Source organism: Onychomys torridus, chromosome 10 (assembly GCF_903995425.1).
Source record: "Onychomys torridus chromosome 10, mOncTor1.1, whole genome shotgun sequence".
NCBI lineage: Eukaryota > Metazoa > Chordata > Mammalia > Rodentia > Cricetidae > Onychomys > Onychomys torridus.
This window is the reverse complement of record NC_050452.1, coordinates 26,509,164-26,569,785: the sequence shown is the minus strand read 5'-3', so window position 1 is coordinate 26,569,785 and position 60,622 is coordinate 26,509,164. Positions and strand designations below refer to the sequence as shown.

The 60,622-nt window shown below is 44.7% G+C and overlaps 1 protein-coding gene and 1 non-coding gene across 4 annotated transcripts; one reads left to right on the top strand and one right to left on the bottom strand.

The window, feature by feature from the left end:
- Positions 1 to 4,704: 4,704 nt before the first annotated feature.
- On the bottom strand, positions 4,705 to 45,087 carry Rnf185 (ring finger protein 185). 3 transcript variants are annotated; one of them, XM_036201487.1, is made up of 8 exons: positions 44,915 to 45,087; positions 30,856 to 30,989; positions 22,026 to 22,246; positions 18,573 to 18,591; positions 16,112 to 16,224; positions 14,622 to 14,676; positions 8,812 to 8,929; positions 4,705 to 6,901 (listed from the first exon to the last, which is right to left on the bottom strand). In XM_036201487.1, exons 3-8 carry the CDS (start codon positions 22,199 to 22,201, stop codon positions 6,804 to 6,806), a joined length of 579 nt encoding a protein of 192 aa, XP_036057380.1. In that variant the 5' UTR covers positions 22,202 to 22,246; positions 30,856 to 30,989; positions 44,915 to 45,087; the 3' UTR covers positions 4,705 to 6,803. The 3 variants fall into 3 exon arrangements, with proteins under 3 accessions (XP_036057380.1, XP_036057379.1, XP_036057381.1); XM_036201486.1 differs by lacking the exon at positions 30,856 to 30,989; XM_036201488.1 differs by lacking the exons at positions 18,573 to 18,591; positions 30,856 to 30,989; positions 44,915 to 45,087 and having other exon boundaries at positions 22,026 to 22,079.
- Positions 18,921 to 19,026, top strand: LOC118592692. The gene has a single exon (XR_004946146.1). It is a non-coding gene; the product is annotated as a U6 spliceosomal RNA (small nuclear RNA).
- Positions 45,088 to 60,622: the final 15,535 nt, after the last annotated feature.

Genomic DNA, 60,622 nt, shown 5'->3' with positions numbered 1-60,622 from the left:
ACAGTGTAGTGGTCAAGAGCACTGGCCGCTCTTCCAGAGGACCCAGGTTTGATTCCCAGCACACACATGGCAGCTCACAACTATCTGTAACTCCAGTTCCAGAGGATCTGACTCCCTCTGTGGGCACAAGGTGCATATGTGGCACACAGATATATATGCAGTCATAACACCCATAAACATAAAATAACAACTTTAATTTTAAAGATGCTGGTCATTGGCGGTAGAAACTTCCAATAATGCCATGCACATCAAGTGAAACACGCTTGTGAACTAACTTTCTCTGGAGGCTGCCAAGTTAAAAACTCCTATAGGCTAGGGATGTAGCTCAGCTGGTAGAGAGGGGTGCCCAACATGCATGGAGTCTTGGATTCCACCACACACACACATACTGTGTAGGCTGGGCATCGTAGTGCACACCTATAATCCCAACAAAGAAGGATCAAGCAGGAATTGCATCATCAGTTATATAGTGAATTTGAGGTCAGCCTGGCATGCAGGAGACTGCTGAAAAATATCAAGCCAGTTGTGTGGTGGCACACCTTTAATCCCAGCACTTGGGAGGCAGAGGCAGGCAGATCTGTGAATTCAAAGCCAGTCTGGTCTATAGCAAGTTCCAGGACAGCCAGGGCTACACAGAGAACCCCCTGTATTAAAAAAACCAAAACAGTCAGTGAGTCAATCAATCAACCCAACCAACCAACCAACCAACCAACCAACCAACCAACCAACCAATGGGCAGTGCAGAGCAGGGCACTACACAGTCAGGCAGAACTTTCTCTTCCTGAGTTTGGGAGACTAGGTTTCTCTCTGCCATGTCAGCTGCTCCTTAATGTCTTCCTAATTCTCTCATGCTGGGTCTTAGACCATTGCTACTTCCCTCAATCAGATTTTAGTAAATGGGAAAGGTGTCTAGAGGATCAGGGAAAGGGTAGGAATGGGGCCCAAGGAAACCGATCCTGCCTCCGACTCTGCCACCAGCTGCCTCTGTTTCACCACTTGAGTAAATAAAGAAGAGCACAGTTCTGTCTTCCTGCCTTGACTTTGTATAGAAGTGGCTGCTAGTCAGATGTTTCTTCTGTGGTACCTCCGTATGGCCCAGTGTGCACACAGTACTAGGGAGGAGGGCTGTCTGATTTCCCTCCTGGGAACCCTCTAGAGCTGAGGGTTTCCCTCTGAGGAAATGTAGGATTTATAGGAAATCCTAGAGTATGTACTGAGTCAAAGTGAAAGAATCCATGGGCCTCTTCTGACAAGCCACTTTGTGACTAGCAGAGAAACAGGATTCTACTCATCCTGCATATGGAGAGGGTCTGCTGTATTTTCCCAGGCACAGAGGAATGGGGAGTCTTACAACCAACGCTCCCTGGCTTTCTTTGCCCCTCTCCTCTACAACCCAGCACCCACATCTGACCTCCTTCCATTTTTTGTTTACTGCCTTTCCTTCCCACCCCAACTCTCTCAGTCTACTTTCTCAGTACCTCCAGTCTCCAAGTTCCTCCAGGAAAGTCCATGTAATTCAGAGGGAAAATATAAAGAAAGAATGATAAAACAAGAGGCAGCATTCCAATGTGAGCCCCACAACCATCCCCACACCATCTGAGAATAACGAGGACAGTTTGGAGAGCAGGAAGGGTCTGGGCAAGAAGTACATCTCCTAGGTTCCTAGAAAGCACCCACCTCGCCAGCTTATTTAGCTAACCACCATACTTGGTTAGTACCCAAGACTAGATCCTATGGGCTGAATCACAATCAAGTCTCTGGACTCTTGAAGACTTAGACCTTACAACTACCTCAAACTGGTCTTGATGACTCATGTCCGTGGTCACAGATACCTGGGAAGCTGAGGCAGGAGGATAGCTTGAACCTAGTAGTTCAGGGCCAGGTTAGGGAATGCAGAGGAAATACAACAGGGATGACATCAGTTGTCTAGGGGATTGCCGAGTTTGCTCCCTACTGTAAGCAAACAATTAAAGCAGCAGATTAAAGTAACAACTTTATATATTCAATGGGCTAAAGATGGACACTGGCTTAAGTGTGTTATAGGCACTGGGTCCTCCTCTCTCCCCTACTGGTCCTGTCTAGACACTTGCCTACCCTGTGCCTTCCTGCAGTTTCTCCTCAGAGTCTTCCGGGAAGAAGCAGCCACCATCTCAGGGAGCCTGCCTTAGCTCTCCTTGCCTACTGTGTTCCTCTAACTCTGCTCCAAAGCCTTGTTACAAAATCAAGAAGCAAAGCCCCTCCCATTCTGCTGTCCTAAGAGGACTTGCTTGTGCTCACCTAGACTTCGTCATCGCCATTTGTTCTGGCTTCAAGCCGAGCCAGTCCTCAACTTCTAGAATCCCGAGTCATCACCAAAGAGGGACAGATTTAGCTTCAAAAATGCTTCTGATCTCGTCAGTTCCTTGCATAAAACCTCCACTAGCTCCCCACTGCTTACAAGACAAAGCATTGGAGCCAAGCCCTCACTAACACATTTCAATGGGCAGCTGTTTCTTGCTCCCCTCAATCCAGTACTCTTTCCTGAATATTTCCTGTCCTGGTATATACCATGTTACTCCTACAACAGCATCTTTTCCATATTATCTATAATTTTATGCCTGACTCTTCTCAATTCTAAAAACTTTTTTTTATTTTATAACTGCTTGGCCATTAGCTCAGGCTTATTACTGACTAGCTCTTACACTTAAATTAACCCATAATTCTTATTTATGTTTAGCCACGTGGCTTGGTACCTTTTCTCAGTTCTGCCTTGTCATCTTGCTTCCTGTGTCTGGCTGGAGACTCCTGATGCAGCCTTCCTTTTCCCAGCCTTCTCATCTGCTTGCCCCACCTATACTTCCTGTCTGGCTACTGTCCAATCAGCATTTTACTTATCAACCAATCAGAGCAACAAATATTCACAGCATACAGAAAGATACCCCACAGCAGTAATGGGATGGTGGTAAGAGTGGGTTAGGATACTTCAATACGTAAATATGTGGGTAGCATTTGGAATAGTGCTGCCTACACAGGAGTCACCACCTAAGCCTTTGCCTTCATCCTCACCATCCCTCAATATGGTGCTAATTGATTTCTATGTAAAGCGATGTGTGTGACATTCAAATCCCTCCCCTCATAGCTCAGGGAACCCCACAGAAGAGGAGGCAAAAGGAGTAGGGGAGACCGAGAGGATGGAGGACACCAGGAGAACAAGGCTCTCCAAAACAGCTGAGCAGAGCTATGAACTTACAGACTGAAGCAGTGTTCACAGAGCCTCTAAAAACTTTTTTTTTTTTTTTTTGGACCTGAGGATCGAACCCTGAGCCTTGTGCTTGCTAGGCAAGCACTCTACCACTGAGCTAAATCCCTAACCCCTAAAAACATTTTTATCATGTCATTTTGCAACCCTGATGAATTAACTTAGGTCTGCACTCAGGTTCTCATGCCTACTAAGCCATCTCTAGCCACTGTTTTTGTATTTTGTTCTCCACTGACAACAAAATTTTCAACATCATCAGCTTATGAGTTCTAGCAGTTCCCTTATGCTTTTTCTTTTGATGGTACTTGGGTTTGAACCTAGGCTTCACTGATAAAAGGTGCTCTATCACCCAGCTGTATCTCCAGCCTTGTTTTTGCTTTAAAAAAATTAAAGTTTTATCTTTAAAAGATTTTTACTTTATGTATAAGAATGTTTTGCTTACATGTAAGCATGTGTGACACGTGGCACGCAATGCTCTTAGCAGTCATAGAAGGGTGTCGAATCCCCTGGAACCAGAATGAGTTTGTGAGCCAGTGTGTAGATGCTGTAACTGAAAACAGGACATCTGCAAGAGCAGCCAGCACTCTTAAGCAGTGCTCCATCTCTACAGGCCCTAAGATTTAACTTGCTGTGTATGATGTGGCAGGGTGGGTGAGTGGAGTGCACATGACATGGTACATGTGTGGAGGTCAGAAGACCACTTTGGGAGTTGGTTCTCTTTTCGCCCACCCTATGGGTCCCAGAGATCAAGCTCAAGTCGTCAGGCTTGTTGGTGAGCACCTTTACTGGTCTGAGCCACTTCACCTCGCTGGACCTGTGGTCCTCCTGCCTCAGTCTCCCGAGTAGTTGGGATTATAGGCTTGTGCCACCAGGCCTATTCTGAAGTTCCCTTACCTCTACATTCTCCTGCTAGACCTGGCCTATTCAACTTGACCACTGTTAGGAGAAGCCTAAGAGGAAGAAATGTGGTTTTTTATTTATTTATTTTTTTTTAAGAGGGTATGACCTGTAGCTTTGGTGTTTTGGAGTCTGAAGCTGAGACAAATTCATAACTTCATCAACCTCTATTTCATGCCACACATTAGCGAGCAATCTCAAGGAGGGCATACTCTGCTCCAGGGAGAGGGATTGGCCTGTGGGCCCTCCTGCTCTCTACCTCAACACAGGGAGACATTTTAACACCGAATAACCCGGGATTTCTCTACATGGCACACTCAAGGCAAGACACAAGCTAAGCTTCATCACGGCAGTTTGGTGTTTGCAGACTTAGGAATTCCATGCACTTGTCAGGCCTGGGGCTGCCTGTCCCAGGCAGCTAGACCTCTAGTCCACTCTTCTCAGCATCCCTTATCAATGGGTGTTTGAAGACATTAACTTTACTAGACTAGACAGCTGCTTTCCAGGAGCCAAACCAGGGTGCCCACTCCCCAGCCACTAACATCCCCAAACAGAGTCCACACTCACAGTAATGTAAAACCATTTAATTCTAAATCAAATCGCTTTCACAACAGTGAAAATCAGTGGCTCGTCAATCAGTGGCTGCCTTACATGTTCCCATTTTCTGACTGTCCTTGTCCATGGGGGTGGCAGAAAGGTGGAGGCTGAGGACACACAAAACACAGAAGGGAAAGCTGATTTGGCTACAGGACAAGTGGTGAGCCTAAAGAGTATAGCCTACAAAGGAGAAGGGACTCCCAAGTTGGCTCTCCTGCCTCAGCTGCTGGCAGGTGTGTGCCCTGTAATGTTCACAAAGGGTACACGGCCATCACAGCTTTGTCATTGGCATGCTCCTGGGATGCCTGTGCTGAGAGCATACCTGGGCTCATTCCATTTCACCAGATTCCAAATGATTTACTCCACTACTCAAGACTCTTCTTTCCTTTCTTTTGGAAAGTCATTTCTTTTGTGTTCATTGGCTTAGGTTTTCCCTCTACTACTTAAGGCTACGCTACACTGAGGGAGTCTACCAATTCTCTCTAGAACAGAGACACTCCAGGGGCCCCTGTGACTGGGGATTTCCAATGACACAGAATATTTAAAGTCTGTCAGCACATTATAAAGTTGGTGGCTTATTCTTACCAGCTGGATTTGCCAAACCACCCTCCTACTCAATACTTCATACTGTATCCATTTCGATACTAACACTGGCATTGGCAGGTGGGGACCGTGAGTGAGGAGGAGGGCTCTCTCAGCATCCTCAAAGTCTAGGGCTCCATAGATTATGGAGAGCCGTGTCTAGAAAAATCACCACCTCGTCTCTGTTATTGCTGGGGCAGTTGGTGCTGAAAAGGGTCCAGTAGAAGTTCACCTTGCCGCCCTGCTGAGGTCTCCAGTAAGACACATTTCTAAGATGAAGCCTATAGGCAGAGCAAGAACCATCTGAGCAGGTGAACTATTCTCCTGCCTGGCACCACACTCCCACAATCAGGTTCAGAGGAAGCAGCTTATGAATTTAAAGAACAAATCAATGTGCGGGAAGAATAAGGAAGGAAGACCACACTGTATCACTCTGGTCCTTTGCTTTTACATATCACCAGGGGTTGCTTGCTCAGGAGCCACATGTGTCCCTGGGTTCAGCAGACATTCAAGGAGTTTTCAGGTAAATCCATCAAGCTATACCAACAACAGGGACTGCAGGTGGAATGAGAGTCCCGAATGCATTTAAAAAGGACAATGGCTTCTGAGGATGGTAGTTCTACATGCAGCTGGCAGACCTGAGAAAGCCTCCAGTTTCTCTGGGCAAGTTCTGAGAGAGGATTACTCAGGCTTCTATAGCCTACTTGTCCCACTGTCCCTGCATCAAAGCTCTGAAGCAGAGTAGTTGGTTCAAATTCAGCAGTAGTCTAGAGGAGAAAGCTGATGGGAAATCTGAGCCAAGTGACACCAGGGACAATCTACCAGGAAACCAGGCAGTCAGTCACTCAAGCTGCTTTCTAGGGCCAAGACACTGAACGAGGCCCAGAGCCAATCAAAGACCAGAGTCTCTGGTAAGGTCTCACAGCATCTTCAGCTTCTGTTGCTACAATTATGACCTTCCTGGGGCAGGGCAGTAATTCTTCTGTCTTTGCTGAGGAAGGGCAGGGCAGGAGGGCAGGCAGAGCAGCACTGGGATCTGGAAGGGAATCTCTCAGAACAGGAGTAGAGGCCACTTACCAAGGGTATTTAAACAGGTGAAAGCAAGTTTCCATAAATACCATTTGGTTCATTCCTTCATTTTTGTAATAGAAAGTTCTGGTGAAAGAAACTGTTTCTTTCTTCCCATCTCTTCCCTGTGTAGAGCTGGGACCTGCTGAGAAGGCTGGAATAGGACTTCACATTGTCACCCTTGAGAAGTGATTCAACATAAGACCTGAGGTTATAGAAGGGTGTTTACAGCAGCGGTCAAACTGGGGATTCCTTGCCAACTGGTTTTGAGTTCCAAAGCTCTAATGGAGAAGTAAGACTCCTTGATGTGTTTCTGACCCTTGATTCCAGGGGTCGGGATTAAACAAGTCGAACACCAGGAGTGGGTGTGGCACATCACCAGTCCAGAGGTGCTGCTGTAGATGCAAACAGGGGTCCTGTATTAGGCGATCAGGAGCCAGAACATGATCACCAGGGCTACAAACAGGAAGAGACGTGACAGGAACTGCTCATCCACATACTGAGGTGTCCCAGGGACAGCTAGAGAGACAAGAAAGAAGACACTTTGTCAGAAGGCTGTGCATGCTGCCCGCTGGGGCCACAACTGGAGAGGATGAATCTTTGTTTTGTTATAAAAACAGAATCCTGCAATGAAAAGACACCCAAACTTCGAATAATAGGAACCGAAACAAAAACAAGTGAAATACTACAATGAGGCCTTGATCTCCAGAAGAGCTGTCCTGCACATGCAAGTGAGCCAGTGGACTAGGAGGAACCCGAGGGAACAGGGACCCTCTTGCCTGCTTTCTATGCTGCCGTATGCATGGTACTACTTGGTGGGCCTCATTTAAAACAGCAGCAGCAGAAGCAGAACATGGGCCTTCTGAGACCATAAGGGCTCACACGTGACCAGCACTCTCCTGCCTCTTTGCACACCATTCCAGATGGCTCTATGCCTGTCTATGCGCCTGCTTTTTCCAGAAGAGAACCAGGGCCCAGGAATCATATGGCAAGGTAGAAGGAGACTGAGTAGAGTTTCTCTGCTCAGACTGTAGAGAAGGAAGGTGACAGGCTGTGCAAATCATACCAAACATGACAAAGAAAAACTGATCCAGAGCCTAGCCTGGCTGGGAATGAACTGGGGGAGATCCAGTCTGAATGCTGGAAACAAGACAGAAAGCATTGAGCTAGTCGGAAGTTCCTGTTGCCATTTACAGGGATCTGTCTTTCCGTTAAGGCAAATCACATCCTGCCCTTTGGGGTCCCCTTCCTCTGAGAAAACAATGTGAACAGGAGAGAGACACTCCAGGCGGATAAGCTATGGAGTAGTACCCAGCATTTTGTGGGTTGCATGTCATTCCCTCAAAGTTGGCTGCTCTGATAAACTCATGCAGGCAGGCCACTAAGAGGTTTATCGCCTACTATGTTCAAGGAATCAGATGAAGCAGGAAATAGCTTTGATGATTTCTGAGTGTTTGATCATAGTCAGAGCACAAGTTCCTGTCCAGAGCTACATGGTCACTTCTGTTCCTCACACTGTACTCAGGGCCCGGGAAGCTCCAATGACTATAAGCAGGGCTCAAATGACCATGTCATCTTTTATAGGCTCCATAGCATGGGTGGAGGCTTAGGCCAGAGTATAGTGGAGTCAAGCACACACCTTGCTTCCTTGCTGTACTCTGAATGCAGCTGTTGTAGACAAGTGGCTGAAGGGAGAAATATAGCAGCAGGTGACAGATATAAACACAGTTCCCAAACTTCTCAAGTTTGTTATCGGCGCCATTTTGTGTCCTGAGAGAAGCTGGGCAGAGATGCCAGGGAACAGGAGGCCCTAACATTTCACTTCTCCCTGGCCCCAAATGGTCAAAGTGTATGTGTCTGTGGGGGAGCACAGGTGTAGACTTAAACTTTTTTTTTTTTTTTTTTTTGGAGACAGGGTTTCTCTGTGTAGCACCTTTCCTGGATCTCGCTCTGTAGACCAGGTTGGCCTTGAACTCACAAAGATCTGCCTGCCTCTGCCTCCCGAGTGCTGGGATTAAAGGCATGCGCCACCACTGCCCGGCTCACTACTGAGAATTTTATGATCTACAAAGCAGCTAACTGCGTAGGTATCTGGAGTGCAGGTGATGAGCCCCTCAGTTTGTACTATAACATAAAGAAAGCATCCCTGATACACCTAACACATGGCAAGTGCTTAGAATCATTGGATGAGTGTGATAATCTGCAAAGAATTTAAGGGATTTGGAGAAGTCTGATATGAATGTGCTGACAATTATCTGTAACTACAACATTCTTTCTTTTTTTGAGCTGAGGATCGAACCCAGGGCCTAGGCAAGCGCTCTACCGCTGAGCTAAATCCCCAACCCTATCTGTAACTTCTATACTGCTGAATTCCAAGGAGTTTTCAAGCAGGATATGTTCATGATGTTTTTTAAAGAAATGGGGCTTACCTGGAGGAGGCCGTCCGTCGTTTATGTTAAACGCTGTGGCAAATATTCCAAATGGAAATGCTCCTATTCCAAAAGACATCTGAAAGCCACCATCTCCAAATCCAAATCCTTGAAATCCCTGTGGAGAAGAAAAGCAATTAAGAAAAATAGGCAGATTTATCCCACATTTCTCAAACAACGTCTTACATCATAGTGCATGTGGCACCCATATTTTCTTCTTGTCCTTCTGTCACAAACTAGGGCCTCAGCTCTTCCTCCCTCCCAGGCCCAAGAGGAAAGGGACTCTAGAGGCACATCTCACCTTCTAGCCTTAACTCCAATCTAAGGAGCTATAAACAGTGCAAAAAGGGCCCATTCTGACCAAAGTGAAACACTGTTGTCAGCATGTTTATATGGGGTTAGATCATATTCCAGGGTTCCATATTAGCCAGTAAAATTTTCTACATGCTATTTATAATACACTACTGACAATCAGTCCCATACCCAAATGCAAAGGGACATCACAAACTACATACTATAAGCAGTAACAAAAAAGATGGAATTCTGATTTGTCAATAATATCAGTCAAACAAAATCTTGCAGCATGTTCTCCAAGGACCCTGGTGCTCATTTATTCAACAAGACAGAACACCCTCTTGTGACGTAAACTGTCAAACTGCTTAAACACCTGTACATGACAATATGAATATGTTGTCAATATATGTGTAAGTATTTCCCCTAAAACCTTCAGAGGCTGCAGATACAGCTTGAGTTTGCGAACCCCTGGTCTGATCCAAAGCATTGCATAGCTGGGCATGGTGGCACACACCTATAATCACAGCACTCACAGAGTAGACATAGGAGGATCAGAAGTTCCAGGTTATCTTCAGCTACATATTGAGCTCAAAGCCAGCTTGGGATACATGGCAGGACCTTGTCTTAAAAAAATTATTTTAGGCTAAGTGATGGTAGTTCCTTATCAGCCTGGTCTATATAACAAGACTCCCCCAACAAAAACAGAAACAAAACACGCACAGAAAATTCCCATGTCACATAAAATTGTAAATATTTAGAATAATTTATTTTTTTCTGATTAACACAGAAAGGTGGGTGTGGTACTGTGATCCTAGCTCCTGAGAAATGGGGAGAGGAAGGGTAGAGAAAATAATAAGTACTTGTCATAAGAAAGTAGGTCACTGATTTTCCTAAATAGACACTGTCAGCAGTTTGTTCAGCAGCCTCGGTTTCTTCCCCCAGCACATTCACCACACGTGATCTTTTCCAAGGACAGACTCAGAAGAGCAGCAGCACTGCTAGGAAGTAGTCTCTGTCTGAGTGTAAGGTCTCCTGGCACAGGACACACAAACCCAGCCTTTCCTTTCCCTTCTCCCTATTCTGACAGCATCTCACTAAGTAGCTTGGGCTGGCCTCACATTTGCAATGCTCCTGCCTCAGCATCCTGAGTGCTGGAATTACAGATCAGAACCTCCAAGGGTAAGCTTATGTTTAATTCTTGCATTAGCATTTTATAGAAGACTAAATTTGGCCAATCTGATCTGAAAATTCAAACTTAAAAAGATACGTTATTGTTGTGTATAGTACTCCTATGTGCATTACACATGTGCCACAGTGCACATGAGGTAAGAGGACAACTTTGTGGAGTCAGTTCTCTCTTCATCTATGTGAGTTCTAGGGAGTGAACAAAGGTCACCAGGCTTGCATGACAAGAGCCTTTATCCATGGAGCAAACTCAGTCACTGTGCACAACTTACAAATTCTTTGCCTTCCTCTGTACCTCTGGTGATCTCTTTAGAACAAATGATGAAATAATAGAAAGACAGGGTGTGGGGTGACAGGCATGGTGGCACACACCTTTAATCCCAGCACTTGGGAGGCAGAGGCAGGAGGATCTCTGTGAGTTCAAGGCCAGCCTGGTTTATAGACCGAGGTCTAGCTAGCAAAGATGGCTTCACAGCGAGACCTTTAAAAAAAAAAAGACAGACGGACTAGACTACTAGCAGCTGCAGGTGCTTCTAACACTAGAGGTCTGCCCTAGGCCACTAGGGCTAAAGCCTCTGGCTTCCTGGGCTCTTTGATTTCTGTTGTTGCTAATGCTGCTTGAACAAGCAGAGAAGGTAAAGGGCTGTTGTCCAGCAGTCAAGAGCAAGGACTTCGGTAACATCCAGGTTGGGTTTTGGCTCTGTGTGCCCCTGGACAGGCACACCACACACTACATATATCTGTTCCTCAGTTAATTATCCCCTTTACATGTGTTTATGAATGAGATCATGCATACAATCCTCCCCCACTTTTTTTTTTTTTTTTTAAAGTTTTTTGAGACAAGGTTTCTCTGTGTAGTCCTGGCTGTCCTGGAATTTATTATATAGACCAGGCTGGCCTGAAACTCTGCTGCCTCTGCCTCCCAAGTGCTGGTATTAAAAGTACACACCACCAACAACTAGCAAAACTCTTAATATAGTAGAAAAGACCTCCAATTTCCATCAGATCCTTGACCTTATAATACTGAGACTCCTAGTACCAGTTCAACAGGGCGGTGGTGGCGCACGCCTTTAATTCCAGCACTTAGGAGGTAGGGGCAGGCGGATCTGTGAGTTCGAAGCTAGCCTGGTCTATAGAGCAAGTTTCAGGACACAGAGAAAGCCTGTCTCAAAAAGAAAAGAAAATAATAAAATAAAGTAAAATAAAATAAAATAAAATAAAAAACCGCACCAATTCAAGTAAAAAAGAACGTGTACAAAGATTATCATAATGTCATTCAAACAGCAAAACCTGTGAGCAACTCTAAGGCCCTTTTCTTTCTTTCTTTTTTTTCTGAGCTGAGGATCGAACCCAGGGCCTTGCGCTTGCTAGGCAAGCGCTCTACCACTGAGTCAAATCCCCAGCCCCATACTCTAAGGCCCTTTAATGATGGACTGGATTGTACGGAATCAAATTCAGTGGAAGGGTAGTGATGCAGCTCAGCGGTACAGTGTCACCTAGCACACTCACCCCTTGAATTGAACACTTCCTTCACACCCGTACGCACAAGCACTCTATCTCTTCTGGTGGAAGTGCATGGCAGCCTTCAATAAAGAGGACCAAGAGGGCTCGAGGTGCAGCTTGGTGAGTCGAGCTGCCTAGAATGCACAAAGCGCTGGGTTTGATCCCTAGCACTGGAGAAGTGCAGGCAGGGAGAATCACAAGCTCAAGGTGATTCTCTATTACATACCAAGTTTTAGGCCAGCCTAAGATACATGAGACTCTGCCTCAAAAACATACAGTAAGATAACAGAAAATAAAAAAATTAAACAGCCAAAAAAAGAAAAAAAAAAAGAAAGAAAAAGCTGAGAGTGGTGGTATATGTCTATAATCCAAACACTCGAGAGGCCGAGTTCAAGCTGTACATGGCTGCATACTGTACATGGAGACACTTTCTCAAAAATAAGAAGACTGGGCTGGAGAGATGGTTAAGAGCATTTCTTGCTCTTTCAGAGACCAGAGCTCAGTTCCCAGCACCCACTCAGGCAGCTCAACCACCTATGACTCCAGATTCCAGAGATCCCATGCCCTTTTTTGGTCTCCAGAGGGAACACCCTCACATATACATAAATAAATGATAAAAACAATAAAAAAACTAGAATATGAACAAACATCTCTCTAAAACACAATATTAAAAAGAACATACAATGACATTTTGAAGATACTTTGTTTAGAATATCACGAAATATACTGCCAAAATTAAATGTGAAAGCAGTTAACAGAATCGTGAGAGTGACATAAAAATCAGAGGGCTGGGGATTTAGCTCAGTGGTAGAGCGCTTGCCTAGCAATCACAAGGCCCTGGGTTCGATCCTCAGCTCAAAAAAAAAAAAAAAAATCAGAATATACAGGCTGGAGACATGGCTCCATGACTAAGATGACAAATTGTTCTTGCAGAGGACATGGGTTTAGTTCCCAGCACCCATGTTCAGCAGTTCAAAACTGTCTTCAACTCTAGCTTCAATGGAGTATGATGCCTCTAGCATCTTACAATCATGTACATACCCACTACAAACACATACACATAGTTTATAATAAAATTCAAAAGAATATATGGTATACAAATGAAGAGAACCGTAGAAATTAGTATATACTTGTTTCTAGGATTCTAACGGTTCAAGTAAACAATTTTCCTTTAAATTTTCATTAATGTACATTTTTAAATTTTTAATTATTTTTCTGAGACAGTCTCACACACCCCAGACTGGTCCTGAGTGGTGGTGAGTGGTTTGGATGAGAATGGCCTGATAGGTTCGTAGTTGAATGGTTTGGTCTCTAGTTGTTGGAGCTGTTTGTGAAAGATTGGGAAGAGGTGTGTCACTGGAGGTAGGCTTTGAGGGTTCAAAAGACTTGAGGCATTTCCAGTTAGCTCTCTCTGCTTCTTGCTTATAGATAAATATGTACGCTCAAAGGTACTGTGCTCCAGCACCATGCCTGCCTGACTGCTACTATGCTGGCTATGAGCTACATTCTCAGCCTCATTAATATTTTAACAAGAAACTGCTATTTGAAAAAAAAAAAAGACTAAAATTTTATTTAAATGTGTACATATTTTGAGTCAGTAATTCTAAGAATTTATCATAATTAAATAAGTATGTTTATCTGAGTATGTTTAAGACAGCAGAGGTAGTAGGTAAGTGTCCCATAACACAATAGACACCATTACATTAGATCTACACAACTGAGCATCAGCTGTTAACTGACCGCTGGTCTCAGTAACGCTGTAAACGGCACTGCTGAAATTCCAGCTCTCATGGGTACACTCCATGAGGGCAGAGACCATTTGCTAGGTTCATTGATAAACTGCCACTGCCAAAATAATGACCAGAGTACATTAAGGTACCTAGTATTTGTAGAATAGATGAAATTTTAAGAATTAGAAAATAAGGGCCACATATTGTAAAAAAGCAAAAAAAAAAAAAAAAAAAAAAGGGGGTGGGGGCTGGAAAGATGGCTCAGTGGTTAAGAGCACTGTCTGCTCTTCCAGAGGACCTGGGTTCAATTCTCAGCACCCACATAGCAGCTCACAACTGACTGTAACTCCAGTTCCAGAGATCTGGTACCCTCACACAGATGTACATGCAGGCGAAACACCTGCACATAAAATATAAACAAACAAACAAACAAATAAATAGAAATCAGGCTGGAAAGACAATCTGGTGGTAAAGGGCTTGCCATGAAGACTGATGACCTAAGTTCCATCTCCAGAGCCCATGATGGAAGGAGGGACAACTCCCCAAAGTTGTCCTCTCACCTCTACACACATGCCCCCCAATATATACACAACAATAGTAAAGTAAAAATTAAATTTAAAGCCAGGCGGTAGTGGCCATGCCTTTAGTCCCAGCACTCGGGAGGCAGGTCTAGTGAGTTCGAGGCCAGCCCGGGCTACAGAGTGAGACAGGCTCCAAAGCTCCACAGGGAAACCCTGTCTCGAAAACCGCCCCCCATAAATAAATACATTAAAAATGTCCAAGAAATAAATATGTAAATAAATCAATAATCATGCATATAGAAATTAATAAGCACACACACACACACACACACACACACACACACACACACACACACACACACACAGGAAGATGAGGAGAAAACAGGCCCAAAAGCTCCCAGTGGCTATCTCTGGATGAGTGGTTCTAGGATTTCCTGCTTGCCTCTTTTCTGTACTTTATAAATTTTCCTTTACAACTTTTCTCCTTGTTCTAAAACAAGGAGAAAAACTGCCAAGTCAACAGATAAGTTACAAAAGCCACATGCACACTTCTAAAAGCTTCTAGAATGTTCCTCACCCCTCTATTTTCGGGCTCCGGCCTCTGGCCTTGAGGACGAGGAGGAGTCTTCTCTCTGAAAAGGAATTGTACAAAGTAAGGCCATCACAGGGTATTGTGAGTCGCTCTCTCTGAGGACTGACCAACAGGGTTTGTGCCACTCTCCTGTTCAACACATAAAACTTCTGGGCCAGGTGGTGGTGGTGCACACCTGTAATCCCAGCACAGAGGCAGACGGATCTCTGAGTTTGAGGCCAGCCTGGTCTACAGAGAGAGTCCCAAGACAGCCACAGTTAAACAGAAACCTTGTTTCGAAAAACCAACCAAACAAAAAACCGTGCTGGCTTAACTCCATTCTACCTCACACAGGAACACCAGCTTGTTCTGAGAAAGCCATAAGATTGCACAGCCTAGTCTTGCAACAGAGATCTTGACCAGGGATGGTTATGACAAATGGCTAGTTGCCTTCCCTGGGACTGCTTGATATGAGCTCATGGGTGCCAGAGGTCCAAAGCCAGACTAAAACAAAGGATGGACTGTCAGCTAAGAGGGTCAGGGTTCACGGTCTCTCTGAGCTGCCCCATTAACTTCAGCTTGGCCTCCACGACTCTTGGGCTAGTTCCTCATGCTGACTACTCTTGCTTCTAGTTCTCAGACCCTCCTACCACTCACCCAACTAGCTTGACTGAGAGTTTACTTCGCATTAGGCACTAGGCAGGATGCAACCAATACTAATATGGTGACAGATACCACTCTTGAGATGCTGCTGCTTTCAGAAGAGACCCAATCACTCACAATATAGGATGGGAGCATTAGTGTGTATGACAGGAATACAGCTGAGGAACTCAGGTGGAGCAGAGCACTTCAAGGAGGGAACTTCAAGGTTTCATAAAATACGGGCAGGGGTCAAGAAAGGGCTGCAGCAGGAAGTCGGGTAGTGTCTTGAGTAGGACCAGGGGGCCACAGAGCAGACACAAGTGTGACAAATTAACAGGACAAACCCTCGAAGAGAAATCCAGTGTGTCTGACAGACAGGAGATGAGGAGTCGGCTGAAGTGCTAGAAAAACTAAGATATTCTTCTGAAAAAGTACAGATATCAGACCAAGAAGGCTACCTACATTTCTGAAAACCCAACCCCCCAAAAAGCCATTTAGACTTCCTGGCCCGTCTCCCTAGAGTCGCATTCACTGGTGCTGCAAGCCCACTCTGCAGGCACGTTCCTGCTTCCCAGAGTAAGAAGTGCTTTCTCAACACTGCACACTTGCCATCATGATATCTTGAACACTGCAGGGAACCAGCCAACGGGCTGCCTGCTGGTAGATGACCCTGAGCAGCTATCTACACAGGCAGCACATGGCAGCTTGGTTCCTCTCCTCTCTCAAGCCCCACCCTTCCCAGGTGACTCTCATCTTGACCAAAGTGGCTCAAAATCAAGCAGCTAAGGGTTAGAGTGCTAAATGGGTTGAATTCACCCCCCAAGTAAGAAGTGGGTATCAGATGCAGTCTTTACCTGGGATCCTGCTGCCCGGTGCTGCCCCTGCCATAGAGGGGGATGACCTTGTCCCGGCTGATTCCAGCTTTGCAAACTGGACACACTTGTCTGTTAGGTCTGGTCTCCAACCACTGCAAGTGAAAGAAAAATATGAGACTGGTCCAAAGCTGACCCATTTTCAGTTAAGAACAGTGTGTGAACGGGAGCCAGAGTCCTTAAAATGGGAAACAGCAGTTGGGATTTGGAACCTGATCTCTGTTCCTAGCACTGAAAAATATGTATTGGGGATAAAAATCAAAATTGCCTTTAAATACTAGTAACTAAACAAGCTCTGTTTTTTTTCTGTTACTCTCCAGGACTGTGAGCCATACAGAAGAAGGAATTGCAAGCCTGAGGCTTCCAGGGAGGCTCCTGGGGTGAACAGAACTTAGATTCGGATCAATCATATCATCACTATAGTGCTATTCTGTGATTTCTTAAAAACAATTTACCTTATTTTTAATTATATACATCAGTGGAGGGTGGGGTTATGTGCAAACAAATATGCACACCCTCGGAGGCCCGAAGAGTAATCTGAAGCTGGAATTACGGGTACTGGGAACTGCACTTGGGTCCTTTGGAAGAGCAATATGTGCTCTTAACTGCTAAGCCATCTCTCCATCTCCAATTTTTTCATCTTTACAGTATTTCCCCAATGGTGCAACCTGACATCAGCACATGGATGTGTTAATCATTTTTTGTGTCACTTAGTATTGTGTTAAGGGATAGATTTTGCTTATTATCTAAACTTTATTAATGTTTTATGTTAAAACATTTTTATTTTACTTTCTTAAAAATGAACAAAAGATTATTTTAAAAATGTTATACTTGTATATTTTCCTTTTTTTTTGAGGCAGAGTCTCATGTATTTGAAGATGGTGCTGAATTCTTAATCATCACGCCTTTGTCAGGATTCCTAAGTACTGGAATTACAGGCACATGTCACCACACCTAACTTGTGACCTCTTTCTGGGTACTGGATAGTTTCTTATGTGTATTTTCTCACCCTTTATTTATTTTTAGCACTAGGAGATAAACTCAGAGCCTTGCACATAAAGAGTACACACACTATGAATGAACTATGCCCCAGCCCCTCGATATTATTTTAGGACATAAACTTCATCTCTAGACATGAAGGTATAAAGTTCATTATATGATATGAGCCAAAGATTCAGGGATACAGAAATAGCAGCATCTCATGATTTTATATCCCACATTCCTCACCCATCAATGGCTCCCAAACCTAAGTTACACGATCTCTCAGTGCTCACACCAACATGTTCTGTCAAGTCTATTCTTCAAGGTTGGTTTGGGTCAGAATGTTCATCCCTAGCTCTCTCTTCTTTCTCCTATGAGGACACAGAGCAGTCTAGTCCCTGTCCACCCCCTACACCCTCTAAGCCACCAAAGAGTGTGCTGCTGTACTTCTGACACCCATGGAGATGGTTACCTGGTTGTGACTGTTCATATCCAGTTCTTAGTGAACACTAACTGGTTTTCATAATAAATTAAAACAAGGAAGACAGACTTTCCTTCTCTGTAAAAGCTATCTATTGTCAACAAAAAAGTTTAACTCTTCTCAATAATTTCAAGATCTTTCAGGAAAGAAAGGTGTACTGATATGAAAGGAGCTACCTTTTTACTTCTTCAAATTTTATTTTCATCTCCGTATATATGTGTTGGGGTATGTGTGTGTATGTGTACATGTGTGTGTACGTGTGTGTGTACGTGTGTGTGTGTGTGTGTGTGTGTGTGTGTGTGTGTGTGTGTGTGTGTGTGTGTGTACCCACAGAGGTATTGGAGCCACTGGCGCTGGAGTTACAGGCACTAGGAACTGAAATTGGTTCTCTGCAAGGGCAGCAAGCATTCCTAACCACTGAACTCTCTCTCTAGCCCAGAAGTTACCTTTTATAAATATAAAAGCTCAGAAACAAAACATGATCTAGCTAAGGATGGCTTAGTTAGCAGATCAGTTGCTTAGCACACAAGACATCCTGGGTTCCTAGCACCACATGAAGTAGAATTGTGGTGCACATCTGTAATTCCAGCACTTTGATGCAGGAAGATTTCAAGGTTATTCTCCACTACATTGTGAGTTTAAGGATCTAGCTTGGGATACATGTGGTTCCAAAACAAAAATAAAACAAAAAGGTCCTAACATTATCAAACCCAACCCATTTGCAAATGAATCATAGAGACACAGAAAGTGGTGGCCAGCCAAGACCATAATGGCTATTCTATTATTGGCAGAATCAGGACCAACCCAGGTATGATATGTCCTCTTATTACATCAAATACTTGTCAATGGGCAGGTATATAAAAAGGGCAACTGAGCCTAGAAGCAAGGGAGATTGCAGCTTCTGACAGTAGTCCCTTGAGACGAGGATGTCTTGTGCAACTCCAGCTGATGAAAGACAAAGTAAAATAAAGAACATCTTACCTGATGCAAACACGGCCAACTAGCAAGTCCCCAGGGCGGCCAGTCATCAGGAAGGAGAGCAGGAAGAAGGAGAAAAATGCTTTCATTAGCAGAAACTCTCCATGAGTAGGGAGACATCAGAATGGGGTAACCGGGGTGCTGTCACCCCAGTGAGGTTTTACAGGGGTTACTGGCATCACAGACAGGAAAAGGTAGGGAGGGTTAAACTGGATACAGAGGCATACATCTGTAACCCCAACACTAGGGAGGTAGGGGCGGGGGAGGATCAGGAGTTCAAGGTCATCATCAATTACACAGTGAGAATGGATACAGCCTAGGCTACAGGAGACCCTGTCTTAAAACAACGGAGTGCTCGCTTCGGCAGCACAGATACTAAAATTGGAGCGATACAGAGAAGATTATTAGCATGGCCCCTGTGTAAAGATGACACGCAAATTCCTGGAACTTGCTTTGTAGACCAGGCTGGCCTCGAACTCACAGAGATCCGCCTGCCTCTGCCTCCCGAATGTTGGGGGATTAAAGGCCTCCACCGCCTGAACCCAGGGCCTTGCGCTTGCTAGGCAAGTGCTCTACCACTGAGCTAAATCCCCAACCCCCACATATTTTTAATTAAAAAAAAAAAAAACTGCAAAAACAGAATAGATAAGAAAAAAGCTAACCCCACAAGAGAAAAATGAGAGTAAAAGTTAAGACTCTAGTCTCCGGCCCAAACTTCACCACAAAAGCACAAAACCATGGCCTAGACCACCCAGGCCCAATTTATCCACAGGTTAGTCTTGGAGAGATTACAGGCGCTGAAGGAATCCAATAAAAGTCAGGTATTCTCCGCAGGAAAAGTCAGCACTGTCATGCAGCACATGACACTATGAATACACTTGCCATTTGCACCAATGTCAGCAGGTTCACAGCCTCCTTGGGCTCACAAGTGATATATGGATTCTCTGTTATTTCAGAACCTTTTTAAACAAATTGCTTTTCTGGAAGGAAGTGGTTTAAAAGTCCAGGCCTACTTAGAACATCTTTGTAATGGAAAGGATGGAGAAGCTACCCGGGAAAGGGTTACTTGCATCTTACAGAGCTGCTGCCCAACATGGCTGTTCTTTCTTTTTAGTTATTTATTTATTTGGAGACAGAGTCTCACCATGTAGCCCAGACTGGCTTCAGACTCATGATCCTCTGCCTCAGCTGTCACAGTTCTAGGTTTATTTTATTTTATTTATTTATTTATTTATTTATTTGAGCTGAGGATCAAACCCAGGGCCTTGTGCTTGCTAGGCAAGCGCTCTACCACTGAGCTAAATCCTCAACCCTTTATTTGTTTATTTTTGTCTAGGAGTGTTTGCTTACATGTATGTCTATGGACCACATGTGTACCAGGTGCCCACAGAAGCCACAGGTTGTTGGATCCCCTGGAATTGAAGTAACAGATGGTTGTTAGCCACCATGTAGGCTCTGAGAATCAAACTTGGGTCCTCTGGAAGTGCACCTAGTGCTCTTAACCACTGAGTCACCTCCTCAGCTCCCTTCAGGATGCTAGGATTACAGATGTGTACCATACCCCTGGCTCCAGGGTCTCATTTTTTTTTTTAATCCTTTATTGTTGAAGAGGAAATCAGTGTCTCATTTTTAAAAGAGAAAGCCAAGGTATAGAAACATGTAACTGACATCAGGACTAAAACTCTCTACTGCCTCTTCAATACTTAGCACTGCATAAAAACATGACATTATAATACTGAGGGAAAATTATTCAATACCAGAGGTTTAGTATTTCTTTGCTTTCTTATTAATAAAGTTAGTCAACAAATACCTACTACGACTCACTATGTGGCAGCCATGGTGTCTCTCACACATCACGTGCCTTTTCTAGATGAATAAAACTGTGGCCTCAGCAGCCAGTGCCTCTCTCAATCCCTGAATGAGGCTAGTTTCACCAACAAATGCAGTTCCTAGACACAGGGCTGCCTCATATCCGAATCCAACACTGAGCTTAGGGGCACCTCAAGTCACAGCAGGATTCCTCGAGAGCTCCCTTAAATATTATCGGGGAAGTGTAGGTGAATGAATGACCTTCAGAGTAAAGCTTACGGTGATAATAAAGGCATGAATGCAGAGGCAGAGGCAGAAGGAGTGCTAGAATTTCAGGTCAGCCTGGTCTACATATCCACCCTGTCTCAAAAGCCAAACGAACAAAACTAATGGTGACGATTCCTCCCATTTATGAAGCAACTACTGTGTGTCAAGGGAGTGGCTGAGTTGACTGCCATTTTCTTCTTGTCACCAGGAGATATAACCATTCCTACTTTATTGAAAAGAGGAAGGTGATGTGCAGAGAAGAAACAGATTTGCCTAAAGACACTATGGTCTGGACACATATGCTTCATCTTCGAATCTGTTTTTTCTAACAGTATTCTGTCTCTTAGTTCTGTCATTTTGGTCTATCTATACAAAACAATTAAGACAAAAATGTCAAACACAAAAACCTCTGCTCTAGTCTACTAGTTCACCAATAAATTTATCTTTTATATTGCTGAGAATTAACTCCCCTAAATATTGCCTTCTTTACCACACTTCTGACAAAACATTTATCAGCTCTATACCCTGGGTGTGGCCGTCTGGCTCACCCCTCCACAGCCGCTCTTATTTCCCCGCACACCTACTCCCACCCCGGCTTCTGCTGAGGGGAGGACAACAGCCTCGGGACCCAGATGAGCCGACAGTGCTCACATCCATCCCCAGGAACTGAATGCTTTTTTATTTGCCATTATTTCCCCTCAGCTCTCAAGGTTTCTCCCTCCCCTTCACAGTCGGGCTCAACATCTCATAGAAAAAGCAACCACTGCTCAACATTCCCTAAGTTCTCAGAGGCAGCACTGAGACCAGGAGGACACGGGCCTTGCCGGCTTCATTTCATAACACACACATTAGATACAGAATGATTACAGTCATAGCCAGCACACGTGCTATGTGCTCCTTTAACACGTTTACTAGTTTTGGTCCACTCACTTAACACTCATAAATAAGCCTGTAAAACGAGGCAGAGAGCATGTAAGCACTCTGTCTAAGGTCGTCGTCCAGTAGGGAAGTGGCAGAGTCAAGACGGAAAAGGGGGAAGTCTGGCTACACAGTTCTTGCTCAAAACCACTATGCAATACTGTCTGTAGGCTCAGCCCAGCAAGTGGCAGTAATGTTCACTAATGGGGTTACTACTGGAGATAGAGGAAGACATCAGGATGGAAAGAGGATTTGCCCAAGGTTACCAGACCTTCAGCAGTAGAGCTGGACAGAAACTGAGGCTTCTTGTCCCTTGGGTCTGAGTGTACAGAACTCAGTATGAAGGAGACATCTGCTCGAGACATCTGCTCGATGCATCTTCGGTCTAAAGTCAGGCATTTGCCCAGGGCCATGGCTTTCAAATGTGGTAGGGTGGCCACAGAAATGGCGGAGGGTACTCACCAGAAGAGGTGGCCGCACAGGCTGATGACAGCATCCTTGGCTGTGTCCAGGCATATGTTGCACTCAAAGGTACTGTCCTGCCCTCCACTCTCACCAGTGCCGTTGCTGCTGCCACTGGGCCCCCCTGCACTGGAATTCTCAGGGGATGCAGAGGCCGAGGGCCCCTTACTTGCCATCGTCGGCCGCCAGCAAAGATTTCAGTGAAGATTTTCAAGACAATCCTGGAAGACAGGAAGCACTGGATTGTTCATTGCTGCAGCCTACTTCCCACAACTTCCATGCCAATGCCTCCATCTTCTCTCAGCTCCAGCAATAATCATGATTGAATTTGGGAGCAGATCTCCCAGAGGGTTGCAGGGACAGTAGCTGCAGGGCTATGCACTTCTCATGAGTTCTCATGAACACAGCCCAAAACACATCTCATAAAACAAAACACAAACTGCAAAAATACTGAGCAGCCTCTAGAAGGTTCTCAACAAAGCTCCCTTGTTTATATTTATATTCTCCTGTATTAACCACACCAGTCGATAAATATATGCTCCATTAAATATTAAGTTGAACTTTCAAGCTATCTTTTAATTTTGGACAACTTTTATGTTGACCAGGTCAGGAGAACAGACTTCATTCAAGACTGTAATTGGTATACACCAGAATACAAAGAAATTCCTGTGACTGTGAAAGATTAGGAAGCTTGGAGCAGCCAGATGATGGTCTTTGACACTTTCTGACAGCTGGAATACCACTTACCTTACTTTGTGTAAATTTACCAACTTAAAGAGGAAGGCATGTCAGTGAAGAAAAAGTTGTCTATCCCATACCACTCAAGGTCATCCTGCTCACTCATGCTCTGGGCAATCCTGATCACTTCAGGAAGTATCAGACTGAGTTATCTGGTTAACTGAGTACTGTGTGTGGGTTGAGACCAGGATTCACGGCACACACTATCTGTATTCAAACCACAGCATCATCATAGACAAAGCTGGTCACTAATAGCCCATGGAAACATATCACTGTTGACCATCAATTCCAAATCAAAGAAACCAGGGAAAGATAACGAGATCCAGTCAAGGGTAACCCAGGAATTCTGAGTACACATGAAGAACCTGTCAGGAGCCTCATCGGGTTGCCCTTTTTATCTCAGAAATTAGAAGCAGGAAATACTGGGTGGTTTCCACAGTCAGAGAACTGAAGCTTAGATTCAGCCCAGCTTCCAGCTTCCTAGGAACCACACTTTTTCCTGCTATGCTTTTCCCATGTGTAAAATGAGGACTCACCACGGGGGTACCTGAAGACCACCTTGATTAATTTCAGCTTCCAAAGTAAGGAAAGATGAAATCCCAAAAGCTGGTTTTCTCAGACCAGGAAGCCTTCCACTGCTTCTCCACAGACTCAGAGCTTGGGGCTCATGAGCAGCTCTCGCTACAACAGCAGCTTAGCGACTTGAGCAGGGAGAGAGGCCAGCTCGCCACCACTTTTTCACTCAGTTACATCATTTTACGTGATGTCCCAGAAGGGCAGCTGGCTGCTGACTCTATCAGTGTCTTGCTAGCCTCAGTTCCAAGACCTTCCTCTTTTCTAACACTCTCTCTCTCTCTCTCTCTCTCTCTCTCTCTCTCTCTCTCTCTCTCTCTGTGTGTGTGTGTGTGTGTGTGTGTGTGTGTGTGTTGTACTGGGGAATAAATGAATAAATGTAGGCCCTCACACATGCTAGCTAAACACTAGGCACTCCACCATTGAGTTATAAACATCCCCAAACAAACCCCAGTGTTTCCTTGCTGAAAAAAAATCTTTTTGAGATTTATTTCATTTTATGTATATGACTGTTTCGTCTGCAGATATTTATTTGCACCACATGTATACCCAGATCCCTTGAAACAAGAGTTATGGATAGTTGTGAGCCACCATACATACAGATGCTGGGAACAGAACTCAGGCCCTGTGCAAGAGCAACAAGTGCTCTTAGTCACTGAGCTATGTCCCCAATAACCTTCCTTGTTTGGAAAAAAAAAAAAAAAAAAAAAAAAACCTTTTTTTTTTTTTTTTTTTTTCTGGAGCCAAGAACCAAACCCAGGGCCTTGTGCTTGCTAGGCAAGTGTTCTACCACTGAGCTAAATCCCCAACCCCTGGAAAAAAAAAATCTTTTAAAATTAAGAACTAGCTGGGTATGGTGACACATGACTATAACACCAGTTAGTACTCTGGACGTTTAGGGAACTGTCAACTGAGAAAAAAAAAAAAATCAGTCAAACAAAGAAGTGGGGTTGTTTTTGTGGTTGTTGTTTTTTTTCTGGGTTTCTCTGTGTCCTGGAACTCACTCAGTAGCCCAGGCTGGCCTTGAACTCACAGAGATCCACCTGCCTCTGTCTCCTAAGTACTGGGATTACAGGCGTGTGCCACCACCCTGGTTTTTGTTTTTTTAACTTCTTTTGAGACAGGGTCTCTCTGTGTAGCTCAGACTGGCCTGGAATTCACAGGGATTCCTGCCTCCTAAGTGCTGGAATTAAAGGTATGACCACCACACCCAGCCCACTAATTAGGACTATAATCCAGGAAAAACACATTTAAGCAGTCTTAAAAATGTGTTCTGAGGTACTAGAAAGTGGTATCTTTAAACTGCTAGCGGATCAGAGATTTATCACTTACTTTTCAGGAAGTATGTCTTGTAAGGAACTGATTGGGGGCCAAAGAGTCCACTCAGTTGGTAAAGGCACTTGCTGCTAAGCCTAAAACCCAGAGTTTGATCCCTGGACCCACATGGTAGAACCAACTTTAGCAAGCTGGCCTCTGACCTCATGGTGCCATGATAAGCATGTCCCCACCTCCCACATACACCATACACAATAAACAAGTAAATATAGTTTAAAAATTAAAAAACAAAGAAAGAAATTGAGAACAGTCTCAATTTCTGAGTTGTTCGAGAAGAGAGTTCATTGAACAGCTCAGCAGAGGCTAACAGTATTTCCAAGGTCAGCTCCCATTTAGGATGGCCTGGCCAGCCTGGTCCAAAGGCTTAGCTGGGGAAATGTCTAAGGTCTGAAGAACAGACTGCTTGTTCTATTTTCTGTCTCAAACTAATGAGCATCTGTTTTGTTTTTCCTTGGCAGAATTATTGTTAATTTTGTTGGGTATGACTGTGCTCTGCAACTTTTAAAAAATTACCATCTGGACTGGAGAGATGTTTCAGTCAGTAAAGTGCTTGGTATGCAAGCATTATGGCCTGAGTTTGATCCATAGAGTCCATGTAAAATCATCAGGCATAGTGGGATACAATTGTAACCCCAATGCTGGGAGGGATTCTTGGGGCTTGCTGGCCAGCCAAGACAGCCTAATCAAGCCAACTCCGGGCCAACCAATGAGAGACCCCTAGTCACAAAACAAGACAGCTCCTGAGGAAGGACACTCACCTACACACACACACACACACACACACACACACACACACACACACACACACACCCCATATGCCAGAGATATGCACAACATATTTATTAAAGAATAGGAGGATGTTTGGGATTTACTTTAAAATATTCCAGAATGAGGCTGGGGAGATGGGTCAGTCAATAAAGTGCTTCTTGTTCAAATTTTAAGACCTAAGCTTGGGTCCCCCAACAACCACAAAAAACGCCAGGTGGGATGGTATATGCCAGTAACCCCAGTGCTAGGGGTGTGGAGATAGACAGAGCCCTAGAGTTCACTGGTCAGACTAGTCTAGTAGAATCTGTGAGTTCCAGGTTCAGTGAGAGACCCTGTCTCAAAAAAGTGAAGTGGAGGGGCTGGAGAGATGGCTCAGAGGTTAAGAGCACTGGCTGCTCTTCCAGAGGTCCTGAGTTCAATTCCCAGCACCCACATGGTGGCTCACAACCATCTACAATGGGATCTCATGCCCTCTTCTGGTGTGCAGACAGAACACTGTATCCATAATAATAAATAAATAAATATAAAAAAAATGAAGTGGAGAATGACTGAGGAAGGCACCTGACATCCAACACTAGCCTCCATATACCTGCAATGTGTATGCAGGTGTACACACACATACACACACACACACACACACACACACACACACACGGTGGGGGTGAGGTAGTAAAAGATGAAACAAACAAATAAGTTAGCTATTAGAAATAAACGATGTGCTGGGCAGTGGTGGTGCATGCCTTAAATCCCAGCACTCAGGAGGCAGAGGCAGGCCCATCTCTGAGTTCGAGGCCAGCCTGGTCTACAGAAGTAGTTCCAGGACATCTAGGGATGCAGACAGAACCCTGTCTCCAAACACTGAAACACTCTCCCCCTCCCCCCCCAAAAAGAAAGAATTGATGTGTTAGGATTATGTAGTATTCTATTTTATGTATATTTTGAAACTTTCCATAATAAAAGGAATTTTAAAAAAGCCAAATTGCCAAACAGTATACTTATGAACTTTTGAGTTAAAATTTATACATGCAAACACACACACACACACACACACACACACACACACCCCCCACACACACACACAATGTCTAGAAAGCAATACTAATCTATCAATTACTTCTGGTATTATGAGGACTAGGAACTTTGAACTTTTATATTCTTATCCTATTTTAACGTATTATAACAAGCCTGTTACTTTTACAATAACTTTTTAAAAAGGAAGTAAATGTATGTATATTACATTTGTTACATAAATCTTAGTTTTGGGGACGTGTCTTCAAATTCTTTTAACCTTTATTTTCACTTATTTATTTTTGTTTTTCAAGACAGGGTCTCTGTGTAGCCCTGGTTGTCCTGGAACTAGCTCTGTAGGTCAGGCTAGCCTCAAACTCATAAAGATCCACCTGCCTTTGCCTCCTGAGTGCTGGGATTAAAGGTGTACACCACCATGCCCAACTGTGTCACATTTTTAATATATTACTTTTGAAATCAGAGCAGTCTAGCAGTTTCCATGTGTCTAGTATAGTAAATGTACCCATGTCTACATTTTCCCCAATCCTGAAAAGCTCTAAATTCAAGCTTTGACTCTACTACTGCCTAGCTGTGGTTTAAATTTCTTTTCTCTGGAGCTGGGCGTATAGCTCAGTTGGCAGAGTATCTGCCTAGCATGCATGAAACACTGGGTTTGATTTCCAGCACCACCTAAAATCAGGCATAGTGGCACACACCTATAATCACAAAACCTGGGAGGTAGAAGCAGGTGGATCAGAAGTTCAAGGTCATTCTTGGCTACACAATAAGTTTGAAGTCAACTTGGGATATGTGAGATCTTATCTCAAGAAATAAATTAATTAATTTCTTTTGTCCCCTGAAAAGTAAGTACAGGTCTACTAAGATCAGTGATCTGGAAGGCAAACCAAAGTGGGAGGGGGCTATTGCCACATATGCACCACTTAAGATGAACACATCCTGTGGGAGGGCTACTTGCCACCCCACATTTCCCCAGAGTGCTCTGGAGTAGCAGCAGCAGAAAATATTAGATAGAAGGATTTAGAGTGTGGAGATAAACAGACAGAAAATACAGGATAGCATCGAGAGGGCCTGGAACCTATTCCAATGGGCCTGGACTGTCTCTGCCCCAGGGTATTTATAGAAATGCCAAGGGGTGGAGCAAAAGACACCCCCCCCCCCCAGCACAGCCAAGTGCATGCAGACCATCTCAGACACTCAGGCCCGTGGTCCAATCATCCTCTCTATGAAGGCCTGCTGGGTAAAGCCACGAGGAACCTGAAAATGGGCTCCCACAACATCCTACCTGGATCCAACAAGGTTCTGCATGGCTCAATCTACCCTTCACAGGTATATGGGGAAACTGGGGTAAAGATGGGTGTTCAGGTGGGCACAGTCAGGAGACAGCAACAGCCCAGCTCAGAGTCTGCAGGGTGTAGCAGACACGCAGCACGCCAGATACCGGCACAGGCTTACACATGCCAACTGAACAGATCACATGACTCTTATTCTAATTCCCTTCCCTGAGCCTCATCCCAGTAGGCACTCAGATAACTGCTGAATGAGTGGGTACAAGCACACATGACTAGTTCTGGTCAACTGCCAGGCTGGCTGCTCACAAATCCCTCTGGAATTCTGGGTTCCAAAGCTACATACTCATCTCTGAAGCCTCTCCTCTCCTCTATCTCCTCCCTAACCCCATGTACAAGAAGAGATGAGTAGCATCCCTTTGGGGCTACCTACTGAGCACCTACAGAACAAAAGAATGTGGCCACAGCCTCATGGGTCCTGTAGGACTGGGACAGTGGCCAGAAAATACAGGTCCTGGTTGGCCAGACTCCAAAGTAAGAAGAAAATAGGGTCTAAGCATTGCTGAGCTGCTAGAAATCAATCTTGGCCCCCATAGAACCTACAGACTCTGACCTCACCAACATAGCAACCTCATTGGGGCTGGTCTTGAACTTCTGGGCTTAAGTGATCCTCCTACTTCAACTTCATCTGTGCTAGGACTAAAGGCATGCACCATTGTACCCAGCCATTCACCACTGTTCACTTGGAACATATTCCAGTTTCAAATCTATCTATTACTACTTCTGATCCTCACTCCATTTTACAGTTAGGAACATTAAGCTGGGGAGGTTAAAGGACTTGCCTAAGACTTTGCCTACCATCCAGTGCCAAATTTAGACTTTCCAAGATACTTTACATTCTTATAGACAGTAAGTATGGGTGCTGGGAACCAAACCTGGGTCTTCTGGAAGAACAGCAAGTGCTCTTAACTACGGAGCCATCTCTCCAGCCCCACTCTACATTTAAATTTAAATTTTATTTTGTGCATGTGAGTATTTTGCCGGCATGTGTATCTGTGTACCACGTGTATGCCTGGTGCCTGCACAGGACAGAAGAAGGCATGAGCTGCAATGTGGGTGATAGGGAATCAAATCTAGGTCTTCTGGAAGAGAGGCCAGTCCTCTCAACCACTTATCTCTCCAGCCCCACCACTCTACATTCTTTGAGACAGGGTCTCATTATGTAGTCCTGGTTGGCCTGAACTTGCTATGGAGACCAGCCAGATGTCAACTACATTATTATATGCTACCTCATTAACATGAAACTTTATGAGATGAAATGCAGTCTTTGTTTGCCCTCAAACTCACTGCTGCAACTTTTGTGCCCTCTGAATGAAATATAGAGCAAACTCATCATTCATCCATCCATTCATGCAGCTAACAAGTCACTGACAATTACATGTAATATGTAATACAAGAAGAGTGGTACTAAACTGAGGCTTAGGAGTTATTTTAGCAGAAGAGCTAAAAGGCACATGTTAAATGATGAGAATCCTTAATAAGGACTCCATCAAAATCACTCCAGCACCTCTGTGCTGGCTGTTTTTATGTTAATTTAACAAAAGCTGGAGTCATCTAATCAGAGACCCTAAATTGAGAAAATGCCTCCATAACAGGCTGTGAGCAAGCCTGTAGGGCATTTTCTTATTTAGTGATGAATGTGGGTGGGCCCAGCCCATTGTGAAAGGTACCACCCTGAGCAGGTGGTCCTGGGTCCTATAGGAGAGCAGGCAGACTTCAGGTGGTGGTGGTGCACACCTTTGATAGACCAAGCTCCGCCTTTAATAGAGCGAGCTCCATGGCCTCTGTTTCAGTTCCTGTCTCCGAGTTTCTGCCTTGACTTCTTTGGATGACAAACTGTGATACGGAAGTGTGAGCCAAATAAACCCTTTTCTCCCCAAGTTGCTTTTGGTCATGGTGCTTCATCACAGCAAAAGAAACCCTAAGACAACCAACCTTTTCCCAAGATATCTGACTCCCAGGCCCTCCTCAGTGACATTTACCCTTAGTTTCAGAAACCCAGTTCTACTAAAAGCAAGCAGCAACATTAGCACCACACAGCTTTTGAGAGGGATGGAAAATAATCCGTTCTTCAGAATGTACACCCTTCAGGCACTGCAGAGATGTCAGATATATTGGAGTGGGGGTCAGATGAGGTGGTCCATGCTTATAATCTCAGCACCTGGAGGACTGAGGCAGGAGAATTCACCACAAGTTAGGAGGCCAGTTTGGGACACACAGTGAATTCAAAGTCAGCCTAGGCTAGACAGAGAGACCCTGTGCCATAAAAAAAGAAAATACAAATAAAACTAACTGGGATGGGGACAACTCTGTTGAGATCTCAGATCTGTCCTCACTCTGGGATATAAATGATCATTTAGTAAACAAGTACACACCTAGTTTTGAAAAACATTCCTCAGTTTGAGATGTCTAGGGTGATACAGTGGTGCTTTGAGACTAAGGCAGATTTGCAATACTTAATTAGGAAAGTAAAGCTTAAAGGCGACCAAGACCGCATCCTCAACTCTTTGTTCGCTTACCCTGGCTCACCCCTGAGGAATGGGACAGTGGAGAATATAAGACTTGACCATCCTTGCAGCAATCATCAATGAACTGATCCCCATTCTTGTGCTCAGTTCTTAGGCTTTAGGGAACTATAGGCATTTTGGAATCCACCATCTGTCTTTTGTGCTCCTTTTTTCCCCCAAGACAGGGTTTCTCTATGTAGCCCTGGCTATCTTGGAACTCGCTGGCCTTGAACTCAGAGATCAGTCTGCCTCTGCCTCCCAAGCACTGGGATTAAAGGCGTGCACTACCATGCCTGGCTTATGTGCTCCTTTTTAACACCCCACCCCCACAGTTTCTTAGGACAAAACCCAGGCCTTGGGCATGCCAGGCCAGCACTCTGCAACTGACTATATTTTAGCTCCTATACCCCTTTTTACTCTAAAAAGTCCAGGCCAAGGTGTACAGAGATATTAAAAAAAAAAATCTTCATTATGAAATTTTCATTTCAAATCTGGGCATGCTCCCAACAAAGGGCTTGTTCCTATGGCACGTACTTGTTCACATGGGAGCTTTCTGCGAGGCGCCTTGGCATGTCTGAGCCTGTCTACACTGATGCTTAGGCTGCTGATGGACCACATGGAGACAGATGAGACTCGTATTCAAGAATGTCTACGCCACACTCAGAAGGCTGCAGTGGGAAGAAATAAGTAGGGTGAGTGGAACTTGGGACACACATTAACCAGCTGTAAAATCCAAGAGTCTAATGGTGTTTAAGCCCCAAGGCTAGTGCTTGAGAGACCTGGCCCAATACAGGACCAAAGACATGAATGATCTTTTAGGTCCAAGAGGATAGAGAAGGCTGAGCAGATGGCTTCTTTTTTGGGGGACTGCACTGGTCCTGGTCTTTGGTACCTCATAATCTCCCTATTTTCTCAACCTCCCCTATCTTCTAAAATTTATTTTAAAAGGTCTCATTTATGCCAGGCATTCAGGATACTGAGATAAGGGTTTCAGCCTAAGGGTGACAAGGACAAACTAACAAGGTGGCCTAGTCTGCTTGGCACTAAGGGGTATGCAGAGTGTGTAAGGGCAAAGGAGGATACAGACACAGCACAACAGACAGGCGGACAATTCACTGTACCAAATTCAGTGTAGAAGAAGCCCAGGGAATGGGAAGGCAGGCAGCAAGATCTAGGAAGGAATAGGGAGGAAGTCCTTAGATTCCCCAGAGCCCTTCAGCCTTGGTTTGCTTGCTCATATTCCAAATTGGGGTCCACAACCTGACCTCCCCACTCAACCTTCCAAAACGCCCCATGATTTTAATGATTCTCTTCCTACCTGGCTCACTCCCACTCCCTAGCTAAGTAGACTGGTACATCCAAATGGTAGGTTTGGATGTTCATAGATTATACTATGTGATGCAACACTATCCATTATATTATCTTATCCTGTCTTGTTTGAGACAGGGTCTTGCTATGTCACCCTGGCTGACCTGGAACTTAAACTTGCAGTGATGCTTCTATCCTTGCCTCTTGAGTACTAGGATTATAAGCATGTGCCACCAGAGCCAGCCCATCACACTTTTGAGGTGAGGGATATCTGGGGGGTGGGGGGTATCTCAATTGATAGAGTATTTGCTTCACAAATATAAGGACTTTAGTTTGATCCCAAGAAAGTCAAAGTAGACTGATCCCTGAGGCTTTGGCCAGTTAGTCTAGCCTACCTGGAGAGCTCCAGTTAATGAGAGTTCTGTCTCAAAGGATGTGGACAGTATTCCTAAGAATGACACCCAAGGTTGTTTTCTGGCCTCCACAGGCAAGCACAGACACCCGTGCGCATTATGTGACACTGGGCTTCACACAGGGTACTGACATAGGCTAGGGTCTTGCACATGGAAAAAGCACTCTGCCACTGAGCTGGATTCCCAGTGTTCCCTTACATTATCCCAGTCTGTTACACAGAGATTATATTCTACTCCACCGAGATTCTACTTAGATGAGAATTTTACTTATATGACATAATGTCAAGTGAAAAAGCAAGCTACAAAACTGTATACAAAGAGCTGATGTGGAAGTGCAAGCCTGTAAGCTCAGCACTTGGGAGGCAGGAACATGAATCTGACTGAGGCCAGCCTGGACAAAACCTTCCTTAACAAAACTGTATACAAAGTCAAGCACGGTATCATATGCCTGTAACCTCACAGCTCTTAGAAGGTAGAAGCATTATAATTTTTTTTTCAAGATTATCATCAACTACAAAGCAAGTTTGAGGCCAGATGCTCCCTACATGAGACCCTGTCTCAAGATAAAACCCCAAAGAACCCTGTATACGAAGTTGAACACTTTCTATGACCACAGAGGTGAAAACCATGTAAGAAAAAAATGCCAAAAATATTATCTGTGGGTGGGTTCTGAAAAGTAGAATTATGATCAAAATTCTTAAGCTTAAAAGAATTTGGGGGAGGAGGCTAGAGAAACGGCTCAGCTATTAAAAACACTGGTTGCTCTTTCAGAAGACCTGGGTTCAAGTCCCAGCACACACATTGGCTCAGGCATCCAGCACTTTTTTTTAATGGCCTCTGAAGGCACTGCACACACGTGGTGCACAGACATACATTTAGGCAAATACTCATACACATAAAAGTAAGATCTCAAAACAATTTTTGAAATAGGGTCTCACTGGCTGGCCTTGAACTCACAGAACTCCAGCCCACTCTGCCCACAAGTGCTAGATGAAAGAAGAGCCCCACCGCAGCCAGTTACAATTGCTTTAATGACATTTTACTTATTTTCTGTCTGTGATGGGAGTCCATGACAAGGGTGCAGGGCAAGTCAGAAGGCAGCTTTTAGGGGTCAGGCCTCTCCTTTCACTGTCTGACGCTGGGGACTGAAGACAGAGGCCTTTTCCAGCTGAGTCATCACCACAGTACAGGCCTGTTGTTCTCCCCACTCACTCGTACTTTCTGCTTTGTCCACGGTGAATACTATATTTAAATTCTCTTATTACATTTCTTCAGGTTTGTGTGTGTGTGTGTGTGTATACCTGCCACAAGTGACCTGTATAGGTCAGCATTTTCTCCTTCCATCACATGGGAGCTGAGGACTGAATACAGGTCATCAGGCTTGGCAGTAGTGCCTTTACCCATTAATCTATCTTGACAACCCACATATTAATATTCAGAAAAATAGGGAATTCGTTCAAACTCCTTTACCTTCATATTTCAACAGAGGGCAAAAAGGAAAGCAAGCATACTAAGACATATGAAATTGTGAATGAGTCTTAATATACTTCTCTTAGAAATTTTAAGGTTTTTCTTGTTGAGACAGGTCTTACTATGTAGTTCTGGCTGTCCTGGAACTCACTACACAGACCAGACTAAATCTCTCACAGAGATCTGTTTGCCTAGGATTAAAAGCATGAGCTACTACATCTGGTGACATTTTAGCACTATAAACACACACACACACACACACACACACTCCCCCGACCCTCTGTTGGGAATTAAACCTAGGGCCTCACACACCTAGAAAGTTCTCTACCACTGTAACACATCCCTATTCTTTTTTTAACATTTTATGTCACTCTTTTGAGACAGAGTCACTTTATAATCTGTATTGTCCTAGAGCTCTTGGTGATTCTCTTGCCTCTGTCTCCCAAGTGCTGGAGTTAGATTTAGGTCACCATGCACACAGTTATTTTATCTTATTTTCTGAGACAGAGTCTGTCTAAGTTGCACAGACTGACCTTGAACTAACTCTGTAGCCCAGACAGTCCTTAAACTTGAGATCCTCCCAGCTCCACCTCCTAAGTAGCTGGGATCACAGGTTTGTGCTACCAGGGTCAGCTCATTTTCATTTTTTATTTAGTTTTCATTTTTTAAAAAATATTTTATTGTATACAGGGTTGCTTTGCCTGAATGTATGTCTGTGCACCATGAACATACAGTGTCCTTAGAGACCACAGAGGGAGTGAGATTCCCTGGAACTGGAGTTACAGATGGTTGTTAGCCAGTGTGTGGGTGCTGGGAATTGAACTCAGATCCTCTGGAAAAGCAGCTAGTGCTCCAGCCCCAAATGACTTATTTTTAATACCTTCAGATGCTCAAAAAGAAACAACTCTCGCACCCCTGGAACTCAATCTCCCTGTTCTCTGACCTGGAGACAAATGGCACTAGATCACGTCTTTAGGATAAACCCTAGAAGTAGAACTAGAGTCAAAGAATGTGTGTATTTGTCATTTTAACAGACACCCTGCAGAAAGAATGTACTATTCTGTATGCCTGATAAATACGCAAAATTGCCTTTTTCTCCAAATCCTTGAAAAGGTTATGACTTTGATTTTCAAAAGAGAATGCATACTTTCAAATGAAAAGAAGAGTACCTTTTTAGTTTAGAAAGATTTAAAGTGAAATTCACTGTTTCCTTCAGTAATTAGTTATCAGGACCTATATTGTTCCATGTACTACAGAAGATGCAAGAAATACGTTGATTTTGCAGGTACAAGTCAAATTTGAGAGGGGAATCCAGGGACAGCTCTGGCCTTTTCATATTTTCTTCCAATACTCTCAATTCAAATGATGTTTCCCTTGGTGAGGCTTTATTTTATTAAAATAAAAAATAAACTGGGCAGTAGTGATGCACACCTTTAATTCCAGCTCCCGAGTCAGGAGGCAGAGGCAAGTGGATCTCTGTGAGGTCGAGGCAGCCTGGTCTACAGAGTGAGTTCCAGAACAGGTAAAGCTACCAGAGAAACCCTGTCTCGAAAAACAAACAAACAAACAAACAAACAAGTTAAGAAAGGGGATTGGAGAGATGACTCAGTGGCTAAGAGCACTGGCTGCTCTTCCAGAGGACCTGTGTGTAGCTACCAGTACCCACACAGCAGCTCACAACCATCTGTAACTCCAGTTCCAGGAGATCTGATACCCTCTTCCTGCCTCCTCTAGCCCCACTGCACATGAGCATGCACATACATACCCCTTCATGCACAAAACACCTGTTGCTGCCTAGTGTCTTGTCAACTATACACAAGCTAGAGTCATTTAAGAGGGAACCTTTGCCAGGTAGTGGTGGCACATGCCTTTAATCCCAGCACTCAGGAGGCAGAGGCAGGCCCATCTCTGAGAGGCTAGCCTGGTCTACAGAGTTCCAGGACAGTCAGGGCAACACAGAGAAACCCTGCCCCCCCAAAAAGTGGGGGAACCTCAATTAAAAGGTATCCCCAACCAGACTGGCCTGTGGGCAAGTCTGTGGGACATTCCTTGAATAATGATTGGTGTGGGAGGGCCCAGCCTACTGGGGGCAGTACCACTCCAGGGCAAGTGGTCCTAGATGGTGTAAGAAAGCGGGCTGTACAAGCCAGTAAGCAGCACTCCTCCATGGTTCCTGCTTCAGTTCCTAACTCCAGGTTCCTGCCCTGCTTGAGCTCTTGCCCTGACTTCCCTCAGTGATGGAGTATGATCCCAGAGTTACAAGCTGAAATAACCCTTTCCTCCCCAAGTTGCTTTTGGCTGTGGTATTTGATAGAATAGAAACCCTAACTAAGACAATATCTATACACATATTTTTTAGATTCATTTTATGAGTGTTTTGCCTGTACATATGTCCTTATGCCACATGTATGTCTAGGGCCTAAAGAGGTCAAAAGAGAGTGTTGGATCCCTTAGGACTAGAGTTACAGATGGTTGTGAGCCACCATGTGAGTTCTGGGACTTAAACCCAGGTCCTCTGCAAGATCAAGTGTTCTTCTTAACTGCCAAGCCATCTCTCTAGGCCCCAAAACATTTTTTTTTTTTAATTGAAAGGGGAAAAAAATGGCTGGAGAATAGCTCAATGGTAGAGAGCTTGCACATAACATGAGAGAGAGAGGCCCTGTGTTCAATCCCTAGTATTGTAAAAATAAATAAAGACAATTTTCATGGAAAGCATGCCACAGAGGCATCTAATGGCTCTGAGTATGAATTTTAGTTCTCACCTATTCTGTAACTTTGCACAAGTTATCTCCTCTCTGTGCTTGTCTGCAGAATGGGTCATTACCCTCTGTACAAGACATTTGTCACAGTCACAGAGAAAACAGTAAAGGGAGTCAATCCAGGTGAGGACTTTGAGCTCAGGGAATAGTACTGTTTACACTCCCCACAGAGCAATGAAATGAGCAGGTGGTTACATTGCCAAATGAGTCACAACTTCCCTTTCTGAATGAACATTGTTCCTTGAAGGCAGACTGGGTAACTGTCTATGTGCTGACAGGAAAAGCAGTATGGGACACAGTTTGATCTAGAGAAATAAGATTTTATCTGAGTGTTGAAGACAGGGGCATTTGTACTTCTTATCATAACTTCCATTAACTCCATGCTAGTCTTTTCCTTATGAATTATCTCATTTAATCTTCATAGCCTGCCTTGAGGCAAACACTACCACAACACTGTCAGCATCTCCTGGGATGTTAAATTAGGCCCAGAGTAGTTCGGTCATTTGGTTGGTCACAGAGCCAGTCAGTGGCAAAGCTTCCCAACTCCAACTCACGTATGTAACAGATGGTACCTCAGTGACTTATGCTTGGGTATTTCCTCATGTCTGTCCCAGCTTCCAGATGCATTACTCAGCCCAAGGCTTGGCACTTAAGGAGCACCTCATAAATGTAGATGGTGTGTCAGAGTTGATGCCCAATAGCACACAAACTGCACAACTCAATACAAGTCAATCTGTTCAACTAAAGTTTTGAAAAATCAGTATCCTATAAGGGCAGTGGTTGTTTTGAGACCTAGAACTATATTATATAGCTAACTCACTCCTTGTTTTTCAATTGTTGCTCCAAACTTGTTTGGTAGGGGCGGGAGGTGCTATGGGCGGAACCCAGGCCTTGCAAAGGTAGGCAAGTACCCCCACAAAGCCACACTCCTAGCCTTGGTCCAGACTTGGAAATAGGGGTAAGCACAGGGGACAGACAACAGGGATTTCATGGATCTACAGCCAGAAAAAAGTCCAGGTTGTCCAGGCTGGCATTTGTGACTGGTGTGTGTGTGTGTGTGTGTGTGTGTGTGTGTGTGTGTGTGTGTGTGTGTGCGTGCGCTAAAGGCCTCTAAAACACTCTCAACTATTACAGGAGAATAAATAGGGTTGACAAGAACTAACCAATTAAGGGGAAAACTTTCTAAGAGTTTAATACCACACAGCAAATACCAGATAAAAGAATGATCTCATTTCTGTGCTCAACAGGAGTTCTTGAAGAGGAACTGTGATCAAAAACAATAAAGCCAGGGATGAGGAACAGATCAGCTGGTAAAGTGCTTGCTCTGTGAGCCTGAGGACCCAGGTTAAATCCACAGAACCACCCTCCAACACACACACACACACACACACACACACACACACACACACACACACACACGTAAGTTGGGCATGATGCCATATGGAGGAAAGACAAATCCCAGGCACACTGGCTCCCCCAGCTTTGCCTACTCAGTAGGTCACAGGTAAGTGAGACCCTGTCCCAAAGAAAACAAAGATAGATGGCATCTAAGGATGAAGTTGCCCTCTGGCCTTGAAACACACATGTACACGAGCACCTGTGCACACAGGCATATAGACACATATGCAATATAAAGCCAGGTATCACTCGGAAAATCTATAACATCAACTTTTACAAATCAGGCTTGCTCCCTAAAAATTCCTCTACAAGTTGTGTGTACTGCCATTTAGAAAATGCCAACTAGGCTCAATGCTTAAAAAAAAAAAAAAAAAAAAAAAAAAAACCTGACAAGATCTGTTTCCTGGCCCCAAGGAAGTCCCAATTTAACTTTTATGTAACAGTAACAAATTTCCTCACACTGCAATGTATCTTAGACCCACTTTCACATTCAAAGAGCTGTCCATCTTTACAAACCCACCACACCCACATCAACAGGTACTTCTGAGGAACAGCTGGTAGAGTGAAAATAAGTTTGTCAGGTGTTACAAACACTACCCAGGGGATCAACCTGGCAACTAGTCCTAGAATAGAATAGCCAGCTCAGATCAATAACCACAGAAATGCAACTTCAGTATGTCCCACAGTCACCTGGAGAACAAGGGCTCCACATTCAAGTGCTATGTGTGCACAACAAACTCCACATTCAAGTGCTGTGTGTGCACCAATAAACTCCACATTCAAGTGCTGTGTGTGCACCAACAAACTCCACATTCAAGTGCTGTGTGTGCACCAACAAACTCCACATTCAAGTGCTGTGTGTGCACCAACAAAATGAAGAGGTAGACCCATGTCTTATCCAGCAGATGTGAAAAAGCAAAAGTAGGGTTCATGTGGAAAGTGAAAGTTCTGGATAGAAATAGTGATGATGCTTCTGTAGTACTGTGTTCTTAAAAATGGATAGGATGAGCCAGGCGGCGGTGGTGGTACATGCCTGTAATCCCAGCACTTGGGAGGCAAAGGCAGGCCGGATCTCTGTGAGTTTGAGGCCAATTTGGTCTATAGAGTGAATTCCAGGACAGCCAGAAGTACACAGAGAAACCCTGCCTGGAAATACCACCACAACAACAACAAAAACCCCACCATAAGAACAAAAAAACTGTCAGGTGTGGTGCAGTATACCCAAAATCCCAGCACTTGGGAGGTAGAAGCAGAAGAATAAGGGGTTCAAGGCCATCCTTGGCTACTAGTCCTTATTTCAAAATAAACAATCTTTTACCATAAACAAACCCAAACCACAGTTCTACCCCACTGATCATATGCTGAGTGGTTATCACAGCCATTATGCATGTACAATGACATTTACCAACTTAATAAGTGAATGGTTAAGGGAATGGAAATTCATTCAGACATTACAAGTAATTACAAAGAAACTAGCAGGAACACAAAGACATTTAGATGTTAACAGGCTACCTGCTGATGGCTGGTACCAGTAGTCCCAGGCACCTGGAAGACTGCAGCAAGAGGATCCATCGAGGTCAGGAGTTTGAGACTAGCCTAGGTAATCTCAAATATGATATTTGGATTTCATCATATCTCAAATATGATAACTGGAAAGAAGTGGAATACAGAACTATGTATAGCAACTGATTCAACCACAAAAATGCACCCAGTGCTGAGCCAGGGAGATGGCTCAATGGGTAAAAGCCTTTGCTGCGTAAGCATGACAACCCATGTTTAACTCCCCAGAATTCATGGAAGACCAGACACTGTAATGAAAGCGTTCATAATCCTAGCACAAAGACAGGAGGATTTCTGCAAACTCATGGGCCACCTAGCCTGACATACATAGTGGAAAAGAAGACCCTGCCTCAAACAAGGTGTTAAGTGGAGGGTTGACACTTGAGGTTGTCCTCTGATGGCCACATGCACACTTGGCATGCAGAGACCCTCCCTCTCCCTCTCTCCACCACACACACAGACATACACACACACAGACACACACACCCCTGCACTGTACCCAGTGACAAGAAACAAGGAAATCAGAGCAACTGTAACAAAGGTTCACTTTAGATGATACAGGGATGATAAGGTGGATAAGAGGGATACTTTTCTAAATTTTCCAAAGTAAGTAATCTTTAATAATTTAAATAACTGGGGTGTTGGTTTTACTATTCATGATGGTGTGGTTAGGGCCAAAGGCTATGGAGTCAGAAGCAGCATGGTGAGCCTGCAGATTTGTAACCCTAAGCCTACATTCGCCCTAATTTCGCTCTACAATACCATGCACCCCTGTTCTCTCTGCCTGTGACAGACATAAGGATCTCCACATGCTCTTACCACATCTTGGATGATGCTGTTTTCTGAGCACAAATAATACTCCTTTCATAGGACCAAGGTTGCTCAAATCAGCAGTGGTTGGGGTTGTGCCAAGTTCTGCATGATCAGCACTCTAAACTGGACAACTTATCCTGTGCTTGAGAACATCCAAATTGCTGGGTGGTGGTGGCACACACCTTTAATCCTAGCACTAGACAGGCAGAAGCAGGTGAATCTCTCTGAGTTCGAGGCCAGCCTAATCTATAGAGTGAGTTCCAGGACAGCCAGGCCTACACAGAGGAATCCTGTCTTGAAACTCCCTCCCCTCCCCCAAAAAACCTAAAGCTCATGTCAGCACTCAAAGATGAATTTAGGGGTTCCAGGTCAGCCAGGACTGTTAAACACTGAAAACCTGACTTGAAAGACAACAAAATGCCTATAGAATGTCCAAATCCAATTTCCTTCAGATAAGGAAGTTACTGGCGTGTCCCTATTGTGCCATTCAGCTCATTCTGAGTTACTCCCAGGGCTGTCAGAAATTACAAACACTCTGAATATTTATATCCAAAATTGTACATGTGGACAAACAACCCAATTACAGAATGGGTAAAGGAACTGAATGAATATTCTCCCAATAAGATGCACAGATGAGGGGCTGGAAAGATGGCTCAGAGGTTAAGAGCACCGACTGCTTTTCCAGAGGTCCTGAGTTCAATTCCCAGCAACCACATGGTGGCTCACATCCATCTGTAATGAGATCTGGCGCCCTCTTCTGTATACATAATAAATAAATAAATCTTTAAAAAAAAAAAAAAAGATGCACAAATGAATGGGTTGGTGAGATATTAGCAGGTAAAGGTGTTTGCTGTGAAGCCTGAGAACTTCAGTTCAATCCCCATAAACCCAAACGGTAGGAGAGAACTGACTCCTGCAAACTATCTTCTTACCTCCACACATCCATTGAGGCATATGCATATACACATGTACACACACACACACACACTGAATAAAATGTAAAAAACGTACAAAATGTACAAATGTTGGTAAACACATGCAAATATGTTCAATACTATCAGTCATGAGGGAAATGTAAATCACTAATATAATGAAATGACCCTTCATACCTGGGAGGGTGTGTATGTATGTATATATGTATGTATGTATGTATGTATGTATGTATGTATGTATATTTTGTTTAGTTGACTGGTTTTGTGATTTTGAGACAGGGTTTCACTATGTAGTTCTGGCTATCCTGAAACTCAAAACAGAAGGGCCTCGTACTCACAGAGGTCCACCTGCCTCAAATGCTGGGATTATTCTTAAGATTCAGTTCCCTATTTAGAAATGTAAAAGCTAGGACTGGGGTGATGGCTCAGTTGGTAAGTCTGCTGCACACACATTAGGATCTGAGTTCGATTCCTAGCACACAGGTAAAAGCTAGGCACTGCAATACATATTTGTAACCTTAGCACCGAGGGCTGGGAAAAAAGACAGGGTGATCCTGGGAGCCAGCCAGCTTAGCTCTAGGTTCAATCAGAGACTGTTTCAAAAATTAAAAAGTAGTAATAAGTAAATCAATAAATGAGAAAGCAAAGAAGTACCTGCACACATATACACACAAATACAGCCCCCAAATGCAAGAAATTGAGAAGCCAGGCAAGCATAATGATACATCTCAGCACTTGGAAGAGAGGGTCACCACAAATCTGAGACCAGCCTGAGCAGAAGTGGGGAGGGGAGTCATTCTTAGCTCAGAGGCGATGCAAAAAACCAGCCATAGGGCTAGATTCGGCCTACAGGCCACAGTTTTTAGGTCAGGATTTTTCAGTGTGTGATTTTTCAATTAAAAAATACATAAAAATAACCCCATGTGGTAGCATATTGTAGCAATCCCAGTACTTGGAAGGCAGAAGCAAGAGAGAAAGTTTGAAGCTACCCTGGATATTACAAAGCAAGGCCCTGTGTTAAGGATTTAAAAAAAAAAAAAAAAAAAGTTTCACACCAAATAAGTTTGGTAACACTAAGGAAGCAAAACATGTTATTATGCCAGCTTATTATAAAGCCTGAATTTTTCTTGTGAGAACTTTCAGGGCCTTTAATGTGGTATTACATTAGACACTAAGAAAGGATAATGGTGAGTAGCTTTTCCCAAACTTATTTTCACCATCAAATCCCTTCTCAAAGGAATCTGACAGTGGACAATAGAATACACTTACTAAAGCATCAATCAGGTATTCCTTTAAAAAGAAACTCCCAAGTTAAGTTTTTAAAACTCCAAAAAACAAAAACAAACAAACAAACAAAAAATCCACCACCACTGAGATGGCAAGTGAGTCTAAGGCCACATCATTTTGAATGTCACATAACAACTGAATGATCACTTAAAAAAATTGTTTTCAGAAACATAAACAACAGGAAAAGAGGCAGGAACTTTTGGTTCAACCCAACCTTTTGTTTTGTGGAAGAAGCGTCAGGAGAATTGGATAATATAGAATCTTTGCTTCTCAACTTGTATGTGCGTGCGTGCGTGTATGTATAACAGTCTTGGCTGTCCTGAAACTTGATTTATAGACCAGGCTGGCCTTGAACTCTCAGAGATATACCTGCCTCTGCCTCCTGAGTGCTGGGAATAAAGGCATCAGCCACCATGCCTAGCAGATAAACATTTTTAAGTGATTTAACAGCAGATGGAAAAGTGATCTACTTAATGTTTGGTAAAGTGCAAAATAAGGAAATCTAATGTTAGATTAGAAAACTATAGGTATGCTTAAAGGATCATCTGTGAGGATGTGCTAGCAAGTCAAGACCATAAAAGAACTGGTTATATGAGCTGGATGGATAGCTAGCCTACAAACTGCAAAACTTCTCTAATGTCGTCTATACCCACACTGTTGGAGAGGATTAAGGCTCAGTTTATAAATTAGGGAAATGACTGACCCAAAAACCTGCTATCAGCCCTTTTTCTGTGATCTGGAGTTCACTGGCAAGCAGAGCCTCAGGGGAAGGAACACAAGCAACCCCAGCATTTGGGAGGCTGAGGTAGGAAGACCCTGAATCCAAAGTCAGTCTGGGCACATGATACTCTGAAAAAGGAAAAGAGAGAGACAGACAGATAGACAGAGACAGAGTGTTTGTTAGTTCATTGTCTTCAGAAGCTTTCTAAACTGTTCTTAGAGAACAAATTACTGGGGCTGGAGAGATGGCTCAGTGGTTAAAGAGCACTGACTATTCTTCCAGAGGACCCGGGTTCAATTCCCAGCACCCACATGGCAGCAGGTCACAACTATCTGTAACTCCAAGATCTGACACCCTCACACAGACATACATGCTGGCAAAAACAAAAACAAAAAATAAAATAAATAAATAAATTTAACAAAGAAAACAAATTACTAATGGCAGATACAACCCAGCATTTGGGAGGGTGAGGCATGAGGATCACAGCCTGGGCTATAAATAAAAATCCCCAACCCCTATAAATAAATAAAAAGCAAATTTAAAAGCAAAACAAAAAGTTACTAACCAATGGAATGGATCACTGTTTATTAATACAACAAACACTTGAACACCTTTATCAGATATTGGGTCGTTCCAAAGACCTTGAGACGAAGGATGGTGAACATGACAACCAGGAAAAGATTACGTAAGATCAAGTGTGCTGGTCTTATTTACAGGAGATGTAGGCTAGGGAGAAGGAGAGGTCAAGAAAAGAAAGGAAGACCAAGAAATTTCACATTCAGCAGGTTTAATGGTACTAAGTAATGTGGAATCCCGGCACTCTGAAACCGAGGCAGGAGGATCGGGAGTTCAAGGCCAACCTGAACTACAAGAGGAGTTTGAAGACAGCCTGAGATCCAGACTCAAACTAACAAAAGAAATGTCACATACACTATGAGGGCAGAGTTAGCAATGAAAGAGAGATTCACAAGTAACGACTTAGAATAAGAAGAGCCTTTCCAGTTGGAAAGGAGCTCCATCTAATACCTGTACACCTTCTTCCATAAGGAGACAGCCAATCCCACCAATGGTCACCTCTGATGATTCTCCCGTTAAATTCTTAACTAAGTCCACATTTGTCTTCCCGTAGAAGCCACCTATTAATCCTAGCTGTACCTCTCTTTCAGCCCCAGAGTTTAAGTGGGGGTCCTCTTTGCCATACCCTACGTGCGCCACTCCCCCGGCCAGTTTTTAAAGATAGTTATCCTCTGGTGGTCTTTCCTAAGCCAGACTGCCGTTTTCAAAGAACCGAGCCGGTGCCAGCTGCGTCCACGGGAACCCCGCGTTCACAGGCTTCAAACCTGGGTAGGTACACGAGTCCCCAGGAGAACGTTCAAAATAAGGTTTCCTAGGTTCCAAACCCAGATTCGAAAGAACCTGTCGCAGGAGTCCGGGGCTGGAAAGCCGGCATCCCAGAGGATTTCAGGGCAGGCGGTGTGAGGACCGTGTTTCGAGAAAGCCGTGCCGGGATTCCCAAGTGTGGGAACTAGGCTCAGTGAGGTAGGGGGGCTCGGTCTAGAACGCACAAGTAGCTGTGGGCGGCCAACTCGAATCCGGGTCTCCTACGCTTCACCCCAAATCTGTTTACCACACTCCGTAACTCTCCCCTCGGCCAAATCACTACCTTCGCGGGGGACGGTCCCGCGCCCGAGGTGGAGGGGAGGGAGTCACGGTGAGCCCCTGTCTGGAAAGGGAGCTCGCGCGCGCCCTTCTCTTTTCTGGGGCCTCAGTTTGCCCAATCTGTACCCAAGGACGCGGGCCTGACCTTTCTCCTGGGACCCGGGCAGGGTCAGACTTGCTGCCTCCGGACCCCGGGTTCCAGGTGCCTCGGTCCCTGAACCCCGGAAGGGGGTCCCACGCCTCCCGGGTCCGCCGCCCCAGTTCGTCACGTACCTGCCGCCGCACAGCCAGCGCCAGCGACGCCACCAGCCCCTCTCTGTCCCGCGGTGGACAAGCCGGTCTTAGAGGCTCGTCAGTCGGAAAGATTGGACCTCCGGCCCCTCCCACCCGGACTTCAGTCACCTGACGCGGAGCCGCCTCTGTCGGAGCGACTTCCGGTTGCAGCCGGAAAAGGCTGGTGTGCAGCGCCGAGCTCCGGCCAGCTGCCGAGCGAGCTCGTAAGTTCCGCCCTGGGGCAGGAAGCGGAGGACTTCCGGCCTTTTGGTAGTGTTTCCTAGAGCGTGGGGAGGAGGAGAAGGGAGTCCAGTGAGTGCAGTGTTTGCTTCGCCTTCATGAGGACGTGCGATTCCCAACAGTGCATAAAACGTGTGTGTACACGCCAGTAATCCCAGCATTCACCCGGGTTATGGATCAGATCAATGTCGTTTTCGAAGCAAACTTGGGATACATGAGACTGTTGTTAAACAACAGTAGCAAAAAGGTATGGGGGAATGGGCAGCCTTGATGAAAAAGCCAGTTCTAGAGATACCACCTTGGAATGTAAGGACGGTGGAGATGGTTAGGAATGTGTAAAATGACACAGGAGCTACCTTGAAGACTCTACTAAACAAATCCGTGAAATTTTAGTATCAAAATAATAAAGATGGTAAGAGTGTAACTAACTGGAGCCATTGAGATGGCTCAGTGGGTAAGGATGCAAGCCTGTCAAGCCTAGTTCAATCCCCAGGGACTCACAACTGTCCCCTGACCTTCTCTTGTATACAGACACACTTAAGTATATGTCGCTGAGCATTCCACAGATTTTTATTCTCTGCACTTTATCAGTTGTATATTTTTTGTTAATCACCACCTACTGTAAATAAAAACTTCTCGGTTGAGGGTTAAGAGACACATGTATGAGTATGATGATATTTCATTTGGAATTATTTTTAATTTTTTTAATTAAAAGTATAACTTTTTAATTTTAAAAGTATAACTAATTAGATGAACTGGTGACCAATGAAGATTTTTCTTCCATTAGCAAGTTATATATATATATATATATATATATATAAGTGAATGGAAAAATCGATGTTTTAACTTTGAATATATAACCAATGTTACTCCACTGCAGCAGCATTCAATGCAGATGAGTGGCTCTGCCAGGCAGCCCCTACAAAGCTGTGTAGATGTGTTGCACACAGAGTGGGCAGAGAGCCAGCTGGCACACCTCATTCTGGACTTCCATCCTGGCCTTGGTCAAGCAGGAGCAGCAGCATTCGTGAGTGCAAGCTGAGGTGAGGCTGGCACGTTGGCCTTGAAGTACTTCACACTGGGTGGTTTTCAGCTTCTGCTTCGCAGCTTTGAGAGCCCAGACTCCATATGACAGATGAGTTTGCAGATCTCCCTGGACTTCTTCCCTTATCAGACTCCAGCTGTAGCTCCACCCGTGGAGTACCTGAGGGAAGGCTCCTCTCCTTTTGTTCCTGGGAAAACTATGGTTATTTTGGGAGATTCTTAGTCTCATTAATAAAAGAATTTAGAAATGGACTTAAAGAAAAGACAAGGACAATTTTTTTATAGTTTAAGAGAAAAGCAGTACAGGTTAGTTGAAAATCCCAGCAGCTGCCAGGAGATGGAGGAAAAGTCATGTCTTTTAAACTAGGCATGGGATAGAATTAGACAGTTTATCAAAAAAAGGGAGAAACTGGCCGGGCAGTGGTGGTGCACGCCTTTAATCCCAGCACTCAGGAGGTAGAGGCAGGTGGATTTCTGTGAGTTGAAACCTTGTCTCAAAAAAAAAAAAAAACAAAAACAAAAAAAAAAAAAACCAAAAAAGAAGAAAGAGAAAAGAAGGAGGAGGAGGAGGAGGAGGAGAAAAGAGGAGAGAAGGAAAGGAAAGAAAGGAAGGGGGAAACTGGGCTGGAGAGATGGCTCAGCTGTTAAGAGCACAGGTTGTTCTTTCAAAGGTCCTGAGTTCAATTCCCAGCAACCACATGGTGGCTCACAACCATCTATAATGAGATCTGATGCCCTCTTCTGGCATTCATGCATACATGCAGACAGAGCACTCATATCTAAGTATATATACAAATACACACACACACACACACACACACACACACACTATATATATATATATATACTTTAAAAAAGAATAAAAAGAAAGAAGGAAATTAAGAAAGAAAGGAGGACAGAAAACCACCTCCAAGAATGGAAGTGGCCTAATAAGCTGAGCAAAGAACCTAAAAAGCATGGGACATGCAGGTGTGCGGTCTCTTAGGGCCCACACCTCCTGTTTGTCTCTTCAGGCTTCGTTTTCCTCATGCTCTGCGCATGATGCCCCAGGAAGGAAGGGCTTCTTCTCCGTTAATCTTGATGTAGCTTTTGCTGCTGCTGCTTCTGCTGCTCTTCCTCTCCTGTCACATTATTGTTTAACATGCTGAGTCAGGACAAGATTGGAGAGCGCCCACTTGTCCCCTGGATAGAGGCCCCAGGGCACAGTGGACTGGCTTTCTGTAGGTACTCGGATTCCTCAGAATCCTTCTGGAGACTTCTGGCCATCCTAATCATTGAAGTGCTCAGGCAGTGGAGTATCAAAGCCCCTGACTTCTTGGGGCTGTGCTGTGTGAATCTTACTCTCTGCCGACTATTCCAGCGGCTAGGCCCTGGGTCCTGGTTTCCACCTATCAAGTAATACATGTTTCAGTGCAGTGGTCTTGAAGTACTTGGGGCTCTTGCTCCCAGCATGAGCAATGGCCTGGCCCTCAGATGTCATGTCTCAGAGTGCAGCAAGGAGGCCACCTTTTACTCTGTTCTAGAATCTGACTCTGAGCCTGTTCCCGATCAGTGTTTTTCTGACATGAAGTCATGACATAAGCAGAAATCTGCAGCTCAGGCTTCTGCACTTGCTTCAAGTTAGTGTCCTAGACCATTCTTGCAGCCACCAGCTCCAGCTTGTCTTCTGTATGGTGGTTTATTTTCTCCTCCTACTGCCCATTTGGCCTGGAGGTCTCCTTCCTTGTCAGTGCAGGCTCATGGAGGGCATGCAGTCTTCTCAGCTGTACACGGAGCTCTCTCACCCCAGTCGCCATCAGAGTACTACCACTTAGCGTGGACACCTTCTTAGTGTTGACACCTTGTGTTTCGACAGTCAGTATCAGCCAGGAGAGCAGGTCCCTTCCTGCATCATCTGACTCATTGGGGCTTTCCCCCTGTGCCTCCTTTGCATGTTGTCATTCGACCAGATTCTTAGCACATGTGAACGATGGTGGCCATACCTTGTGCAGAGACAATTCTGTTCCTACCCCCACATGCACTCCTGACTGTGCTATGGCAAAGGACTGGCACAGTTCAGCTGAGATTCATGTGGATGAGGACTCAGAAGCTTGCAGTCTGAGGAAATAAGACCAGCTGAGGAACTGGTGAGGTGAGGAAACTGTGGCTTGTTCTGCTTCTCTGATCTTCCAGCATTCACCCCAATAACTGGCACCGGGTTTGATTTTATTAATAAGAACTTCTAACCATTCTGCTACATCTGGCGTCCAATGTTCATGGTACGAATTCATGAAAAAGCTGCTTACCTGTGGCCTTGTGGGCCCCAGTTCAGGCCCGAGCTACACTCAGCTGGTTGTGGTGGAGCACGCTGGTAGGATTTGCTGACGGAGGCAGGAGGATCCCGAGTTTGAGGCCAGCCTAGGAGGCTTGCTAAGGACCCAGCCACAAACAGTGGCAGTGGAACTATGGAGGCACCAGCGGCTGCTGCTCCCAAGTTGCCAGCTGCTTCTCATCGTTGGTGACTGCAGTGATGCTGCTACCTGGGACGAGAGGTTTACTGCTGCTTGTTCAGAGAAGAATTGCCAGGACCATCGTGTTACAAGAAATCATTAGCAAAAGTCAGTTTGGAAAAGTTTGGCAAGACAAATGGTGGGAAGAAATTGCTGTCAAGATTTTCTCTTCTAGGGAAGAACATTCATGGTTCCGAGAGACAGACATTTATCAGACTGTGTTTGCTCCAAACCACAGAGGAGGCACACACACACACACACACACACACACACACACACACACACACACACACAATCTGCAGGGAACCATGACCACGCCTAACAGTGACTTTGAAACTTTCAAAAAGATGACAGGATCCCACAATGATGATTCCACATGGACTATGATAAAGCCATTAAGCTGATTAACACCACGGAAAGATCGACTTTGGACTACAAACTACTCAGACAATTTCAAGATGGCTAGCTGAGATGATCCAGCCTGACAGACTATCTGAACAAGGACTTGAAACAAGCCCTGCACTTTCCCATTGTGCTGATAATGGACAAACGATACAGGACTTGACAATTAACCCAAAAATAGAGTTTTTGTTTAAAAAAAGAAAAAGGAGAACATAGATTACTGAATCTACCCTGAGAAAAAAGATAAAGAAATAATAGGATAAATGGGTGGATCATTGAATCTACACTAAAAAGAGAAAGGGAAAAATATAAAAATGACAAAAGGTAGATTACTGAAGCTATTATGAAAAGAAAAATACTTTTAGAAAGGAACTACTTGTTTTACATAGGATAAGTAATGAAAAACATTTTATCATATAGTTTATCAAATGTTACTGGACTGGATATGGATATTATATATATATATATATAAAATGGAGTTTTTTGTCTGAATCTGTCAAATGTTAATGGACTAGACATCGTTAATGTAATCTTGACTATGTATATTGTATATACTTATTGGATATGGTTTTTCTTGTATTAGTTATAAGCTTTTTTAATTTTAGACAAAAACAGGGGAAATGTATTGTGTTCCCCGAAATATTGTGTGTTCCCCGAAATAAACTTATCTGGGGTCAGAGAACAGGATGGCCACAATATTAAACATGAGGATAGGCAGTGGTAACACACGCCTTTAATCCTAGCATCCCAGAGACAGAAATACCTCTGGATCTCTGAGTTCAAGGGCACATTGGAAACAGCCAGGCAGGGTGACATACGCCTTTAATCCCAGAAATCCAGCCTTTAATCCCAGGGAGTGATGGCAGAAAGCAGAAAGATACATAAGGCGTGAGGACCAGAAACTAGAAGCATTTGGCTGGTTCAGCATTCAGGCTTTGGAGCAGCAGTTCAGCTGAGACCCATTCTGGATGAGGACTCAGAGGCTTCCAGTCTGAGGAAACAGGATCAGCTGAGGAACTGGCGAGGTGAGGTAGCTGTGGCTTGTTCTGCTTCTCTGATCTTCCAGCATTCACCCCAATACCTGGCCCTGGGTTTGATTTTATTAATAAGAACTTCTAACCATTCTGCTACAGATAGTCCCTTCTCTCCCTGGTGCTGTGGTTGGCTCACCAGCTCCATTTTCTTTTTTGTCTAGTAGGACAGTAAATCACCTCAGTTTTGTTTCAGAGGTTTCCAGTCTGTCATGGCAGGGAGGGTGTGGTAGAACAGAACAGCTTACCTTCCAGTGGCCAGGAACCAGCAAGAGAATCCATGGAGTTTTAGGAACACAAGAGAAGCAAATAAAGGGGCCCAGGAAATGGCTCATTAACAGTGACTTCAGTCTTCAGCAGCCATGGAAACACCCAGGGACAGTGGTTCTTGCTTGTAATCCCAGCACTAAGGAGACAGAAAGGCTGATCCCTGGAGCTTGCTGGCTAGCTGGTGTGGTCTCACTGAGGAGAAGGGCTGCTGAGGTGGTTCAGCCAGCAAAAGCACTTGCTAAACAAGCCTAACAGAGCCAGGCAGTGGTGGCGCATGCCTGTAATCCCAGCACTCGGGAGGCAGAGGCAGGTGGATCTTTGTGAGTTCGAGGCCAGGCTGGTCTACAGAGCTAGTCCAGGACAGGCTCCAAACCCTGTCTCGAAAAACCAAAAAAAAAAAAGAACAACCAAGCCTAACAGATTGAGTTTGCTACCTGGAACTCACAGTGGAAGGAGAGAACCAACTCCTAAAAATCATCCTCTGATTGACCTAATTAAAAATAATAAGGTGGATGGCTCCTAAAGAAACCTGGGGTTGACCTCCGGTTACATGAACACATAGCTTTAATGAACAGTATTGGGGCAAACATTAGCATTTACATATGGACGATAGGTTAACTGTTAGTACACACTGTTTCAGATGGCAAACATAAGGTGTAGTGGTATTTGCTCTGCCCATGACCTTGAGCTATATGGCCCAAAGAAGGCAGTGTTTCTTGCATTTGTACTTGACCTCTTAAAAGGAAAGGGAGAGGGCTGGTGAGATCCCTTCTGCCTGCTTCCTGATGTGATCAAACAGCCGGGTGGATTCGCTCCCGGTCAGATCAGAGGACGACTTCAGCTGTCTGCTGGGGTCTGTATTCGTGAGTGTATTTCCTCAATTTATATCCTATTAAATTCCCTCGTATTCCTTAAGTGGACTCCCGTGGATTTCTCGAATTACCTGGGTCTCATCTTCAGCACCACCATTACCACCACCCCTAAAAAAAAAAAAGAAAAAAAGAAAAAAGAAGAGCATGTGGCCAAATCTCATCGGATCAACTATGAAATAGTTATTGGCATCCTGAAAAGTTGGGGACTAAAGGAGAGCAAAGGAGCAGGACAACAAGATGTGCATGGTTCTAAACTGTACCCTGGGCTGAGGAGTGCAGTGGAACAGCTTTAGTGACCAGTATGGGGACAAATAACAGCATCTGCGTGTGGCCGGTGGGCTGACTCAGTGCACGTTGTTTCGAAAGGCATCATAAGGAGTGCAGCTTTGTTTGGCCCCCTTTTCCCCAATAGTATCTTCAGCTCATTCAACAAGTGCTTATTAAAGGACTGTTAGTGATTGGCCCGAGTAGAGAGAGAGTGTGATGAGAGAAACCGAGTCATAGATGAAATCCCTACCCTGCAAAAATGAAATGACGCGGACTGGAAAACAGGCTCAAATAAAGGGAAATTTAACCTGGAAGTTCCCAGGCACTCACGGGTAGACCTTGGTATTCTGTTGAACATAACAATTTCACAGAATATCCACATCCCTTTGTGTAGCCTGTTAGGGGAGAAATTGACCAACAATCACATCCAGATGTGGACTTCGCATGCTGGAATGCCTGACGAGCGACACCTACTGGTCCGATGGTGGCATGAATATCCTAGTTATACACAATCACTTCCTGATTGGCTCTTAGGCCTACTCAGAAGGGAGTGTAACAGGCTTCCAGATCTTAGCATAGCTGATGCCATGAGGGAAGTACCATTCAGGCCATGGAACCCAACATGTACGCTGCACTACCTGCCAAAACCAAAACAAAGTCCTAACCCAGTGGTTCTCAACATACGGGTCTCAAATGACCCTTTCACAGGGTTTCCTAAGACAGTCGGAAAACACAGAGATTTACATTACAATTCATGACAGTAGCAAAACTACAGTTATGAAGTAGCAAGAAAAATCATGTTATGGTCGGGGGTCACCACAACATGAGGGACTGTATTAAAGGGTTTCGGCATTAGGAAGGTTGAGAACCACTGTACAAATCCATCAAAGTTTATAGTTCTGGGAAAGTCCTTTGCTGTTGATTGTTTTTGCTCTTTTGGGGGGCCTGCCACCCAGCTCCCAAATAAGTCACACTTGGAAGCCCATCCTTAATCATAAATGCCTAGCCCCAGCTCAACTTGTTTCTTGCCAGATTTTCTTAAATTATCCCATCTACCTTTTGCCTCTGGGCTTTTTCCTTTTCTGACTTCTGTGTATCTCAATTTCACTCTTAGTCCGTGGCTGGCTGTGTGACTAGGTGACTGGCTCCTAGCATCCTCCTCTCCTTGTTCTCTTGCTTTCCTTTTTCCTCCCAGATTGCTCCTTCTATTTATTCTTTCTGCCTATCCTTTCTCCTACCTTGCTATTGGCTGTTCAGCTCTTTATTAGATCATTGGGTGTTCTAGACAGGCACAGTAACACAGCTTCACAGAGTTAAGCAAATGCAACACATCTTGGCATCATTAAACAAATATTCCACAGCATAAACAAATGTAACACATCTTACAGTAATATTTTACAACAGCCTTTAATGTGGATACCTTGAAACGAGAGTACATGCCTGGCATTGTAGAGCTGGTTAAAAGCCTTTGGCTAGCAAAGTCCAAGGCCCTCTGGGAACATCTACTGTTAGTATTTTGCTAAATGGATATGTAGTGTAGTAAACTGTGCTCTTCAAAGCGAGTTTCAGGAAAGGCGCAAAGCTACACAGAGAAACCCTTTCTCGAAAAACAAAACAAAAACTAACAAAAGTCTTGTTAGAGCCCAGCAAAAGATGGCCAGGCCTCTTTGCTTTGCTTTGGCCTGCTGCACCCCATATAGGGAGGGTTTTACCCCACTATGAGATTATGTTTGGAAGACCCCCCCACCTGCAGTTGGCAGAACTCTCTAAGCATGCCTTTTTCACCACACACCCTCCAGTTCTCCATACAGGCGATTCATTAAACTGTCTGAGACCCGGCTGACCTCTGAGTCCACCACCAGGTTCCCCTTGTTTGAATCCAGTGATTTTTTTTGAATCTGGGTCAAGTGAATGGCCAAAGGGGCACTGAAACTAACCTGGAAAGGACCCTGCAAGGTGATTCTCTCCACTTCTATGGTAGTAAAAGTAAAGGTAGCTGGCATTATACCATGGATCCACCACACCCAGGTCAAGAAAGCAGAAGCGTGTGGACCCATTAAAATTAATGTTTTGCCCAGAGTTGGTGGTGCACGCCTTTAATCCCAGCACTTGGGAGGCAGAGCCAGGTGGATCTTTGTGGGTTTGAGGCCAGCCTGGGCTACCAAGCGAGTTCCAGGAAAGGCGCAAAGCTACACGGAGAAACCGTCTCGGAAACAAACAACAACAACAAAATGTTTCGTTGGGCCCCTGGCCCTTCCACTCCTTGCCCCTCTACCTCCTCCTGAATTGCGTTTCGCACTATGGGTTTGAATACAGGGTCATGTATTCATGTGGAGGTTAACCCTCCCTGCCCTCAAACCTGGACCGGAAACTGAGGAAGACAGATGCAGGGGAGATATTAGCTAGTGTGACCACAGACCATCCACCCAGATTCATCTTGACCTTTACTTACTGATGCCCACTTTAAGTGTCAGCTGTATGGAAAAAAAGGAAAGATATGGGAATTTATCACCTTTTGTGACAGAATACAGAGTTTACAATTTTATGTATGCCCTGCAGCTGGGTCCCTCCATTGCCAGAAATAAGGGAGTTTCCATTGCAAAAAACTGAAGCTTCCTGAAAAATCCTTTAAAAACAGTCCAGCTTTTGGGAAACAGGAAAAACCTGGGGAAACAGACCCTATGCCACAGGAAGGTACCCTGGGGATAGAGTTAATCATTCCCAGCCAAAAAATCGGGGAGGATTGTGGGTTATGCTTAGACACCTGGCCCCTGTCCTACACAGGGTTAGGAACTAACCAGACTGTCAGCCCACTGACTGACAAAACTCTGTGACTGGGGGCAGCCCAAATTATGTTACAAGGGTCTAAAATTTCTCTTATATCCAAAACCTTAAACCTAGGCATTTCTCCTTATTCTGATGCTGGCCATTCTGCCTTATGGGTTAATTCATCCGGACAACAACAATATTACTGAGCCCCTGAAACTACTGGGTGGGCATGTGCCAATGGTTTGACTAAATGCTCCTTTTCTGATGCTTTCCAGACTAAGTAGACAGGTTGACCAGGACCCAAAGATATGAAACCAAGTTAGACTCCCTTACAGAAATGATCACACACACACACACACACACACACACACACACACACACACACACATGAAATGGTCCTACAAAATTGGAGAGGCTGAGTGTTAGAATTCTGCTCTCACTCCAGCTGCATGATTGTACATGCAATGTTCAGGAGTTAAGCCAAGGGTCTTGCGTCTTATGTCACCAGTGTGTGCTGGTGACTGCATGCTAGCGGTGTGGTCACGCAGTCAGCGCATTGGTGGTATAGCTCTGTAGGCCCACCTGCACTTTAAAGAGCCATGACTCAGACCCCACTCTCTCTCTCTGTTCTGTTCTGCCTCCACCACCCCCCCTTTTCCCTCTCTCTTCACATGCTCCTTTCCCAGGCCTCGTTCTTTTGTCTCCCCTCACTTCCTCCTAATAAAGCTCTGCCATTAAGTAGTTGTGGCCATGGCTTGTGACCTTTCCTCAAGGTAGCCAATGCCGCCACCAGCGCCATCTATCATTCTTTCACTTAGACTTCTCATGAGACAGAGGAAACTATGTCTAGCTTTTGGGAAAAATCTATTGTTTCTATGCTAACTGATCAGGGATAATTCAAAACACTGCCATGGCCGGAAGGAAAACTCGAAAAGAAAAAGAAACAAAGACATAAATCAGATAATTGATACCAGGTTCTGTTCCCCTGGTCCCCTGGCTAACTACTCTGCCATCAGCACTGGCTGGGCCTTTAATTCTCCTTCTGATGGGATTAACATCATCTTAAACTAAAATAGGATGAGTCTGTCATTTGACTCACTCACTAAGACCAGTGGGGAATGCAATCGGGTCCCAGATCTTAGCACAACTGACTCCATGGTGGAAGTACCATTCAGGCTGTAAAACTGAGCAGATAGACAGCACCACCTGCCAAAACTAAAACTAAGACCTAATCCGTCACAGTCCATAGTTCTGGGAAAGGCTTTAAATGTACTAACCTTGATTTCTGGCTTCTGTAGTTCTGGCTAACTGTTCTTATTAACTGAATTATGTCAATCCAGGACATATTTTTTGTGTGTGTTTAAACGCTCACCCTGAGAAAGGTTTGGGGCTACACTGAGATTCCAAAAACCCAGTGTAGTCACCGGCTAATAAAGACTTTCTATTGGCTTACACTTGAGTCCTGAGCAGTCTTCTCTGGTGAATGCCCCACAACAGTGCAGCTTTCAACCTTAGTTGGTGAAGCCTTTTTTGGTAATGGGCAATGGTCACAGTGGGAACTCATGACTTCATAAAGTGCTGAGAAGAAGTGATTGCTGAGTGCTTGGCCCAAACAGGACATAGGTACCACCTGCTCTGAGGCTTAGAAAACATCACAAAAGAGAGGACGAGGTGCCCTGGGAACTATAGGGTGGCAAAGACCACAGACAAAGCATGGCTGTTGTCATCCTCTTTATGTAATATGGACATAGCAATTGTGAACGCTCAGCAGGGGTGACTGTCTGCATGGGGTCTGGAGAGAAAGTGAGGAAGGACTTGAAGGTAGGGTGGAGGCTAGCTGGGAAGAAGAGGGCTAGCAGGAGTGCTGGGCCATGAGAGAGGGTAGTGGGAGGTGAATATAACCATATACAAGCATGATAGCATCAAAAATTTAAAATTCCTGCTTGGGCCAGGCATGTGGCTCACATCTGTAATCCCAGCACAGAGGAAAGTGAAGCAGAGGATGGTGACTGTCCCAGCAAACCAAAACAAAATTTCTGGACAAACAGAACAGTATCAACAACAGAGACTGAGGGAGACAGGCAGAGGGAGGCGGGGAGGAAGGAGAGAGATATCTTACTTTAGCTAGTATTGCCTTTTCAGAAAAAAAAAATCACAGAACATAACCATTATGAAAATCTCAAAAAAATGTTCAAAAATATACTGACTCATTTAGCTTGAAAAGAAAAGGGAAAAAAAAAATGTGTTTAACAACAGAGAACCAATTGAATGCCAGAAGGATAAGAGACTTACCAGGGCCATAGCAGTGGCCTTATGAGAAAACCCAGATAATAAACCAGTCTGATGCAACAGGCAAGAAGGAGACCAGGAGACAAGTAGGCCACCATTAGAGAAAGACCAATGTACCTACCGCCAGGAGAAAGGACATTGGGAAAATGAGTGTCCTCATCAGAAGAAGAAGACCCACATTCACTAAAGTTAGAAATGTGACAGGGCACAGGGACCCTAAGCTTCAAGCCCTCAGGAGCCTAGGGTCACACTTAAAATTGGGAGTGAAGCAATTTGCTTCTTAGTAGACATTGGGGGTGACACATTCAGTCCTTAAGAAGCCCCTCGACCAATTGACTGATCATAAGATTGTCCAAGAGGCAACAGGAAAAATGGCCTGCTACCCGTGGTCCACTCACCCATTCCATAGACCTAGGTAGGGGACAGTAACCCACACTCTTGGTCATGCGTGATTGCCTCTACCCACTACTGAGATGAGACCTTTTGCATAAGCTGAAAGCTACCGTCACCTTCTCCGATGATGGTGAGATGCAGTTAGGCTTAAAATAGCCAGCAAAAGGTTGATGTCTTGCTCTCTTTCAGAAGAATATCTCTTTGCTGAAAGTTCTGCCCCCAATCAAAAGATACAGTTGGACTCTCTCTCAGATTTGCAACAAAGATTCCTGGGGCTATGGACAGAAAAACAGCCTCTTGGAACTGGCCCAACACCAAGTCCCTATAATTGTTCGGCTAACCAGTTCAGCTACCCCTGTCCAGATTAAACAATACCCGATGACCCTGGGAGCAAGAAGGGGAATTCAGTCCATATTACCAGGCTTAGAGAGACCGGCATCCTGGTACCCTCCCAGTCACCCCAGAATACATCTCTCCTGCCTGTGAAGAAACCTGGGGCCTTTGATTGTAGACCCATCCAAGATCTAAGGGAAGTGAGTAAGAGGGTTAAAACCATCTACCCACAGTCCCAAATCCATACACTTTCAGGAGCCTGGTTCCTCCAGAGTTCATGTCTCGGATCTAAAAGATGCATTCCTCAGTCTCCCATTTGCAGGGGCAACCCAGAGGGAAGTTACAGCCAGCAACTTACCAGGACCACGTTGCCCCAAGGATTTAGAAACTCTCCAGCCCTGTGTGACGAGGCACTAAGTGCTGACCTCCTGCCCTTCCATTAGAGGTTTCTCGGGACCACACTCTTACAATATGTAGATGACCTCCTTCTAGCTTCTAAAACTAAAATAGATTAGAAAAGGGCCACAGAGGGCCTATTGAAAGAGTTACAGACTGTGGGTTACAGTGTCGGCTAAGAAAGCCCAACCTTGTGCCTATCTGGGCGCCTGCTGAAGGGAGGGTAAAAGGAGCCTGTCCCAGCAGGATTGCTGCCGTCCTTCAGAGCCCAGCTCCAAGAGACGGATTCGGGAGTTCGTATGTGTGGTTGGGTGTTGCTGCCTACTGGGTTTGTGGAAACAGCCAGGCCTCTGTACACCACCACAAAGGGGGCACTGAGTCCCCTAATCTGGACTGAGACTAAACAAAAAGCATTTGAGGCTTTAAAAACAATTCTGACTTGGGGGTCCAGCCCTTCAGATGTATCAAAACCTTTTGTTTTTTTCCATGAAACAAAGGGCATTGCAAAAAGGGGTTTTAACCCAAACTTTGGGAATGTGGAAATGCCCTGCGGCATGCCTGTCCAAGATTGGACCTTGTAGCCACAGAATGGCCCACCTGTCTAAGAACTGTGGCCCACTAGTCTAATGAAAAACAAACAAACAAAGTGAACTCTGGGTCAGGATCTTTTTAAAAAATTATTATTATTATTATTATTATTATTATTATTATTATTATTATGTGTTTTAATTTTATACATCAGCCATGGGTTCCCCTGTCCTCCCCACTCCCGCCCCCACCCCCACCTTCTCCCCAGCCCCTCCCCTCCATTCCCATGTCCTCCAGGACCAAGACACCCCTGGGGATTTATTTAAACCTGGTGGATTCAGTACAGGCAGGTCCTGTCCCCTCCTTCCAGGCTGAGCATGTGTCCCTGTGTAAGCCCAAGGTTCCAAACAGCCAGCTCGTGCACTAAGGACAGATCCTGGTCCCACAGACTGGATGCCTCCCAAACAGATCAAGCTATTCAATTGTCTCACTTATCCAGAGGGCCTGATCTAGCTAGGGGCTCCACAGCCATTGGTTCATAATTCATGTGCTTCCATTCGTTTGGCTATTTGTCCCTGGGCTTTTTGCAATCTTGGATTTAACAATTCACGCTCTTACAGTCTCTCCTCTTTCTCGACAATTGGACACCTGGAGTTCCACCTGGGGCTTGGCTAAGGATCTCTGCATCCACTTCCATCAGTTATTAGATGAGAGTTCCAAGACGACTGTTATAGGATCGTAAACTCACACTGCCCTGTGTGATTAAGGAACACTAGAATGCTGCTGTCTAATGCCTGTGTGACCCAGTACCAGGCCCTACTCCTGGACTACCCTTGAGTACCGTTTGAGAAACCCATCACCTACACAATTCTGCTACCCTCTTGCCTGATGACAACCCACAGGTGCTCATGCATGAACCACAGGGCCAAAGCTGCCAAGTTTACTGCTTGCCGGGGCTGGAACTTTGCCACCTACTTTAATTACCCTTGTAGCAGCTTTCTGTTGTTGGTGGTTTCCTTCACTGCTTAAGTTTTTCTTTAATTCCTTTCCACAGTTGGAAGCTTAGTTGGGTGTAGTCTTGCCTCACTTAAACCGTTCAATTGCTTTCTTAAGCCAAAGTACCAAAGTCCACATTCTGCCAGTAAGTAGCAGGGTCAGGTCTGTCCTGGTACCAACTCTGTCTTAATCAGTGTTCTATTGCTGTGAAGAAACACCATGTCCAAGGCAACTCTTATAAAAGAAAGTATTTACTTGGGGCTTGTTTACAATTTCAGAGGTTTAGTTCATTATCATCATAGTGGGGAGTATGACCTGGCTCAGGCAGACATGATACTGGAGAAGCAGCTGAGAATTCTGCATTCGGATCCCCAGTTAACAAGAAGAGAGACACACTGGGCCTGGCTTGGACTTTTGAAACCTCAAAGCACCCACCCCACCCCCTACACACACACACACACACACACACACACACACACACACACACACCCTCAGTGACACAGTTCCTCCCACAAGACCACACCTCCTAATCCTTCTCAAGTAGTACCACTCCCTGATGACTAAGCATTCAAATTTGAACTTGTGGGGGCCGTTCTTATTCAAACCATTACAGCCTCCAAAACAACTCTTTGAAATGGTGCTTTTTCTGCCAGGTACAGAATGTGGGGTCTGTGAGGGGCTGGGGCAGTGAGGGCTGCAGAGGCATCTACAATCTCTCCAGAAGGCAGAAAAAAAAAGAAATGGTGACTTGGACTTGGTGACAAGACTAATAGGAGGCCTTTGAGAAGCCTCAGGGAGAACCAAGGACTGAGCCAAAGGTTTAGAGGGCCAGAAAGGTTGAAGACTGAAGAAGAAGAGACTGTAGAGTGATATGCTGAGTAGTTTTTTTTGTTGTTGTTTGGTTGGTTGGTTGGTTGGTTTTTTTGTTAACTTGACACAACCAAGTCATCTGGGAAGAGGGAGCCTCAGTTGAGAAAATGCCTCCATCAGATTGACCTGTAGGTAAGTCCCTGGGGCATTTTCTTGATTAATGATTAACATGAGAGGGGGCAGCCCACTGTGATTGGTGCCACCCCTGGGCAAGCGGTTTTCAGGACTGTAAAAAGCAAGCTGAACGAGCCACGAGGAGCAAACCAGTGAGCAGCATTCTTCCATGGCCTCTGCTTCAGATTCTGCCTTCGAGTTCCTGTCTTGGGTTCCTTCAGTGATGGACTGTGATTAGAACGTGTAAACCAAATAAACCTTTCCCTTTCCAAGTTGCTTTTGGTCATGGTGTTTTATGCAGAAACATAAATCAAACCAGGCCAGCCAGGGACAGGGTATTTGTGACTAAGATCCTAAAGTGTTCACTTGCCTGGAGAGGAAAGCAAGTAGACCAGGAAACCTTCC

Coding starts and splice junctions, on each gene's coding strand:
- Rnf185 (XM_036201487.1), bottom strand. CDS start 22,201: ATGGCAAGTAAGGGGCCCTCGGCCTCTGCATCCCCTGAGAATTCCAGT. Junction 14,677..16,111: donor ACCGGGCAGCAGGATCCCAG/GTAAAGACTGCA, acceptor ATTCCTTTTCAG/AGAGAAGACTCCTCCTCGTC. Junction 6,902..8,811: donor CGACGGACGGCCTCCTCCAG/GTAAGCCCCATT, acceptor TTGTCTCTCTAG/CTGTCCCTGGGACACCTCAG.